This window comes from Podarcis erhardii, assembly GCF_964252035.2.
Source record: "Podarcis erhardii genome assembly, chromosome: 14".
NCBI lineage: Eukaryota > Metazoa > Chordata > Lepidosauria > Squamata > Lacertidae > Podarcis > Podarcis erhardii.
In genome coordinates, this window is record NC_138503.1 from 42,660,649 (window position 1) to 42,732,737 (window position 72,089).

The 72,089-nt window shown below is 44.2% G+C and overlaps 1 protein-coding gene across 2 annotated transcripts; it reads right to left on the reverse strand.

Annotated features, from left to right (window-relative positions):
- Window positions 1-23,934: 23,934 nt before the first annotated feature.
- Window positions 23,935-48,025, reverse strand: FOXL3 (forkhead box L3). 2 transcript variants are annotated; one of them, XM_081840017.1, is made up of 4 exons: window positions 47,988-48,025; window positions 34,790-34,918; window positions 31,960-32,128; window positions 23,935-26,056 (listed from the first exon to the last, which is right to left on the reverse strand). In XM_081840017.1, exons 2-4 carry the CDS (start codon window positions 34,894-34,896, stop codon window positions 25,580-25,582), a joined length of 753 nt encoding a protein of 250 aa, XP_081696143.1. In that variant the 5' UTR covers window positions 34,897-34,918; window positions 47,988-48,025; the 3' UTR covers window positions 23,935-25,579. The 2 variants fall into 2 exon arrangements, with proteins under 2 accessions (XP_081696143.1, XP_081696142.1); XM_081840016.1 differs by lacking the exon at window positions 47,988-48,025 and adding an exon at window positions 35,182-35,414.
- Window positions 48,026-72,089: the final 24,064 nt, after the last annotated feature.

A 72,089-nucleotide genomic window follows, 5' to 3' on the forward strand; every position in this document is an offset into this window, starting at 1 on the left:
GGATTCTTTCCCTAGGCATTGATTTTTAAGGTTGTTGGAACTGCTAGAACTGCTTTTACATAGTGGTTGCTGAACTGATATGCAAGAGCTACACCCCCTTTCTTGAATCTCTTCCTGGGTACCACAGTTTCCATGCTAGTGCTGAACGTTCCAAAGAACAGCTGACACTGACATGGAATTCCTATGTGGGGTTTGTATTCTCAATTTACAAGCTGTCTGCGGCCACCAAGTGGAACCATTCCCACGTGAAAGTATTCCCTAGAGTGCTTCCTGACTGAAACTGACATGGCTGTATTTGGACCAGGAAAATTGCACCATAAAGGAGAAGGAAGGCATTTTGGGGCAGTAAAATCTCACAAGTACCTCTTCCTGTCACTGGAAGTAGACTAGAGCAGAAGATGGCCCTGCTGGATCAGGCCAAGGGCCCATTCAGTCCAGCATCCTGTTCTCACAGTGGACAACTGAATGCCTGTGGTGCATGCTCTAGTTATCTCCCGCTTGGACCACTGCAATGTGCTCTATGTGGGGCAACCTTTGAAAGTGACCCAGAAACTACAATTAATCCAGAATGCGGCAGCTAGACTGGTGACTGGGAGTGGCCGCCGGGACCACATAACACCGGTGCTGAGAGATCTGCATTGGCTCCCAGTACGTTTCCGAGCACAATTCAAAGTGTTGGTGCTGACCTTTAAAGCCCTAAGTGGCCTCGGCCCAGTATACCTGAAGGAGCATCTCCACCCCCATCGTTCAGCCTGGACACTGAGATCCAGTGCTGAGGGCCTTCTGGTGGTTCCCTCATTGTGAGAAGTGAGGTTACAGGGAACAAGACAGAGGGCCTTCTTGGTAGTGGTGCCCACCCTGTGGAACACCCTCCCTTCAGATGTGAAGGAAATAAGCAGCTACCCTAATTTTAAAAGACATCTGAAGGCAGCCCTGTTTAGGGAAGTTTTTAATATTTAATGCTGTATTGTTTTTAACACTCAATTGGGAGCTGCTCAGATTGGCTGGGGAAACTCAGCCAGATGGGCGGGGTATAAATAATAAATTATTATTATTATTATTATTATTATTATTATTATTATTAACCAGCAAGCACAAGAGCACCTTTTCCTCCCATGGTTTCCAGCAACTGACATGCAGAAGCATTGCTGCCTCTGGCCCTTGAGGAAGAGCCCATGGCTAGTAGCCATTGGTGGCCTTCTCCTCCATGAATTTGTCCAAGTTGATGGTCATCACTGCCTCCTGTGGGAAAGAGTTCTGTAGTTTAACTATGCACTGTGTGAAGAAGTACTTTCTTTCATCTGTCCCGAATATTCCAAGATCCAGTTTCTTTGCATCTCTGTGGGTTATAATAGAATGAGAAAAACTTTTCTCTGTTGACTTTCTCTATGTCGTGCAGAATTTTATAAACTTCTATCACATCATTTCTTACTCACCTTTTCTCTGAGCCAAAAAGTCCATTGATATTATTGTATTAACACTCAGTGAAGATAATGGTAATGATAACAACAGCAACAATTTATTATTTATACCCTGCACATATGGCTGGGCAGCTTCCAACACAAATAATAATAATAATAATAATAATAATAATAATAATAATAATAATAATAATAATAATAATAATAATAATAGAAACATCAAAAATTAATAGTAACAGTCTGATCCAATATAAAAAGTCACAATAACTTTAAAATAAACAACTTATATCAAATAAAGCAATATTCAACAATCCATTAGAATCCAATAGTAAACAATAGAATTAAACATCAGCAAATAATAAACAGTTTACACTTATCAATTACAATAAAGAATTACCAATCTATAATCAATTAAGATAACAGCAAATCTCAATCCATAAAAAACCACGTAAAAGGTTCAAATTGAGAACCAAGGACACACAACTTGGAATTTATTTATTTTTAATATCCCTGAATTCCTCTCTTCCCAGGTGCTTCTGCTGTTCTCAAAGTCAAGGTCTGGGGAAGGCTCCCAGAGCTGGAAGGTGGGACAAGACAGGTGGGAAAGCCATTGCCTGATGACCAGCAGAAAGCCTCTCTCCCCTCAGTTCTTCTTCTGGAGCAGAGCAGCTCTCCAATAAAGGCTCCCAGGGCCTTTATTATGTACTGCCCTTTCACAACACCCACCATCAGCCTCCTGATGTCTAATGGTAGGACTGGCCTTGATTGTCCCCTTATGCTAGTTCAGCCTAGCTTGCCTCGTCTCCAATTTTCTTCTTCTTCTAACTGGAAACCCTTCACTCTGCCTGATGGCAGGGTCAGGCATAAGCAGAAGGTACTGCTGCAGTTCCAGAAAAAGGCATAGATGGGACCAGGGTGGGGGCGATGACTTCACATTTAGATTTGATCCAGAAAGTGTAGATTTACATTTAGATTAGAGTCACATTTAGATTTGAACCTACTTACACTTTTTGGAGGGGACGCGGGTGACGCTGTGGTCCCAGCTCCTGCCAAACTAGCAGTTTGAAAGCACGTCAAAGTGCAAGTAGATAAATAGGTACCACTCCGGCGGGAAGGTAAATGGCATTTCTGTGCACTGCTCTGGTTTCACCAGAAGTGGCTTAGTCATGCTGGCCACATGACCCAGAAAAACTGTCTGTGGATAAACGCCGGCTCCCTCGGCCTATAGAGAGAGATGAGCACGCAACCCCAGAGTTGTTTGTGACTGGACTTAACCATCAGGGGTCCTTTACCGTTACCTTTTTACACTTTCTGGAACAATGCAAGAAGCAAAACACAACCACCCTTCAAAGTTCACATTTTTCTGAATTTTGCAATCTCCTGCTGGGTAATGCACAGTGCAGTAATGCATACATTGGGGTAAAGTGTGGATAGAAATGCATATATTTGTGAAAATAACATGCAGAAATGCATTATATTGGGGAAAATGCTGCCATGAGTCCCAGGGTCTTGCCAGGCTGAGACAAACCTTGAGGGGGAACAGGAAGTTGGCATGGGGGCAGGGGTGCCAACTTGAATAAAATATTGTGGGGGTCCAAGTAAGCCCCACCCCACATAATCGCTGGGACGCGGGTGGTGCTGTGGGTTAAACCACAGAGCCTATCAGAAGGTTGGCGGTTCGAATCCCCATGACGGAGTGAGCTCCCGTTGCACGGTCCCTGCTTCTGCCAACCTAGCAGTTCGAAAGCACATCAAAGTGCAAGTAGATAAATAGGTACCACTCCAGTGGGAAGGTAAACGGTGTTTCCATGCACTGCTCTGGTTTGCCAGAAGCGGCTTAGTCATGCTGGCCACATGACCCGGAAGCTGTCTGTGGACAAATGCCGGCTCCCTCGGCCAATAAAGCGAGATGAGTGCCGCAACCCCAGAGTCAGTTACCTTTACCTTTTACATAATCAATCACATGAAACAGTGCACACATACCATTTGAATGGGAATGCCCATCAACTTTGGGGGGGCCTGGCCCCCTCAAATATTTTATTGTGAGAGCTGAAGTCCCTGTGGCCCGTAGGATTTGGGTCCTAGGCATGGGGGTGTGCTGAGACTGGAGACCAGAGGGTGGACACAATGAGTACTTCTCCTTCCTAGCAGGGGGCCTCAAATCTGTAGCAGGACTCCCATCTCTCTTCTTCCCTCCTGGGGAGAGGAGCACAGCAACAGAATCCCAGAAGGGCATTAGCCCACAAACAGGGATTTCCTTAACAGGCAATACAGAGGGGAATGTGATATTTCAGGTAACCTGGTCCAGAGTTACTTAGCGCTTTGTATGTAAATAACAATACCTTCAAACTGGCTTGGCAGCTGATAAGCAGCCAGTGCAGATGTCTTAGCCATAGTATCATATATGCCTGGTAAGAAGGACCATTCACCACCTGGGCTGTAGGATTGTACACAAGCTGCAGGTGTAAGGACAGCCTCATAGAGAGAGTGTTACAGTAGTCTATCTGTGAGATATAGCCAGGCTCTTTCTGTACACTCTCCCACTCAGTGGGGTTGTTTTTTTTTTTTAAGTCTACAATATTATAACATTTAAAATAGAAAATAAGCATGCATTTGACAAAATGATATTTAAAGTAAATTAATGGAAACTCAACGCAATGCAGCATTCCATGTCTGCCAGCCATCAGGACAGCCAACAGACAGCTGTAAATATTCATTTCTTTTTAAATGTGCAATCCATGGAAAGCAAAATGGAACAAGGTGATCAATCTTGATGTGGTTATATAAACAAAACAAATGACTTAATTTGTTTCAGGTTACAAAGACCTGGGCTCCGTAACAGGAGAGGATTTGCGAATTTATATAACAAACACATTGCTACCGACACCAAATTACATCTCAATCAATGTTAAAAGGCAACTGACATTTTCCTTTTGATTTATGGATTAACCTTTACATCTAATACAGTCTTAACATTTATTTTCTTTTCATCAGTTTCTGGTATCGCAGCAACCCAAGAGTTTATTGTAAGGAACTGACTAAATTAATAGCTTTCCCCCGCCATGGTAAAACGGCTAATGAAAAGTCTGTTTTGTGCAGTTGATGGATGCTCATATTTACACAAATAAACGGAGCCATTATATGACAAATATCACGGAGATCCTGGGGTCTTTCTCTGGGAAGTTAGCATTCTGCACACGGACGGCGATAATCCTTCTGAATGCAAATGGGACATTCATCTGTGCAAAAGTTACATCGATAGCCTTTTGGAGGAGGATTTAGAGCACTCGGGTTTAACATCTTGAGAACACTGTTGAACCAGGAACATAGGGAGCTGCCTTATTACTGAGTCAGAGAATTGGTCCATCTATTTTTTATTTTTTATTATAATCTTTTTATTTGATTTTCAAAAATATAAACATACAACATAAAACAGTACAAAATCCAAATGTTGAGATTACTTCGAATCTCCTGACTTCCCCCCATTCCTTCCATGTGTCCTTTTGATTCTATTTTCAATTGCATATCAATACTTCTCCAATTTTTCATCTTCCTAAGTTATCTATATGTTCTGTTACATTACAAGTGTATCTAAAATCCTGCTAATGTTTTGACCTGTTTACAATGATTTTGTATATACATTATGAACATTTCCCATTCTTTTAAAAATTTATTGTCTTCTCGATTCCAGAGCTTCCAAGTTAGTTTTGCCATTTTGGCACAGTCCATCAACTTCATTTGCCATTCTTCTCTGGTCGGTGCTGTCTCTTCCTTCCATCTCTGGGCTAGTAACACCCGGGTGGCCATTGTAGCATACATGAACAGTTTCCTCTGGTCCTTTGGGATCAAGGTACCTATAATGCCTAATAAAAACGCTTCTGGTTTTTTTTAACAAAAGTTATTTTGAAATTCTTTTTCATTTCATTATATATAATTTCCCAGAATTTCTTAGTTATATTACAGGTCCACCACATATAATAGAAGGTACCTTCTTTTTCTTTACATTTCCAGCATATATTGGTACTTGTTCTATACATTTTTTGCTAGTTTTACCGGGGTCAAATACCACCATTTTCATATAATTTTCTTTCAATAAGGAACATGCCCGTAAATTTCAGATCTATTTTCCATAGCCTCTCCCAGTCTGTCATTTGTATATTATGTCCTACTTCTTTCCCCCATTGTATCATCACAGATTCGACCTGTTCATCTTTGTTATGCCATTCCAGGAGCAAAGTATACATTTTCGACAGACAATTGGTCCATCTAGTTCAGTAAAGTCTACCCTGACTGGCAGCGGTTTGAGACAGGGAGTGTCTTCCAACCTTACCTGGAGGATTGAACCTGGTACATTCTGTGTGCAAAGCAGATGCTCTACCATTGAGCTACAGCCCTTACTCAAAGGAACATGGGCATGATCAGGACCTGACAGCCCTCCTGAAAGAATGCAAAAGGTCACTTGGAGTGAGCGCAATCCTAAAGGCTTGCCAATTTTTCAGGGAAAGCTTTTCCTGCTGTTTCTTCCAGGCACCCCTGCATGAAGGACGCTTGCTTTGGCACAGTTCAAGAAGCACCTGGAAAGCCTGTGGTCCTTCAGGTGTTTTGAGGCATCATCGGCCACCATCATCCCAGATCATTAGTTATGCTGGCTGGGGTTGATGGGAATTGGTGTCCAACAACTTATGGGGGGCTATGGGTTACCCCTTATTTATATGCCACCCTTCATTCGTAGATCTCAGGGTGTTTCACAGCATAAAAGGACAAGATAAAAACACATCTACCTTGTATTTAGGCAAGACTTTTCTGCATACAAGATGTCAGAATTTTACCTGCCCCTGGAAAGTTGCCAGAAACACCAAAATCATCAATTGGAAGTGGATTCAGAGTATTTTCTGGCAGACTCTGAAGTCCTATTATTATTGTCAGGTATACCCAGAGCACAAACTGTGCTCACATTCTTCTTCTTTTTAAGCCACTCTATGAAAGTAAACAAGTTTGTTCCATTTTCAGAAATATGTTTAATTTCTCAAATACATCTACTATAGAGAAAACAGAATGTTTACATACCACTTTTGTTCAAACTTCCTTTCTTTGTCATGCCGGGGATTAAAATAATTTCACGTGCAATTTTGCCAAGTTCCTAGCTAATGTAAACACACCAGAAAGGCTGGAATAATTTCTAACTTGTTTGGCTGCCGGTGGGAGAAAATCGCCAACCAAACAGGCTCTTCCTAGCCTGAATCAAAACGGATGTAAAGTCTAGGCAGAGAAAATAAGTTATTCAAAGTATGTCATTCAGTAAATTTATATAATTGTACACATTCATTCCCCCCTCCCCTTGATTGGCAAGCTCTGTTCGGTATTCCTGTATGAACTTGTGTGGCTCTTATGATTATCACTGGAAACTTTTCTTTGAGCTTCCCTGACTGGCTGAGTTGCACCTGTGGCTGCACCCTGGTTATGAAATATTTCCCACAAAGGCATTTAACTTGGTCCCAAATTCGCAGTGTTTCAGCCACCAGGTTAAAAAGTTTTGAATAGAAAGTATGGGGTATACTGAAAACCAATCAAATAATGATTTTAGCATGCGGAGTATCAGTCCACATGTAGCCCAATGCAAAAGGTGGTGGTATCAGCAGACCTGGGGGGAAATCCAAGTTTTACGGTAGCACAGCGAATCTTTGGGTGGGGGGAACCTTCTGGGGAAAATCCAGCATTCCACATATATAGGCTTTGACTCATACAGCAGGGCTTCTTCATCCTTGCCTCCCCTTCCGGAGCAGATTTTTGGGACACATAAGGGGCTACAGAGCAGGCAAGAGGAAAGGAAGGAGCCATTCTGCAAGAGGAGATCTGATCTGCTCCAGCACGAATACGACTCTCAGGGGCAGGGGAGGAAAAGTAGGTGAGTGAGGACTGAGCATGCTCAGTGGTAATGGAATGCTGGCTAGCTCTGATGGGGGCAGGGCAGGGTGGAAGGCGGAATGGAATGGAGTATCCTGGAAAGAGGCAGGACTGTGCAGAAGGACCCTACCTTACAATATTTTGTTGTAGAATACAGTGGTACCTCAGGTTACAGATGCTTCAGGATACAGACTCTGCTAACCCAGAAATAGTACCTCAGGTTAAGAACTTTGCTTCAGGATGAGAACAGAAATTGTGCGGCAGTGGCACGGTGGCAATGGGAGGCCCCATTTGAACGAATTAAGTTCTTAACCCGAGGTACCACTGTAATAAGGGACGTAGGTGGCACTGTGGGTTAAATCACAGAGCCTAGGACTTGCTGATCAGAAGGTCAGCGGTTCGAATCCCCACGACGGGGTGAGCTCCCGTTGCTCGGTCCCAGCTCCTGCCAACCTAGCAGTTTGAAAGCACGTCAAAGTGCAAGTAGATAAATAGGTACCGCTCCTGTGGAAAGGTAAATGGTGTTTCTGTGCGCTGCTCTGGTTTGCCAGAAGTGGCTGAGTCATGCTGGCCACATGACCCAGAAGGTGTACGCTGGCTCCCTCGGCCAATAAAGCGAGATGAGAGCCGCAACCCCAGAGTCGGCCATGACTGGACCTAATGGTCAGGGGTCCTTTTACCTTTTTACCACTGTAATACAAATAGTAATAGAAAAAATAGAAAAAATAGAATTAGTAGTAGAAGTAATAATAAGTATAGGAGTAGTAGTAAAGTAGTAATTTCATAAAGTAATAATAGCAGTAGCAGTAATGATAATAAAAATAATTACAGCAATAATAGTAATGATAGTAATAACATGGTAGGAACAATAATACTAATAGTGGTTGAAGTTCTAATAATGAAAATAAGTTTATTTTTACTGCCATGAATGAATTTGACTGCTGTGAGATATTTATGGCAATATTGTTGTTGTTTCATGCCGCGGTGTGTGTGTGTGTGTGTTTGTGTGTTCATATGACCTTGCTAAATGTCCTTCCTTCTCTGAGCTCTTAATACACCCCCCCACCTCTGAACACCGCTTTTTGAGCTGTTGAACAAAGGTGAGAAAATGTAACATTTGATGCTTTTTTCAAACATGCTTATATAATTCCCACTGGTGTTCTCATCATGTTCTGGCTAAAATGAATACAATACTGATTCTTCTTCTTTAATAGCCTCTAGCTGCAGCTCTGTGTTTGCCGGATTTCAATTTCCTTACAGGGTCCATCAGTATAACTAGCTCACAGCCCAGGAGACCGGCAGCCTGATTATCAATCTTAACAGCTTGTCCATTCATTTCGTATTGTGGGCAGCCAAAGAACCGACCATTTTTGAAGCGCTGCCCATTCATTGCAATCAAAATTAAAAATCTGTGAAAATAATTAGAAGCAAGCTTTTCAGAGTTCCAGCTAAGTTTAGACATTTTGCACAAGGGAAATGGGCGACGGCAAACGTTGCAGAACTAGCAACTGTGAAGTTAAGTTATTTTAGAGTCTGGACTCTGTAGTCTTACTGGAAGGGGGACCCTCTCTAGATCAGTGTTTCCCAACCTTGTGCCTCCAGCTGTTTTTGGACTACAATTCCCATCATCCCTTGCCACTGCTAGTCAGGGATGATGGGAGTTGTAGTTCAAAAACAGCTGGAGTCACAAGGTTGGGAAACACTGCTCTAGATGGTAATGTGCATTACTTTGCTTACTTCTTTAGGAGTTTGGGGGGCATAGTAGTGACCACTAGAGGCTGGATATGGAGGAAATGGACAGACCCTGTCTCCTAATCCTAGAACTCATGAACATCCATATAAGCTGAATGTTGGAAGACTCAGAACTGATGAAACAAAGTGCTTCTTCACACACTGCAAAGTCAAACTATGGAACCAGCTTCCCCCAGGAAGCAGTGATAGCCACCAACTTGGATGGCTTTAAACTTGGACAAATTTATATATATATATAATTTTTATTAATTTCAACATACCAGTTATTATACATTCCACAGAACTTCGCATCTTATACAATCTTTTTGGACTTCCATCAACACCTCTGATGATCCACGATTTTTATCATTTCTTCTGCATTTCTTAAATTCCAATTGCCTTTAATTATCTGAACTCACAATCCACTTCTTTAACCATTTTTGCAATAATTCAAATAATTTACCTCGCAAAACTTCTTGCAAACCTACAAACGTAATCTGGTCATCACAATTACTTTTCAAATAGTCCGTAAATTTACACCAGTCTTCTGTGAATCTCTGGTCCCACAGGTTTCGAATTCTTCTGGTTAGTTTATCCAGTTCTGCATAGTCCATCAATTTCATCCTCCATTCTTCTTTTGTCGGTAATTCTAAACTTGGACAAATTCATAGGGGGACAGGGCTGTCAATGACTACAAGCCATGGTGGCTTTGATCTCCCCCTACAACCGAAGGCAGAAATGCTTCCAAATACCAGTTGCTGGAAACCACGGGAGCTAGAAAAATGCAACCTGTGCTGGTGACAGAAGTAGTACAACTCATGCAACACGTTAATGGATGTTAATGAAGTTGTGGACAGGGTGCTGGTGTTTTGCACCTGTTTTGCCCTGGCAGTCCAAGTAATCAAGAGGCCGCTGTTCGCCCCTGATGGGGCCCTTTTACTGGGGCTTGCAGGTAGCACACTCCCAAGGTAGTTTTTTCAGGCTTCTTCAGTGCAGTGGTGTAGTGTGGGGGTGCAGGGGGGGCCCGGCTGCACCGGGCGCAACATCTGGGGTGGCACGCTTGCCGCCTCCGGAGTCGCCGAAGAGCCTCGGGCGCAGGCTGTAGCAGAGCCCCATGTCTCGCGGAACCGACGAGCTGTGCGCGCGTCTGGGCTGAAGGCGTCCGGCAGGCAGCAGCTCTCAGCGCTCGCCGTGGTCCCCACGTGTCAGGGCCGCGGAGGGCGCGCCAGGCAGCCCCTCCTCACAGCCCTGCCGCCGCCGCTGCTGCAGCTGCTGGGCCATGTTGCATTTTCCTCGCCTCTCTGCCCTCCTCCTCCTCCGGGCAAGCGGTGTTGTTTGGGCGGCAGCGCCAGCGGCAACTCGCCTCAGATCACCTGACACGGACCCGCCACCGCTGCCGTGGCTACCTTACCGTAAATACCAAAGCCCAGGCAGCAGCAAGAAGAAGCTGGCAGCGGCGGCAGGTTAGGGGTTAGGGGCGCAAATTACTTGCCTTGCCCCGGGTTAGGGGGCGCAAATTACTTGCCTTGGCCCAGGTTAGGGGGCGCAAATTACTTGCCTTGCCCCGGGTGCTGACAACCTATGCTACGCCGCTGCTTCAGTGGTCTAATCTCAAAGCCTTGATACATATATTGATACAGTGGTACCTCGGGTTACATATGCTTCAGGTTACATATGCTTCAGGTTACATATGCTTCAGGTTACAGACTCCGCTAACCCAGAAATAGGGCTTCAGGTTAAGAACTTTGCTTCAGGATGAGAACAGAAATCGTGCTCTGGCGGCACGGCAGCAGCAGCAGGAGGCCCCATTAGCTAAAGTGGTAGCTCAGGTTAAGAACGGTTTCAGGTTAAGAACGGACCTCCGGAACAAATTAAGTACTTAACCCAAGGTACTACTGTATTCAATTTCATAGATAATACTATTTCTTGCTTAAGAGACTGATTTGCTTACCTTGGGAGTGTGCTAGCACCCTGTCTACAACTTCGTTAACATCCATCTACAACTTCACTTGCATCTCTCAGTTTTGTGAACAATACCGAACTTACCTTTTGTTGGTATCTTCATGAACTTACCTAAAAGGATAAAGAAAAACAAAAGACTGAGTTAAGCATTTGAAAAATCTATTGAAATCAGACATTATAAGTTCATCTTAGACTGGGTAGTTCGCAAGTTTCTGTGGCTTTGCACAAGGTTTTGTATTTTTCTCAGAAGATTGATAAAGAATGTACAGTGGTACCTCGCAAGACAAATGCCTCGTAAGACGAAAAACTCGCAAGACGAAAGAGTTTTTCGTTTTTTGAGTTGCTTCGCAAGACGGATTTCCCTATGGGCTTGCTTCGCAAGACGAAAACGTCTTGCAGGTTTGTTTCCTTTTTCTTAAAACCGTGCATTCACTTCGAGGAGCAACTCATAGCATATGGTGTGGTAGCCTTTTTTGAGGTTTTTGAAGACTTTGGTGATTTTTGAAGCTTTTCCAAAGTCCGTGCTTCGCTTCTCTCTTGTTAGAAATGATATAAAGGATTAAGTAAAAATGATTTGATGAAATTGATGAAAGAGAAGACGTTAAAACATAACATATTAAATTAAATTATTTAAAGGAAAATTAGGTTGGAAGGATTTGCTGAAACAACGATTTGAACTAGAATACAAAACTGGGAGGTGTGAGGGGGTCAAGGAAAGAAGTAAAGGGAGAAAGTTATATAAAGGTTTAATTTGTTGTTGTTGTTGTTTTTCTTCTTTTTTAAGAGAATGTATTTCTATTTCTTATTTTTTCTTTGTTGTTGTTGTTGTATTCCTTTTTTGTATTTGGTATTGTTTTTCTTTTCTTTTTGTAACTTTTTAACTTTGAATAAATATTATTTTTAAAAAACAAAAAAAACAAAGTCCGTGCTTCGCAAGACGAAAAAATCGCAAGACGAAAAAACTCGCGGAATGAATTAATTTTGTCTTGCGAGGCACCACTGTATAATTATTTTGGAAACCATGGGAGGGCAGAGGGCTTGTGTGCTCATGTTCTGCTCCCTGGTTTCCTACGGTCATCTGGTTGGCCACTGTGAGGACAGGATGCTGGACCAGATGGGCCATTGGCCTGACCCAGCAGGTTCATCATATGTTTTTAACCCCTGTCTGCCCTCAGCTGGTCCCCACCTCCCTGTCTTCTTGTTCACAGCTAGTTCAGAGGATTGTCCTGGCTGTTAGCTTCCTCTTCCTTTGTTGTCTTTGTAGACAACGAAGCTCTAGCTCTGGCTCCACCTACTGTTGGTCTTCTTGTCTCACAGAACTACAATTCCCAGAATTCCCTGGAAGAGGGATTGACTCTTGGAATTGTAACTCTGTGGAGGGAATGGGGTTTTCCTAAGAATCCTCAGCACCCTTAACAAACTACAGTCCTCAGAATTCTTTGGGAGAAGCCATTACTGTTTAAAGTGGTAGGACAGAATGGCCCATGTTCCACAAACCCAGTTGCTTAGCTACAAACGACATCATTTCTATCTGGCAATGGGCTCTGTTAGCCCAGATTAGTCATATAACATGGGGCATTAACTGAAAACTCAATCTTAATCTCAGATATTTCTAGAGTTGGCCTTTGGTCAACTTAAGAAAAATGGTTCTTTTGCTGGGGTGCATGTGGGAGCCCTCAATTTTTTTTCTTTTCATGGCACAGTAACCTGACCTACCTTTGTTTACTATTAGTCTCATGTCACAAGTTTCAGTTCAGCGACTTCACAGTTTACTTTAATTTTCATTTTATTTATTTATTTTCTGCTCTCCCAAAGTTAGCCTAAAGCTTACGGAGGAGGTAATTGCATGAGGAAGAAGGGGCAGGGGGGCAGCGTATGAGAACCGCTAATTTATAAGCCACAGTATCGCTGCACAACAGGCATTTCATTTGGTTCAAAGGAAATAGTTACTTAGAACAACAAAGCCACTGATGTTTCCGTAATTTACATGAAACGCATCGGGCGTTTGTAGGGATGTAAAAATATGTCATTTTGCAAATATTTGCCTTCATTTAATTTCATCTGTAGCAAAACACAGCTGTAGGTAATACACCATGGCTTCTTTCTTTAAAGAACAACAACAACAACCCACACTTACTCTAACAAACCACCCCTGTCTTGTGTCTTTTTAAATAGATTGTTCAATTTAATGCTTGGAATGAAATAAAGATGATGAACAGAAACCTAAAACTGTTTCTGGTGTAAACTTCTGAAGAGTTCATCCATGTGAAAAGTTGAGGTAACTATGAATAGAACAGGATGTTGTCCTATTCCTGTTCTTGCAACACTTTTATTGCATTGCATTGTATTGTATTAGATTACTTCCCTTCCCTTTATCACTGGGTCCCAAGGCAATAAACAAATAAAAAATTACAAATATAAAGCAAGAAATGGAAAAAAACTCTATCAATTGAAAATAGTTCCATACATAAAATAATTAAAAACTATTCCCTGTATCAATACAATACAAACATTTTGAAACACTTCCATGTATAAAAAGTATTTGAAATTGTTTCAATACAGATGCAAACTGAGATAATAAAGATCCCCACTTTGAAGACTGGTTGAAAGAGGAAGATCTTCAGTGGGCAAGAAAAAGGCAATGGAGATGACAGCTGATTAATATTCAATGGAAGGGAATTTCAAAGGGTATTTGCCACCACACTAAAGGTCAAATTCCTGTCTTGTATGGAAAGGTCCTTCTGATGAAATGGACTCTGCAAAATGGCCTCTCTTTCAGGGTGAAGTGATCCATTGGTTATATAAAGGGTGATGTATTCTTTTAGGTATTGCAGTTCAAGCTGTATAGGGCTAAACATACCCAGCTCCCTCAACTGTTCCTCATAAGGTTTGTTTTCCAGACCTTTGATCATCTTGGTTGCCCTCTTCTGTACACCTTCCAGCTTGTCAATATTCTTCTTAAATTGTGGCACCAAGAACTGGACACAGGACTCCAGGTATGGTCCGGCCAAGGCAGAATAGAGTGGTACTATTACTTCAATTGATCTGGACACTATACTTCCATTGATGCAGCCTAGAATAGCATTAGGGTTTTCCCCCTGCTGTATCACTCTGTTGACTCATGTTAAGCATGCGGTCTACTAAGACCCCTAGATTCTTTTCACATGTACTGCTAGTAAGCCAGGTGTCCCCCATCCTATATTTGTGCATCTGCTTCTTCCTGTCTAAGAGCAGAACCTGACATTTGCCCCTATTGAAAATCTTTTTGTTTGTTTGCGCCCAGTTCTCCAATTTGTTAAGGTCATTTTGAATCCTGATTCTGTCTTCTATGGAATTAGCTACCCCTCCGAGTTTGGTGTCATCGGCAAATTTGATTAGCATCCCCTCAATTCCTTCATCTTAGTCATTCACGCCAGGAGGGCCTGGCGTGCTCTGGTCCATGGGGTCACGAAGAGTCGGACACGACTAAATGACTAAACAACAACAACAACAACAACAACAACAACAACAACAACAAGTCATTTATACTGATGTTGAGCAACAACAGGCCCAGGACAGAATCCTGCGGCACATCACTTGTCCCATTTTTCCAGGATGACGAGGAACCATTAATGAATACTCTTTGGATTCAGCCAGTCAGCCAGTTACAAATCCACCTAACAGTTACCTCGTTCAGCCCACATTTTACCACCTTCCTTGCAAGAATATCATGGGGGACTTTGTCAAAAGCCTCACTGAAGTCAAGATACACTTTGTCCACCGCATTCCCCTGATCCACCAAGATTGTAACTCCATCAAAAAAAGATATTTGTCCATTGAGATGCATCAAGTTATCCCTTATTTTGTTGCTGTCAGTCTCCGTTTTTTAAATTTCCATGTGTATTATCTGGCTTTGTTGCTTAGAAATATACTTTTAAAAAAGAAACAGAAGCAGAAGAGATGTTCTCCTTTTCCAGGCAAAGCCTGGAAGTTTCCTCTCCTTCCCCATTTCTCATGAAGAGGTAATTTACGTAAATTTACCCAGGACTGGTGTGTGGTAGTACCTTGCAACTTTGTTAATGGAAACCTGATGATCCGTAAACACTTGAGCGGGGAGGCATTTGCTGAGGGGCAATGCCATATTAATGTTAATATCAGTGATTGATCAAAAGGATTTGCAAGAAAGGCATAAAGTATTTAATTATAATTATGTTGGGAATGGCTTTGTAATGGCAACGACATTTGAATAAGGTCACATCTAGCCCTAACCTCTCTTATGTTGTCCTATATTAAATGCCATTCATTTTAAGGGCTGGAAACCTTTTGGAAGTCGTCAGACTACAATACACCAGGTAAATTGAAAAAATGTCCCTGGGTTTTTAGGAAGATGATTGATATCCCTGGCAAACCAAACACCAAGAGAACAGCAGTACACAAATGCCTTTGATTAAGCATCAGGGACACTGAGAGCTTTATCCTGCTGCTGGAATCTAATGTGGACCAAGATAATAGGTCTATATCAGCGTGTATTACATTAATTTTCCTTGCTGTCGATTGATGTCAGCTTCCCATGCTAACCTTTACAGGCAAATGGAACAGTTTGTATTTGTTTTGTTGACTTGCTTTCCCAAAAGTCGGGGACGAATTTGACTTGGCAAGCTCTTGGGGACCACAGTTGGTGATTTAGGATCTGCAGTGTTGGGAATGGTCACATCATTCCAGAATCGTCAACTTTTGAAGAGAGTCAGAAGTCCCAAACCACAATCCCTTCAGAAGTCCCCTGAATACATTGCTGTATTCATTTGATAGAGATGCAAAGTTACAGCTGCTAGGTATCCGAGTTCTTCACACACACAAAATTGTATGAAGGTTTTTCATAATACAATACAATTAAAAACAAACTATTCTAAATGAAAACAGAAAAAGAAATAAAAATGCAGAGTCCTCTCTCAAATGCAGCTCTTAACTTTTATCTCACACAGGGAGGGGTGGAGCCTTCCAGCTCTCACCTGGAGCTTTCTTTTCTTCTCCCATTCTCTCACCCTGGGAGATCTTCCCTACCCTGTCTCTCACCCAAGGTCCTTCACCAACCACCCATCAGTTTCATGGTTTGCGGTGCTTTGGGACAAAAAACAGGTAAGGTTATAGGTTATTCCTATAGGTTGTGGAGAGATGTCCTATAAAGTCTCAGACATCTGTGGAATGAGTGTACAGTGGTCTACTGACAGCTCAGACTCTGGAACATCATTACTCCTCATGACCTACGTTAAAACAGTCCCATCCCCCCCCCAGGTATAACTGTTTCAGACTCCACACTCAACATCAGACCTGGCGTACATGATCTCCTCCCATGGTTGTCTGCAATCAGTTGAAGGTATCTGAAACGCAACAGGCAGGCAGTAGTGCTCTCTTGACCAGACAAGGTCAGGTCTCTACTTCTGATACCAGGTCTGGCCAAGTCCGAGGCTTAACTCTTACCTGTCAGCTGCAGTGGCTGATGTTGCACTCCTCTGCTCCCTTCTGGGTCTGATGAGGTTGCTGTGGGCTGAACACCAAATGTCCCACATCGCAAGGCTGGGGCTCCTGACAATGCATTTGCATTTGGCATGCCTCTAAATGCATCATCATCATCATCATCATCATCATCATCATCATCATCATCATTTATTTATACCCCACCCATCTGGCTGGGTTTCTCCAGCCACTCTGGGCGGCTTCCAACAGAATACTAAAATACAATAATCTATTAAACAATAAAAGCTTCCCTAAACAGGGCTGCCTTCAGATGTCTTCTAAAAGTCTGGTAGTTGTTTTTCTCTTTGACATCTGGTGGGATGGGATTCCACAAGGTGGGTGCCACTACTGAGAAGGCCCTCTGCCTGGTTCCCTGCATGACAAGTACATTTAGATTTACATGAAGACATCTGCATTGTGTTCAGTGCCATCCTTTGGCACTGTGCTGATTTCAATGTCAGATGCATATTTCAATGTATGCCCAGCGCACAGGAGCTTCAGTCTTATTGTCTCGGCAATGGAGGCATGTTCCCTCTACTTCACCCTGGTTCCTGGTGGGACCAGCTGCATTTTACAGGAGATGGCACAACTTTACAGGATATTTGTTGCGATGGTGCATCACTGGGGAGGCAGAGGGTGAGCACACAGCTGACAGTAGTATATATTCCTCCTTGCATACTGTGGTAATTTAGGAGAAGGGCCATAACTCTGTGGCAGAACATCTGCTTTGCAAGCAGAAGGTTACAGGTTCAATCCTTGGCATCTCCAGATACCAATGGAAGAGACGCCAGTCTGAAATGCTGAAGAGCTGCTACCAGTCAAGGTATACATTACTGATGTGGGTGGCGCTGTGGTCTAAACCAATAAGCCTCTTGGGCTTGCTGATCAGAAGGTTGGCAGTTCAAATCCCCACGACTGTGTGAGCTCCCATTGCTCTGTCCCAGCTCCTGCCAACCTAGCAGTTCGAAAGCACACCAGTGCAAGTAGATAAATAGGTACTCCTGCGGTGGGAAGGTAAACGGCGTTTCCGTGCGCTCTGGTTTCCATCACGGTATTCCATTGCACCAGAAGCAGCTTAGTCATGCTGGCCACATGACCTGGAAAGCTGTCTGTGGACAAACACTGGCTCTCTCCACCTGAAGCGAGATGAGTGCTGCAACCCCATAGCTGCCTTTGTCTGGACTTAACCATCCAGTGGTCCTTTACCTTTTTACCTTTTACAATACTGAACCAAATGGGCCAATGGTCTGACTCGGGCAGCTTCCCGTGTGCCTACTTTTTAAATGCTTGTCCATATTTACTGCAACTTTACTATTGATGAAAATTCAGAAAGGCAATGAAAAGATCCTGATGCATAAATACCTACTCAGATTTCCCCCCCTTTAATATTCCACTTCGTTAATAACCCAATTACCTTTAAGCAGAGTTGTACTCCGGGCAGACTTGATCTCATTTTCTTTGGTAAAGGCCAGCAACCCAGTAAGTGTAAACACAATGTAGCCAGAGGGTATGTTTATCAGCAGAACACACACAGAGAGAGTGTAGAGTTACCATGCATTAAACAGAATAGCCGCTCTCCTGATAACTCTGAATAGACCAGGGTTGCATCTAAGAAAATAAGAGAAGGGTTCGAGTCTAGATGTTCACAAATACAGGTCCAGGTGCATGAATTTGCAACTGCATCAAATGGTTTAGGGGCTGATTGGATTCTGGTAGTTGCTGTACATGAAACCTTAAAAAGAAGAAGAATGGGTTGCATGAAGATGGAGATGCATGTTAGAGAGAACATTTGCAGAGTGCCAAGTTCTTTCCTTCTGCTGTAATGCATAACTCGACTTCTGCTGATATCATTACGAGGGCCAGATCCACACCATACATTCAAAGCACTCTTATACCACTTTGACTGCCCTGCATCCCCCAAAGAACCCTGGGAACTGTAGGCTGTTAAGGGCGCTGACCTCACAGAACGACAATTCTCAGCACCCTTAGCAAACTACCATTTCTCGGGGATTCTCCGTCACTGTTGAAATGGTATAAGATTTAAATGCATGGTGTGGATGTAACCCCTGATTATTGCCCTGGCCCATCCCCGGCCAAGGCTGAGGAATTGCTTACCATAACAACATGGCATAAATTGACATTGCAAAGGTGGCAATTCAACATAGGCCCCTCTTATATTAGTTTTTTATGTGTACACTTTTGTAAAAAAAAATAACTCAATCAGTAGGTGCATGCCTAGAGCAAGTTGTAGCCAACACCACACCCTCCAGATAATAGTAGTAGTAGTAGTAATAGTAGTAGTAATAGTAGTAGTATTTATACCTGTAATGGTTGTAAGGGGTTACTTGTGCGTAAGTTGCCTGCTAGTCGTGTTCGATTGCCTGGTTCACCATGCCTTGGCTGCCAGCCCACACTCTGTGGCGGGTCAGTCGCTTGCAGAATCTGTCAGTGGGCGTTTCTTGAACCTTTTCCAGCATAAGAGCTGTTTGACGCCAAGTCTCCTCCTACTTTCCCTGTGCAGAACTCATCTGCGCAAGTAAGGGGAAGGCAGGGGTGTGCCAGCACTCTCTCCACTAGTCTCTGATGCAGGGTCTTGGAGACCAGTCTCCAATTCCTCCATCTCCCTCCCTTCTCTACTGGTGTTGCGCTGAATTCCTTCCCCCCTGCTGGTCCCCTCTCCGGCATCGCTCTGGAGCCCTGCCTCCGCCTCTCGCTCTGATGTCAGTTCCCTGACAATACCCTTCCCATCTGGGCAGCTTACATCATATCTAAAAACATAAGAAAAACATCATTAAAAACCTCCTTCAGATGCCTTCTAAAAGTGGTGTAATTCTTTATCTCCTTGACATCCGAAAGGAGAGTGTTCTATAGGGAGGGTGCTACTACCAAGAAGGCCCTCCGCTGCTGGACTCCCATTAGTCCCAGCTGGCATGGCCAATGGTGACAGATGGCAGGTGCTATAGATGGGCACCATGTTGGTTACCAGTGCTCCAGGTCAGGGGTAGAGAATCTCAGGCTGGGGGCAGGGAGCAGCCCTCCAGATTTCTCTCTGGCTTTCAGGACTCCCTGAAGGCTACATTCCTTCCTAGATCACCCCCCTCACCTTATGCCTTTGCCTGGCTGGGATCTTGCCTTGAATAAGATGCTGCCTCTTGCTTGCCCAGATGGAGGATGGAGAGAGAGGTGTGTCTGTGTGTCAAAACCTATGGCTGAAATATAGCTTACTGTCAAAGGGCAAGTCACATCCTTTGCTCTGCCCACTTTTGACTGCCCACATAATGAAGCTTTCATGTCGAAGAGTGTCTCCTACACCTGTTCCAAGTAACCTTTAATGCCGTTTCAAATGCCTTCATTAGTCTTGAGCTGATGCTACAAAGAGGTGTTTGCTTTTAATAGAGTTGGACTGGACCCTGAGGATCATCTAGTCCACCCCCCTGCAACGCAGGAATATGCAGCTGTCCCATTCGGGGATCGAACCTGCAACCTTGGTGTTATCAGTACCATACTCTAACCAACTGAGCTCTCCACTGTTAAAGTAAAAATCTGGAGCTAACATTAAATCCCTTGAGAGTGTCCTTTCTCAGGCGCTTCCCACAAACTGACAGAATTTCACTCCCCCAGAAGTGTATTTGATGATATGCCCCCAATTTCTCCACTCACGAAAAGGTTGGAAAACATTCGGGTACAACTGTGAATCTGTCCTGGTATACTTTCATATCGCTGAAGGAAGCAATGTGCTTGGCTCTGACAATTCCCAGTCCTCCACTCTTTTGTCGGAGCTTCCCTTCACCCAACACTATGAATTTGCACTATAGTTTTATTCAGCATCAGTAGAAGCAAAATTTATCAGAGGAATTTCTTTTTCGCACCTCCAAACTGTTGGAGAATATTGTCACTCGTTAAATCTCCCCCTCCATATAATCACCCACAAACAGGGTGAAGATCCCCCCCTTCCTGCTCAGTTGTAGAAAAAAATATGGTATCCAACTACCATGTCCCAGAAGTGCAAGGATTTCTGCTTGTGCAGTGGGACTTTCTCCCCTTTCCTCCTGCCATGTCTGCCCTGCACCCTCTCCAAATCTCTTCTAGAGGGTTGTGGGAACCTCTAGAACAGATTTAGGGATGGGAGGATAGGGAGGAGATGGGGGAACAATCCATTGCGCAATGAGAAATGCTCATGGTGACAAAATGAGAGTCTTAGTGCTATGCTGGAATCCGCCCAAATGATTTCAACCTATTAATAACAAGAACGGATGAATACAGTGGTACCTTGGGTTACATACGCTTCAGGTTAAATACACTTCAGGTTACAGACTCCGCTAACCCAGAAATAGTACCTCGGGTTAAGAACTTTGCTTCAGGATGAGAACAGAAATCGCATGGTGGCAGCGCGGTGGCAACGGGAGGCCCCATTAGCTAAAGTGGTACCTCCGGTTCAGAACAGTTTCAGGTTAAGAATGGACCTCCAGAATGAATTAAGTTCTTAACCTGAGGTACCACTGTATAAAGAGAAAACAATATGATTGTTAGCATGTGAAGAGCTCGTAGACGAATACAGTGGTGCCTTGGTTTACAACCGGAATCCGTTCCGGAGGTCCAGTTGTAAACCAAAACAGGTTGTAACCCAAGGCGTGCTTTCACCAATGGGGCCTCACCCCCCCCCAATTGGTTGTAATAAAAGAAAAAGGGGGGTTGTAATGCAAAAAAAGGACACACACTTCCGGGTTTGAAGTGGTTGTAATCCAAAACGGTTGCAAACCAAGGTACCACTGTAATGGTTTTCAGGCCAGAGGTCATGACATTAAATGTTTGCCATCAGAACTGAAGAACTCTCTCTACAATCATTGTGACTAGACAATGGCTTTTTATTTGAAATGAAAATGCAGGATACTTGAGATTCCATTAAGAGCCAGCAGACCAGAAGCGAATGACATCTTGGTGATCCCTGTGCATGGATAGGGACATTAGGAGACGAAAAGGACAAGCGCTCAAAAACATTGTCTATATTTATGCTGTAAATTCTATGGAAAGATGCAAAGCTGCACTCAATGAAATATATACATTAACAAGTCTCTGTTTGGCTAATGTAAATAAACTTACTACAGATTGGCTTGATATTATTGTTGCCTGTCACTCCGAAATTTGTTTTGTTTTGAAAGGAAAAACAGGGTTTACATTGACGGCTGCCAGAGTGAGTGTATTACAAAATTATGAGGAATTCACACTGATGCTACCATTCAGAAACACAAGCTACCAATATTGCAAATGTGTCCTTTTGAAGGAACTACTGCATATTGATCATATATATCATTCATGTTTATATAAATATATTTAGGTGCTATACAGTTTTCGGCATGCTTCATTACATCCCTGTAAAGAAAGATAGTATTGTTCCCATTTTATAGATGTTGAAACTGAGGCTGAAGGGAGTTTGCCAGAGGTTCCTCCAGCGAGTCCTTATCCAAAGTGGGGAAATTGACATCAAGGTTCCTCCTTCTACCTCAGTGAAACTTAATGGATTATTAGTACACTGGCCAGAGCAAAAATGAGGAGATATACATATGTGTGCTGCTCGTGATACTGAAGGTAAGAAAATTAGGGATCTTGTTGGAAATTGCATCAATTCACTTTCCGGATTATTGGAAGGAAAGGTGGAAATAAATCTATTTGTTTTGCATATATGAGCACACACGTATATGTTATACATATGAATATAAAAGGGGACTCCTTTTATATTCAGCAGGTAAAGTTTCAAGTTTTGTCCATACTTATCAATTGCAGGCAAAGAGGCACTCATAACTTCCTGAAAAACTTTCTCACAAGCCATCAAGATTGAGGTTAAAGCACCTTTTTTCCGGTAGACTTTGTCTAACCTTTGACAGACAGATTTAAAACAAAGTCAACCACATAGGCATACATCCGTTGTGCTCTTTGAATCAGTTCAGTTCACATTTGAAACATGAAGGGAAAGGCAGTATCATGTTATTGAATAACTGTTTTCTCCATAGATGCAAATCCACAGTTCAGCTGGACGTTGATGTACAACGAAGCAACAGAAATCACCATGCAGACTGCAGCAATCGCTGCAAAGTGTGTGTCATTATGCTGGTGGTTTGCATATGGTCAACAGGTCTATTGGTGCTGGGTAAAAACATGTTCCCTAACCGAATGCCAGCTCTTTATGAATGCTTCCTGTCTTGTCCCCAATTGGCTTGTACCATATGAACCAGATACAACGTTCCCTCTAGGACAGGGATGCAGAACCTGTGGTCCCCCAGATGTTGCAGGACTACAACTTCCACATCCTGGACCACTGACCATGCTGGCTGGGGCTGATGGGAGTTGGAGTTCAACAACATCTGAAGGTTCCCTCTCCCTGCTCTAGAACAGGAATGGTGTCACAGGCTGTCCTGATGTGCACAGCCGCTGCAAGATGATCTCGCATTTATTCCACGCTCTCAGTGAAGAAGGTTACTCCTGTGAACCGAGTACTGGGCCCAATGGATTGAAAGAACATTGAATTTGGAGACTGACTTCCACATAACAGCCTTTGTCCATATGTCCTGAGTCATACCTTGCCTGCTTCCTCCAGCTGCTGTAACTCTGAGCACAGTGGGGAGAAAGTAAAACAGCATAAACTTCACAATCCTGGGGAAATCTGAGAAATGGGTCAAGCATATAGTGGAGTGACCATCCCCAACTTGGTACCTTTCAGATGTTTTGGACAATGCCCATCATCCCTGACCATTGGCCAACAAAATCTGAGAGGCATGTGGTTGGAGAAGGCTGCCATAGATACTGCCAAATGGAGGTGGGTGAATTCTTAGATATGAGGATCCCAGGTAGAGTCCTACATTCTTAGAGCATAGACACAGGTAGAGAGAGAATTGTACTTGCTATAGACTGTGCTCTGTCTGCGGTTTAGGAATAACTTGTGGTCCGCTACTAACCAGGATGTTGGAGATGCAGCACTAGAGGGAGGGGCCAGGCTATGGATGTTTGAGGACACACACAATTAAGCAGGTATTTGGGAAGGAAATGCACATTTACAGAGCAACTGGTGATGGTAAGAACCAATGGCAGATGGACCGCCTTTACCAGTACCAGCAGGGCAAAGGTTGGGGAGACCTGTTCTGTTCTGTTATACAGTTTCTGAGTCCATTTTTTGGTCATCAAAACCATCTCCCTCCCATTGAAACTGGAAGATGGTGGGCTCTAAGGCTGGCACAACCTCTCTACACACATTTTATGGGGAAAAAGGGAAGAGGAACTGAGAAGCAGTACAGGATGGTCCATTAGGGCAGATGTGCCACTGACCTTAGCCAGTCTCCACCTGCCTGCCTGCTTGCTTACTTGCAACCCAACCAGAGGTGGCAATGGCTATCAGTTTCTCCTCCTCCACCTCAATGCTGTCCTTGTAGGACTCAGCAGGGAGGAGAGTAAGAATGGGGACAAATCTAGAATTGGTTGGTTCTACCTGCCTTTGGCTCTGGCTTGGTTTGTTTTTGTTTTGCTTATGTATTTTGTGTTTTTATCCCGTATTTTTATGCTGTGAACCACCCTGAGACCTATTATTATTATTTATTGAATTATACCCAGAGGTCTCAGGGCGGTTCACAGATCTATGGGTGAAGGGTGGTATACAAATTTAATAACCAATAAAAGTAATGTACAAATGGTTTCTCTAAATTATCAGCACTATTTGTTGACAGAGAAATGCTGGGGTGTGTGTGGTGAAACCACTAAATTTATCCAGGGGTTTTTAAAAATTCTGTAATATTTTCTCAGAGGGTGGGTAGCAGTAGAGCTTTTTTATTCTTTTCGCATAGATTGTTGATGTCGTTTCTACGGCAACTGTGTTGGCGGCCTACTCACCAAGTTGCACCATCCACAATACCCCAGACTTAGTGTCGTTCCAGAGCATGGTAGGGGTGGGAAGCGGCAGCTGCCACACAAACGAATTGTAAAGAATATTCAGAGAACATTTGGCAAAGTAAGTTTTATTTTCTAGGGAGCCATATCAGAAATTCTCCTCAGAAAAATGTTTTCTGAGAAATCTTGGCTCACTTCTGGTATGTGTGTGTTTTCTTCTTGAGCTGATTCTGTGTGATCGCTGCAAGTACAAATACACCTGTATCCACAGTGCTATTTTTCTAGAAAAAGAGGTGCTGGAACTCACCATGAACACCTTCCTAGTGCTCTTAGAATGGCAATGGCGCCCAGCTGAGAGGTGCCAGAGTTTTGGCTGAAAAATCCCCTGCTTCTCTCTCTCTCTCTCTCCCTCTCTCTCTCTCTCTCTCTCTCTGTGTGTGTGTGGACAGCAACCATAGAACAAAACTGGCCATAGTAATTCCAACATCCTGAAAGAACAGAAATGTGGTGAAGTGTAATCAGATGACCGTGGAAAAGAAAACCTTTATTTTATACCACTGATTAAGGCTGCCTTCACACTCGGAATCCTTGTGGGGTGAACCCTATCAACCTGACAGCCCCCAATAACTGATTCTTGCCCTGAACCCTTCCTTTAAATATTTCCCTTCAGACCAGAGCTCCAAGCAGTCGGGTCTAGCAATCATTTTAGGGCAGGGCCGCAAAACCTTTGGTCCTCCAGTCAGTGCTGGACTTCAACTCCTATCAGTGTCCAACCAAGGATGGGCCAATGATCAGGGATGATGGGAGTTGTAGTTCAGCAACCTCTGGAGGGCCAGAGGTGCTCCCCCGCCCATTTTAGGGGCATTGTGGGAAATGAAAATGACAGCTTGACCCAGCTACTTGGTGCTGTTTGGTGTGCTCAGAATAAGCCCAGCTGGGCCCAATAAGGGAGGAAAGGGGCCACCAGATAAACTCGATTCAAGGAAGAACTGGCAAGTGCCACAGACCCATAAGCAAGTTCACAAGCAGTAGGATGGTTTAGTGGTAAGTTTCCAACCTCAGAGAAATTCATTTTTGAGATACTGAATAGCCCAATGAAGCATCTAGTCTTCTGTTCCTGAGGACGACTGCAGTGACTGTTGGACAGAAAAAAAAGTCCCTTGTTCCTTCTCAGTTTGCTTCCCCAGTTTGCAAGCTCACATTGTCCAAAACTGAAGGTTCACCAGCTGCTGAGAATCCAAGAGGTGGTATTTATTATCTTCCGTGTGATACGGAGACCTCAGGACAGGCAGAGGGTCTGGGGAGGAGAGAATGTAATCAATGCTAAATTTAATTTCGGAGTCAGATTTTCCTATGGAGGAGCTGTTTAGACTCTCTCGGCTGGCGGCGGCGTTTGGAAAAAGCTCGCAAGTCTCCAAAGCTTTGGGCTGGGATTGCACTCTCTGACCGGGACAGGAGTTGATTCCGGGGAATCCGGAATCCACCGGGGACAGAGCTTGCAAGCAGTCGCTCCCGCCATTTGGCCGTTTGTCTCTGGGTTCCCTTTTGACGTTCTTCCTCCTCCTCCTTCTCCTGTAGTTCCCGTTTTCAAACAGGTCTAACATAGATTCACATCCCAATGCAAAGCTCCAGTAATTCCCCTTCCCTTTGTCATTGCCTTCTGTCCGGGGAACCTGCAATTCATTGTTTTTAAAATAATAAAGAGAGAGAGAGAGAGAAAGCATCCATTCTGTCAGTGACTGGGAAATATAAAACCATCTGTCAAGGCTGTCTGGAAACAGTGACCTTTCCCTCATCTCAGACCTTTATCTCCTAATCCAAGAGTGGAAGAGAGTGGGCGGTGGGTACTCAAGTTGGGGGGGAATGCACTCTGCACATGCACAGGAACTCTCTCGGTTTTCTTATTGCTATTCATTCCCAAGGTCTAAGGTTGATGCACAGCATTCAGAACAGATTGCGGAGCTGAAGCCTGGGTGAAAGCAAAACCCGAATTCGGCATTTGTGTGCGTGTGTGCTACAAGCACAGCCGCTTCAACATCTGTGTCCGTTTAAATGCAAGTCTCGTATAAACATATATGACAAACTGTTGAAGACCAGGCTCTCTAATTATAGACGTTGTAGGCAAATAGCCCCTTTCATTTGCTATGTACTAGCATACATCAGAAGAAAACAATATCTTCATTTTCTATCCTTCCATCCAGAAGCAGCTAAGAGGGCGAAAGGATATTTTCAATGATCTCCATTTACTTAGAGCTGAGCTTCTCTTTATCCCTACCAACCTTGGACAGTGGCTTTCAAACTGTGTTCCACAGAGCCTTGCGGTTCCTCCAAAGCTTATCAGGAGTTATGCCAGGAAAATATCCATCATGGTGTATAAGCTTTCCGGAAAGGCGGCTTGCCCTCTATTACTGAGCTTGTTGGTGCTGACCTTTGAAGCGCTAAACAGCCTTGGTCCTATATACCTGTATACCTGAAGGAGCGTCTCCACCCCCATCGTTCAGCTGGGGCACTGAGATCCAGCACTGAGGGCCTTCTGGTGGTTCCCTCATTGCGAGAAGTGAGGTTACAGGGAACCATACAGAGGGCCTTCTTGGTAGTGGCGCCCGCCCTGTAGAACGCCCTCCCATCAAATGCCGAGGAAATGAATAAACAACTATCTGACTTTTAGAAGACATCTGAAGGCAGCCCTGTTTAGGGAAGTTTTTAATATTTAATGCTGTATTGTTTTTAACACTCAATTGGGAGCTGCCCAGAGTAGCTGAGGAAACTCAGCCAGATGGGCAGGGTAAAGGTAAAGGGACCCCTGACCATTAGGTCCAGTTGTGACTGACTCTGGGGTTGCGGCGCTTATCTCACTTTATTGGCTGAAGGAGCCGGCGTACAGCTTCCGGGTCATGTGGCCAGCATGACTAAGCCACCTCTGGTGAACCAGAGCAGCGCACGGAAACGCTGTTCAACTTCCTGCCGGAGCGGTACCTATTTATCTACTTGCACTTTGACGTGCTTTCGAACTGCTAGGTTGGCAGGAGCAGGGACTGAGCAACAGGAGCTCACCCTGTCGCAGGGGTTCGAACTGCCGACCTTCTGATCGGCAAGCCCTAGGCTCTGTGGTTTAACCCACAGTGCCACCCGCGTCCCAGATGGGCGGGGTATAAATAATAAATTATTATTATTATTATCTTCCCTGTTCAGCCATCAGGCTCAATGGTGATGAATGACAAGAGCTGTAGTTCAAAATATCTGGAGAGTATCTGGTCATATACACATTGGTGCACAGATATTCTGTGTGTTTGTGTGCAATGCTTTTGCTATATCATCCCAAGGGTCTGCTCTGCCCTAAGATCCTCCCCTTCTGAATTCTGGATCAATGCAGATATTATTTTTTTTAAAAAAAAATAATTAATTCTGGCTATGATTTGCATCTTTCTCCCCTCTATGTTATGAACCTGCATTGAGAACATACACTCATAAAAGGAGGAATGGACAAATCTGTCAATTTTGGTTCTCCAAGGTTCTCATTTTTCCTATCTTAAATTCAGTTTTCCCTATTTCCACAGGTATTTGTTGCTGCTGATCCCCGTAAAAATTCCTCAGCAACTTAATGCAGATTCTCCTAATAAATACATTTGGTTTTGACTAATATACACATCTTTGCAAGTAACTCTCCCCTAATGTAATGCAATTCTGCATGTTGCATTCATTTATATGCACATTTTGCATTAGTATACACATTTTTGTACAAATAACTTGGCTGAAGAACTGCAGCCCAAAATATGGAGAAGTGTGAATTTCAAAGGACGGCTGTCTTTTAGGTTGCATTTTGGTGCGAATTAGGTATGTTTGTCTTAAATGTGAACTGAGTCAATTTTCTCCCACATCTCTAGATAGCAGCAATCTCCATATGATTGTAGAAACAGTTATATTTAGATATTTTTTTCCCCTTACAAGACCATACGAGGACATCAGTAAAATGCCATGCAAAAAGAACCACACCATTGCAAGACATTCCCTTTTTGTGTTTGTAATGATGCCTGCTCAGACTGTTTATGCAGCTAGTATTGCCTGCACTGGATGGCAGCATCTCCCCAAGGCACAGATCTTGCTCATCACTTGCTACCTGATTCCTTTTCACTGGTGATACAACTGACTAAACCTGGGACCTTCTGTATTCAAAGTATGTGCTCCATCATTGAGCTCAGGTCCCACTATGTAACATTTGCCTGTTCTCCAGATGACCTTCATGTTCCTGGGTCGCACAGCCATTTAGCATCTCACTCAGCACACCTTTCACCTGCGCATGAGCTGATAAATGTACAGTAGCACTCCTATGCATTATCATCGGAGAGCAGTGGCTGCAACTGAGGACATGATGAAATCATGAGTTAAATGTGTAAACCGCTTAGAGGTTACGGATGATTTAGCTGTATAGAAATCCTGTGAAAAATGTTGCAGCGTGGAAGGAATCTTGTACAGGAAACTCCATTCCATTCCCCTTCCCACTTGGCTTTCAATCATCGCACCCAAGAGCCAGCCAGCATACTATGTCCACTGAGCATGTTCAGTCCTCACTCAGTTGTTGGGGGTTCCAGCTTAAGTTTTCCCCTTCCAAATACCCTCTGTGTGTGGGGTAATGGCGGTGGCATTTTAGCTCCATAAGCAACAGCCCATGGATGTTTCTCCACTAAGGACATTGCCCCACTAACCTCCATCTATTCTCAGTCAGCTCTCACCCGCCTGCCTTTCTGCTTACAACAAGTCCAGGAATTGACACTGCCTGTCCACTTCCTCTTCCTCATAGTCTTTGTTGCCCTTTGCAGAACCCAGCAGGGAGGAGGATGGGGCAAACTGAGAATTAATGGGCAATTCCTGATATTGGCTCTGGCGCCACCTACTGTTGGGCTCCCTGCCTTCCACCCAACCAGTCACCATAGTTGCCAACCATCACCAGCCACAGCGCTCGCAACCTGGACTTCAGAAATAGAGGAGATATTTTCGCCCATGCAGCTGCACCTTGAGAATGCTTGGACCACGGCTCTATAGTAGAGAGCACACCTTGCATATGGAAGATTCCAGGTCAGATCTTTGGCATCTGCAGTCAAAAGGACCAGCTAAGCCTAAGCCCCCTGTCTGTGACCCTGGAGAGCTGCTCTCATCTAGGGAAGACAATTCAGGCCTCGATGGACAAACAGCCTCATCCATCATAATAGAGCAGCCTTTCTCAACCTGTGGGTCCCCAGATGTTATTGGACTACAACTCCCATCATCCCTAGCTAGCAAGGCCAGAGCTCAGGGATGATGGGAGTTGTAGTCCAACAGCATCTTGGGACCCACAGGTTGAGAACCGCTGTAATAGAGCTTTCTTCGTTTCCTATAGTGCTATGCTGAAAACCTATTCCTGTCTTTGTCTCCCTGTTCCTTGCTGGTCATTCTCCATAAATAAGTTGCTTTTTAAAAAATTATCCAAAAGGAGAGCACATTCTGGTGAGACTTCCCTGGGTCAGATGTGCATGTGCTTCTTCTGCTTTCAAGATGACCCAGGGCGTTTCTGAGTTTCGTTTCCTTCGTTCTACAAATCTCCTGCAAACTACAGGTCTCCTGGGTGCCCATGCTTCAATGAAAGTTCGAAGGAAGACGTCAGATCAGGAAGCACAGGCAGCCAAGGAGGTTGCAAAGAGTTGGAGTTATGTTTCTTGGAAAGAACACCCTCAGCCACCTCACAATGCCAAAGGAAGCTCAAAACTCCACACCCACCCAAATCCTAAAGCATGGGTTGGCAAACTAGGGCCCAGGGGCTAGATCCAGCCCAAATGGCTTCTAAATCTGGCCGGCGGACAGTCTAGGAATCAATGTGTTTTTACATGAGTAGAATGTGTCCTTTTATTTAAAATGCATCTCTGGGTTATTTGTGGGGCACAGAAATTCGTTCATTTTTTTTTTCCAAAATATAATCTGCCCTCCCTGCCAAGGTCTGAGGGACAGTGAACCAGCCCCCTGCTGAAAAAGTTTGCTGACCCCTGCCCTAAAGCATCTCTCAAGGGTCCAGAGATGGAGACATGCAAATGGAGTATAAACCAAGCCTTATGAAGAATGGTTGAGGGATCTGGGCATGTTCAGCCTGGAGAAGAGAGAGGAATATGATAGCCGTCTTCAGATACCTGAAGGGCTGTCACATAGAAGGTGGAACAAGCTTGTTTTCTAATCACTCAAGAAGGTAGAACCCGAACAAATGAATTCCAATTGCAAGTAAGGAGATTTTGGCTAAACATTAGGGAGAACTTCCTGACGGAAAGGGCTGTTTGACAGTGGAGTGGACTACCTCAGAAGGAGGTAGACTTTTCCCCCAATTTTCAGCAGAGGTTGGATAACCATCTGTCAGATGTACTTTAACTGTAATTTTACATTGGACTAGATGACCCTTGAGGTACCTTCCAACTCTAAAATCCTATGAATCTGTGATTATAATAACATAAGGAAATTCTTGCTGAATCAGGCTAATGGCTATAGTCCTGTTCTAGTATACTTGAAGGAGTGTCTCCACCCCCATCGTTCTGTCTGGACACTGAGATCCAGCTCCGAAGGTCTTCTGGCAGTTCCCTTGTGAGGTTACAGGGGACCAGGCAGAGGGCCTTCTCGGTAGTTGCACCTGCCCTATGGAACGCCCTCCCATCAGATGTCAAGGAAATAAATAACTATCTGACTTTCAGAAGACACCTGAAGGCAGACCTGTTTAGGGAAGGTTATATGTTTGATGTTTTATCGTGTTTTTAATACTCTGTTGGGAGTTGCCCAGAGTGGCTGGGGAAACCCAGCCAGATGGGCAGGGTTATAAATATTAAATTATTATTATTATTCTCACAGTGGCCCTTTTAAAAGTGTTAAGGATGGAGGGATTATTGGGTTGTCTTTATTCTTATTTTTATTGTGTATTTTGTTTTGTTTATATTGTACAGTCATACCTCGGGTTACAGACCTTCAGGTTGTGCGTTTTCAGGTTGCGCACCACGCTGAACCCGATAGTACCAGAATGGGTTACTTCCAGGTCTCGGCGCTCGCGCATGCACAGAAGCACTAAATCGCGCTTTGCGCATGCGCAGAAATGCCGAATTGCAACCCATGTGTGCGCGGACGTGCCACTGTGGGTTGTGAATGCTGTGGGTTGCGAACGTGCCTCCCGCACGGATCACGTTTGCAACCTGAGGTTCCACTATTAATTTATATATTGTGAACTGCCCTGAGATCTATGAGTATAGGGCAGTATACAAATTTAATATAATGACGACGACAACGATTTGTGCATGAGAAGCCTGAAAGCAGGATGTGAGTGCAACAGAGCTCTTCCAGTTTGTGATTTGCAGCAACTGGCACTGAGAGGCTTAATGAAAGCCTCTTTTCACAGGGGAGAAATCAAGAGCCAGTTTTCAGCACAGCGCTGGTTCCCTATGGCCACAGCTGAGCTGATTCTACAGCCAGATGTGCGCAGCATCCTCTTGCAAATAGGGCTCCCCACCGAGCAGCTTGCAGAACCCAAGACTCCCTTTCCAGGTTGTGGACTGCTGCTGTGGTTTGTTGGTCCTACCTTGACAAAGCAGCTGTTGAGGGAGAGGTTGTGGCGGATGGAGTTCTGCCAGGCTCGCTGGTTTGTCCTGTAGTAAGGGAATTTCTTCATGATGAAGTCGTAAATGCCAGAAAGAGTCACTTTGTTGGAGGGGCTCTGCTGAATGGCCATTGCAATTAAAGCGATGTAGCTGCAACATGAAACAAAAGAAAACGAATCGCAATACCATCCTGTATAGAAAGGTGTCAATGCTACGGGCATAGAGACTCTGGAAGCAACATCATATAAGATTCAATCTAACTCCAAGGCTGCAATCCTAAACAATACACATTCAGGAATAAGCCCCGCTGAATATGGCAAGGACTTTGTTCCAAATAGACATGCATAGGATTGTTAGTTGCAGTGACTTCCCACTGACATCAACGGGACTTCAATTAAGTCAGGACTAACTATGCAGAGAGGTCCCATTGAAACCAAAATAACAACAATGGGACCTACGTAACAATGAGACCCAACACCCAATAACTAATACGCTTCCTCGGAAGTAAGAGCCTTTGTTTTCAGTAGGACTACAGCTTTAGCCTTAGTCAGGATCCAGCCCTAGATATCTTTAATGCATAATGCTGTTCTAAGTTCTCAAATCATTGCTGCAGTAATGTATGATGATGATGATGACGATGATGACCTGTATTATTTATTTATTTCTCATCTTTCCTTCAGGGAACCCAGGTGAACATTCATAATTCTCTACCCCACCACTTTTCGCAGCACAACAACCCTATGAGGTAGGATAGGATCAGAGACAGAGAGGCAGAGTGTGTTTCTTGCCCAAGGTCACCTAGTGACCTCTATGACTCAGTGGGGATTTGAATCAGCCTTGGTCCAGCGCTCAAATTGCTATACCACACTGTCTCCCATATTACCAGTGAAGACTGAGAGATAGAAGCTTGAGTGTGGTAACTGAACTGGAAGCTTTCCTGCTCATCGCTCAGGCTCTTAACATTTGCACTGCACAGCTCCATCCATTGGACAGTGCTGCTCTCTTGAGAGAGTTGTTTGAAGCACTGGGCTCCATGAGTGGGGTCAGTGGGTATTAGGTTGTATTCAACACTAGCTCTACACATAGTAGACCCATTGAAGTTAACTACCTTTTGTCATAAGGTCCCAGGGTGAGTTGCGACAAGAAGAGGGTAAGTTGGAAAAACTTCCAAGTCATCGACAAACAAAGTTCACATGCTGGAATTTGAGTCCAAATCTCACATTAGCTCTCAAATCAAGTCACATCCTCCCACTGAGAACACCTGGGTGTTTATGACTCAGGAAAGTTGATTGCGGAAATCACAAAATGTTTCTTTAAAAAGAGATCCTGAAAGTAGGATTTGCGCCTAGTAGAGATGTCCTGGATTCTCCTTCAGCCCTTGTCTACAGCAATGACTGGCCCGTTATTGCATGAGAAGTAGCAGGACTGCTGCTGACTGCCCATTTTAAGTATAAGGAAACTACTTAAGGATTCTTCCAGTTGCACAGTGAGAAATGCAATCTCTCTGTTTTGGCAACTGTTTTTCCATTCCACTCAAGTGAAAGAGCTTTGATTTAAAACACACAAACACACAGCACCACCAAAAAGCATGCCCAGGCACGTTTTGCAACTTTTTTGAAAAACCAACAACAACAGAAGTTTCTCAGCACTGAAATCCCTGTGAATTGTAGCAGGCGGTTGCACTTCATATCAAAGGATCACTTTGCAATTCGGTTCTGTCCAGGTTGACTTGGATGTGGCGTGAGTTCTAGGGGGCTCAGGTGACAATTCTACCCATGTTTACCTGGGAGTAAGCCCCACAGAACTTAATGGGGCTTGCCTATGCATTGGATGCCCAGTTATTCCCATACAACTGTGCATAGTGGAACAGGAAGTATTTCTCTTTGTGATCTTTGGGAAGTGCAACTTAATGTAAATAGTGGATTAATCAACTCATGCTTTGGTTGATTAATCTTTAGCAGTGGATCTGAGAGTTAAGGACATACTCTATTTTTTAAGGTGTGGTGTTAATGCAATAGAGAATAAAGAAGAAATGGTTAAAGACAATCTTCTCTTTTAATAATGAGTGCTAAGTTTTTGCTCAGTAACGATAAGCGTCCTTCAATCTCTCAAAAAAGAACCTAGATTTTTTTTTGTAATATGCACATTTGATTAGCTACTTAGTAAGTCAAAATCCAGCCGTTTTGAAAGATTTAGAAGTGACTAATCAGACTTGCTTGAGAGACTCAAATCCTGAGTATCTCACTTATATCCTTGCCTAAAGTGGTTAATTTAGCACCTTATGCATTTAAGACATATTCGTTAGATTGTTGCAGAGAATGGGGAGGGGTGTTGGAGATTGATCAGAGGACAGCAATCCCTATCAGTTACATCAATTCAAAAACTTAAATAAGGCTACATTTTTTGGGGGGAAATACTTATGACACTGTACACATTTTATCCGCCAAACAACCCTCTGCAGTAGGCAAGTCTGAGGCCACCCAAGCAAACCTTTTTTTGCCACTTCAGTCTGGAGCCCCCCTGGTTGAAATCCCAAACTCAACCTGGCTCCTATTTTATTTTTAAAATAATGCGAGCAGTTGAAATGCATAAAAACGAGTCATTAAAAAAAACAACCCCAAAATCATTGCAACCCCATATCCATTTTATTTTGTTTTTGTTTCCCCACACCTGGAAGATGCTTATGGAAGAGTGTTGCAAAGAATCACAGAGGAATTCGCCAGCAACTGACAATGTGGAGAGAGAGAGAGAGAGAGAGAGAGAGAGAGAGAGAGAGAGAGAGAGAGAGAGAGTTGGAAAAGTTAAGCTTACCTGTATGCTGGTCTGGTGAACCTTTTCTCTTCATCAGAGCTGCAGGTTGGGTAATCATCCCCATCGTAATTAAAGCAATTATAGGGGTACTGGGTGTTATCAAACATATTCCTTGTCCTCTTTTGGCTTCTGTGAAGTAGGAGAGAAAGAGAGAAGGAGAGAGAGAGGTGGAAGAATGATGCTTCTCTGTTTCTTCTCTCCTCCCTCTTTTCCTTTGCTTCCACCCTCCCTCCTCTCTCTCTCTCTCTCTCCCCCCTTTTAATCCACACAGTGGCAATTTTTGTTGTTGCAGCCTTGGAGTCCCCAAACAACCCTTTCTGAATATCCTCGGTGGGCTCGTTCTCCCTTCCCCCTGCTCTCGCTGGAGGAAAATGAAAAAGGCAGCGACTAACCGATTCAAGTGTGGTAAAGGTCTCTCCTGAACCTTTGAACTTGGGTGTATGCAACAGCCAGTAGCTATGCAATCCTGCCTTCCTGGGTGGTCCCCCGCTGGCAAGATGGGCACCAGCCTCCCGCTTGCCAACGACATACACAATGTGGCCAAATTAAATAGCCCAACTGGCTTCATAACTCTTTCTTATAAACAAGGCTCCAGAGTTCCTTCTCTTCCTTGGTGTTTAAGACAAATAAAGGAGACATAGGACAGTCCCAGTCACTCTGGGTTGTTGTGTTTCTTCTTTTCCAAAATCCATTCCTCACTGAGTCATAAATAAAACCCCCTTGAGAGGACATGACAAACTGCCCATCCTGGTGTTTTGCTCTGTTTTGTTTTTTAAACCGCCTCCCCCCCACAACGGGCGTAAATTCTGTTTCCACAACTGGGGAGGGGGGTGGGAATACACACAAATGTGTGTGTCTCTGTGTGTGTCAAAGAGGACAGAACAGAAGGACTGGTGGGGGGGGGACTACTGTCAAGTAGGAAAGTAAAAGGAAAATAGCTGTAGGCAGGATAGCTGCCTGTGTGGGCTTTGATCTGTAGGATGAATTAGACTAATAACTCTCTGTGTTGGCATCCAAGCCTGTAACAATTTGATAGTTCTCTCTCTCTCTCTCTCTCTCTCTCTCTCTCTCTCTCTCTCTCTCTCTCTCGTTTACCCCTCCTTCTCTTGCAATGCTTTGGAGTGGTTTCCAACATGTGTTGTAAAACTAAAGGCAAATCATTCAACGGTTTCATTATGGGGAAAGGAGGGGGTTCCCTGAAAGGTGTGCACGCTACATGATAATTAAATTATTTGAAGACAGCCACTTCCCCCAGGAAGCCAGTTACTCTGAGGAGAAGAGGAGCCAATGCAAATCGGTGGCTTGTTTTGGAAGAGGGTTGGCTGGGTTGGAAAACGGTGGGAAAGGAGGGAACAAAGGAAGTTGGATCACTGGTCCACCAATGAAATATTCTCTACATCAGGGTAGGGAATCTCAGGTCCAGGGGTCAAATGTGGCCCTTGGTGCTTTTCCAACCAGCCCTTAGGATGTTTCCCTCGCCAAGAACGGCATTGCAATTGTACAACTTGGAGCTTATCAGAACATGGATAGCTCCGTGTGTGATGCTGATAACGCCAAGGTTGCAAGTTAGGTCCCCATATGGAAGTTAGGTCCCCATATGGAACAGTTGGACTAGATCAGTGATGGCCAAACTTGGCCCTCCAGCTGTTTGGGGACTACAATTCCCATCATCCCTGACCACTGGTCCTGTTAGCTAGGGATGATGGGAGTTGTAGTTCCAAAACAGCTGGAGGGCCATGTTTGGCCATCACTGGACTAAATGATCCTCTGGGTCCCTCCCAATGCTACGATTCTATGATTTTATGGACAACTATGGTCAGACTATCCTGGTGGAATAGAAATGTTTTCAGCAGACATTTCAAGGTTGAAATAGAAAGTACCTGCTTCATTTCTACGTGTGCACATTTTTGCAAGCAGTTTCCCCAAATATAATGGATTTCTGAATGTTATCTTCACTCACATCTTCATTTTTATGCACACTTTCTCCTAATAAACTCATTTTTGTAAAGACTGTTTCGTTGGCGACCTGCATTGCAAAATTCAGATGAGTGCAAATTTCAAAGGCTAGCTATGCTTCGGTTTACATGGTAGTTTAGGATGTGCAAATTTGGTAGATTTGGCTTTAAACGAGACCTGAATTGAATTTCACCTCAATTTCTAATTTCCCCAAACCCCACCTCACCATCCCACTATATATAAGGGTCTGGTGACTTCTGTTTCAGTGTATCTGAAGAAGTGTGCAGGCACACAAAAGCTTATACCCAGAACAAACTTCGTTGGTCTCTAAGGTGCTACTGGACAATTTTTAAATTTTTAATTTATTTCGAGTGCATCAGACCGACACGGCTACCTACCTAAATCTAGAATCCTAGTACTGAGTTAATCTTAGCTTTGGCTTACCGTGATGTGTGTGAACCAAGCCTCTCTCTCTGTGTAAATCAGGGCTAAACAACATAGTGCCATCCCAGGTGTTGATGGACTGCAACTGTCATTATCCCTGACCATTGGCCATGCTGGCTGGGAATGATGGGGGTTGACATCAATAATAATAATAATAATAATAATAATAATAATAATAATAATAATAATTTATTTATACCCTTCCCATCTGGCTGGGTTTCCCCAACCACTCTGGGCGAAGAACAATTTCTGGAGGGCCAACAATTTCTGGAGGGCCACAGGTCCCCCACCCCTCCTATGTAGCACTCTTTCTTAACAACTTCATGTGTTCTTATTCCATACACTCTGGAGGCAGACAACAGGGTGGTTTGAGATGGTGAGGAATTTGAATCAGTTTGCATTTAAAGGCAAATCTACCAATTACACACTTTTACGAGCGGAAGCTCAGTAATCATCCAAAATTCGCACTTCTCCAAATTTTGCGATGCAGTTCTCCAGCCAAGCCAAATGTCTATGTTATGGTGAAAAGTGTCTATAAAAATGCATCTATCTTAGGAAGGGAAAAAAGAAGCAAACACCAAAACATGATATTAAAGGAGAATGTTTTGGGGAAAAATATGCTTATTAGACTAAATGCATAGGGAAGATGGGCTGATCAGAAGCAATTTGCACTAAACTCCTGATGGATTCTCATGAGGAAAAGAAAAAGGAAGAAAAATCACAAAACTGAAGGGAAATGTGGGGAACTGAATTTTAGGCTGGAAAAATGAGAAACGGGGAGAAACTGAAGCAGACAGATTCTCTCATCCCTGGTTTCAGATTGCCCTATATTGTGTCCACGGAGGCACAGCAAAGAGTGCAGGAATTTGTGGCATATCTTATGCCTTGAGCATCTCTACACCAAGCATAGAAAGACGTGTCCCCATTGCTTCCATTTCAGAAGTTCAGGGGTGGAGTGCAGAACCTTTCGTTGCCAAAACAGCACCATCCATTTGCAAGATGAAGGTATCGTCAGGCTCAAGAGAAGCCCAAGGCTCTCAGAAGTGCTAAAAATCTTTGAATCTAGAACCTTAAGGAGTGTGTGCTTGGAGGGGAAGAGACTCAAAAAGAGCCAAATGGGAACTGAGCATGCTCAGCAGCCGCAGAATGCTAACTGACTATTAGGGAAGGGAAGGGAACAGTGCCGGATTTAAGTATAGTGGTACCTTGGGTTAAGAACTTAATTCATTCTGGAAGTCCTTTCTTAACCTGAAACTGTTCTTAACCTGAAGCACCACTTTAGCTAATGGGGCCTCCCGCGGCCACCGCGCTACTGGAGCACGATTTCTGTTCTTATCCTGAAGCAAAGTTCTTAACCCGAGGTACTATTTCTGGGTTAGCAGAATCTGTAACCTGAAGCATATGTAACCCGAGGTAGCACTGTATAACCTAAACAAGCTATCGCTTAGGGCCCCACTCTCTTGGGCCCCCCAAAAATATTTAAAGGAAAAAAACCTGGATGTACATTTCCAAAATATAAGATAAAAAACAAATAGAATAAAACCTACATACATCAACAGTGTTTTGTGTTGTGTAGGCTCCTATTTGTTATGTGCTGTGATGGGATAATGAGCTGCTTGTGCGTAAAAGCTTGATCCCTCTGGGATTTGGCTGGTCAGCCAAACCGAGTCACTAACGGAGCCCCCAAAGCATGACTCCGTCAGTCGCTGGTAGAATCTGACAGTGGGCGTCTACGGAACTTACGCCAGCATAAAAGTTGTTTGACGGACATGCGCCTCCGTGACTCTCTGCGTGACAGCTTCCGGCGAAGGGTGGGAGTTCCCAAGGGGGGTCCTGTTACCTCTTCACTATTCTCACTGGAAGTATCCCAGAGCCTCCCCTCCGACTCCCCCTCCGCCGGAGCTCCTGCTCTCCCCCTACTGGTTCCTTCTTCTGCTGCAGAATCTCTCCTATTCTCCTGGAGCCTTTCCACCACCTGTTTCTCCCATGGCAGTTCCCTGACATGTGCAAACAGCTTTAGGTCCATAAATTACCATGCAGCATATATTCAACGCAAAAAAAGCAGTGACAATTTGTTGTTGACAAAGGACAGCTGGACATATTAAAGGCCCCATTACCGTCAGTAGCTTAGGGCCTCATCAAACCTAAATCCGGCCCTGGAAGGAAAGGGAGAAGTCGGTGTGAGGGGTGGTGGAATGGAATATTTTAGAGGAGAGCATGGCTGGCTGGAACCAACAATGTAGAAAACTGTCTTATACTGAGTCAGGCCATCTTTTCATGTAGCTCAACATTGTCTATGCTAACTAGAAGTGACTGTCGAAGATTTCTGGTGGGGAGCCTCTCCTAGCCGTGCTGTGGATTGAATCTGGGACCTTTTGAGTATGCGACCAGTGAGCCACAGGTCTCTCACTTCCCTAGTCTCTTGGGACAGAGCGTTCCACCAAGTCGGGGCCAGTACTGAAAAGGCCCTCACCCTACTTGAGACCAATTTAACCACCTTGTAGCTTGGGACCTCCAAAGTGTTGTTATTTGTGGACCTTAAGGTCCTCTGCGGGCATACTAGGAGAGGCGGTCCCGTAGGTACGAGGGTCCTAGGCTGCATAGGGCTTTAAAGGTCAAAATCAGCACCTTAAACCTGACCCTGTACTCCACCAGGAGCCAGTGCAGCTGGTAAAGCACTGGGTGACTGTCATCCCACGACAAGGACCCTGTAAGGAGTCTCGCCGCAGCATTCTGCACCCGCTGGAGTTTCTAGGTCAGCTTCAAGGGCAGCCCCACATAGAGCGAGTTACAATAATCAAGCCTGGAATTTTTCCTAAAATGATATACAGGTGGTACATGACACCAGTCAAGCTCGCAAAAATATATCATTTGCCCGATAATAAATGCTGGAAATGTAAAGAGACTGAAGGTACTTTTTTTCACATTTGGTGGACGTGCCCAAGGATTAAGGCTTTCTGGGAGATGATTTATAATGAAATGAAAAAGGTATTTAGATATACCTTCCTGAAGAAACCAGAGGCCTTTCTCCTGGGCATGGTTGGCCAATTGGTGTTAAAGAAGGATAGAACTTTTTTTATGTATGCCACAACAGCAGCAAGAATACTCATCGTGAAGTATTGGAAGACACAAGATTTACCCACCCGGGAAGAATGGCAGATGAAGGTGACGGAATACATGGAATTGGCGGAAATGACTGGCAGAATCCGAGACCTGGGAGAAGAGTTGGTAGAAGAAGATTGGAAGAAATTTAAAGACTATTTACAGAAATATTGTAAAATTAAGGAATGTTAGAAGGATGCTGGAATGAAGTTATGTGGCTTTAGCAGTAATGTTATAGAGGAGTATTTAAAGATGGATTGTTAACAGGTGAGAATGTAAAGTTATAATATATTAAGATAAACTATTAGGATGAAAGCAAAAATGGAAAGGATTTGCTGAAATAATTAATTGAACTAGAATACAAAAAAGGGAGGTGCGAGGAGGTCAGGGAAACAAGTAAATGAAAGTTAAGATATGGAAAGGTTGATTTGTTTTTAATTGTTTTTTATCTTTTTGTGTTTTGTATTTTTCTCTTCTTTTTCTTTTCTTTTTTATTATTGTAACTTTTTTGAAATCTTAATAAATATTATTTTTTAAAAAAAATTCCTAAAATGAAATGGGATATGAATGTAAAACTTTCTCACACAACCTACCTATAGAAGTTTCAGGGAGCTGAAAGCATTTTGGTAATATTAGCAACATTTCTGTTTTGCGAGTTGCTCTAACGTGCTAAATTTTAAACTTACCCTGTTTTGTCTGCCTTGCATTGTTTGGGCGCGTTGTGGTTCTTCTAAAAACGAATGTCAAGCATGGGCCATTGGGTGCATCTTCTTGCAGACTGAAAACAACAACAACAACTAGACAACTGCCCTAGATTACTTGAAGTCAACAAACAAAGTAGGAATTTGGATTCCTACAGTGAGCAAATAGACACAACAACCGAATTCTGCCAATGTGCTTTTGAAATCCAAATGGCAGTGTATCTTTTGTTTTAAGGCCTTCTGTGCTGCTTTTCATCCCTGGCTGATTATTTATGGCCAGTTGATAAATCTCCCCAAAAGAATGTTTACAAAAGAAATATAGGAGGACCTTTAACTGCAATGGCAACATTAGCAGGTGTCCCAATTATTATAGAGGAGTAAAGCTGAGCAATGGTTTTGCCTTAGCATCTGTTTGGCTGCGGTGATTTTACTGGGGAAACTGTAACTCATACACGGGGTTATCATAAAACCATAATTTTACTGGGCACTTTTTTCACCCCTTCTGGTGTATATTTCCAGAATGTAAAGCTGTAAACTATTTGATTTGGGAGATTAAGCGGATGATTAAAATGCCATGTAAGATTTGCTTTCTGTGAAAAGAGAGAAAGCCAGAGCAAAATAAAACTTTCATATTAAAACCGAGCTGAAATATTATATCATTATGACAATGATTAAAAGAACGTGACGCATGCAGTTGGATCTTTTTATAATTCCAGGGGGGTTATTCCAACCCCCCATCCCATAATTGTTCATAAAAGGGAGCAATAATTGTTTACTTTTCTATCCAATCCAAAGTCTAGGCCTGGGTGCAATGGTCAATGGGAATAGGGGAAAGGATATTTTAAAAATTGGAATACCAAGCAAATATTAGAAACATAGAAAATGACAATTATTAGTATAAAGGTGATTAATGCAGCAAGGTATTTTAGCAACTTTATCAAGTGTTTTGATTTTACAGCATCTACCTGGCCTGTAAAAGGTCCAGGTGCAATCTTTAACATCTCCAGGCATGGCAGGTGGCGCTGCCAGCTCTGGAGAACAGTTGCCAGTCAGTGTTGACAATACTGAGCTAAATGGACCCATAGTTTTGACTTGGTGGAAGGCAGCTTCTTATATGTCATCTTAAAATAGGCATTCCTTCATATATGAGGTTGAAGGGGAAATTCCTTTCTGCAGTTTTTTGTGCCTTCATTAAAATTACCGTATTTTTCGCTCTATAGGACGCACCGGACCATAGGAGGGGGAGAACAGGGGGAAAAAAATTCTCCCCCTCTCTGCTCAGCGCCCCTTCAGCAAAGTGGCAGGAGAAACAGAGCCCCTGCCATTTCTCCTCCCGCTTCGCTGAAGGGGCGCTGCGCAGAGAAGGAAAACTGTGCAGTGCCTCTCCAGCGAAGCGAAGCCTGAAGAGCAAGAGGGATCGGTGTGCACCGACCCCTCTCGCTCTCCAGGCTTCAGGCGGCTATCCGCAAGCCTTCGGAGTTCCCGCTGCGCTTCAGGAGCTTCAGGCGGCTTCAGCGAAAGCAATGTGAAGCCTCCAGAGCGCGGGGGCAGCTCTCCCTCTGCACTTCGGAGGCTTTGCGTTGCTATCGCTGAAGCCAAGGAGCCTGCATTCGCTCCATAAGATGCACACACATTTCCCCTTAATTTTTGAAGGGGAAAAAGTGTGTCTTATAGAGCGAAAAATACGGTAATTAACATTATTTTTTTAAAGGCAAAGTCTCACCCAGTTAATCAGGGATAACTTTTCAGTTGATTACAAAGGGATTTAGTGTACAGACCTGTGGATCTTCTTCTCCAGAAATAAGTCCAAGTGTGGAAGTAAGTCTTACTGAACTCTACTTCTGTGACTGCACTGTAAATCAATTAAAGTAACAGATTAATTGATCAGCACCTGCAGCTTTTCACTTAGAAATTCAGAGCAAAGGGCTACAGATGTTTCCCAGGTGACCTCAAATTCTAATTGATTATATTCAGGCTAGTCAAATCATCGCCTGTTCTTAGGACAGAAACTCTACACCAGGCTTCCTCAACCTCGACCCTCCAGAGGTTTTTGGCCTACAACTCCCATGATCCCTAGCTAGCAGGACCAGTGGTCAGGGATGATGGGAATTGTAGTCTCAAAACATCTGGAGGGCCGAGGTTGAGGAAGCTGCTCTACACCTTTGTGGGGTGCATAAAAGTCAGAAACAGTTAAGGCTTGTCCTGGAATTGAGATAAAGAGAAGGAGAAAGTGGGGGTTTATGTGTGTGTAGGAGGAAGAATTGATGCTTTTGGATTATGGTGCTGGAGGAGACTCTTGAGAGTCCCATGGACTGCAAGAAGATCAAACCTCTCCATTCTGAAGGAAATCAGCCCTGAGTGCTCACTGGAAGGACAGATCCTGAAGCTGAGACTCCAATATTTTGGCCACCTCATGAGAAGAGAAGACTCCCTGGAAAAGACCCTTATGTTGGGAAAGATGGAGGGCACAAGGAGAAGGGGACGACAGAGGACAAGATGGTTGGACAGTGTTCTTGAAGCTACCAGCATGAGTTTGACCAAACTGCGGGAGGCAGTGGAAGACAGGAGTGCCTGGCGTGCTCTGGTCCATGGGGTTACGAAGAGTCGGACACGACTAAATGACTAAACAACAACAAAGGAGGTCCTAGCTTTGAATCCTCTCTTGGCTATGAAGCTCACTGGGTGATCGTGGGCCTGTCCTACCACACCGGGTTGTTGTGAAGATAAAATGTGTGTGTATATATGAACTATAGATGCTACTTTGAGCTCTTTGGAGAAAAGACAGATTACGAATGTAGTGAAGCTAAGTAGCCAACAGAAGGAAACAATATGAGTAGTCAAGATGCGACTTGCACAGTCCAGGGCTCCATCTGCAATGTGCATTTAAAGCAGTATCATACTACTTTAAGCAAGACATGACTTTCCCAGCACTTGGGAAGAGTGCTGGGAATGCTGCCTTACTCTCACAGAACTACAATTCCCATAAATCACTGGGAAGAGAAATGGATTGTTAAACCACATGTTTATTAATAATATCTGTATGAGCTGCATAGAAATATTTTTTATAAATAAATAAATGGTAACTATGAACTTGAGCCAGAGTTTTGCTTATTTCCTCCTCCCATCCCAATCCATTTTCCTTTTGTGTTGTGCTTTGTTTAGATTGTAAAGCCTGAAGGCAGGGACTGCTTCTTCTTCTTTTATTTTTAATGGCTTGTAAGTCACTCGGAGTACATTTTGGGGGGCTGAAGAACATGATAAAAAGATACACCTAAATAAAACCGGGGTGATACTTAGCTGTCTCCCACAATTGCATATTTCAGGGGATGCTGACCTGAATTATTCCACTGGTCTTCACAGCACCGCCTAGCCAATTAAAGGTTTGTTTGGACGAATGCAAGTGTTTACATTCTAACTTAAACACTAACTGTGGATGAGGAACTTGTTCCAGATGTTCACTGCCTTTGTTGATGCCCAAAATGGCATCAGACAGTTGCGCACCAATTTTAATTAAACTGCTTTTTCCGAGAGAACAGATTCGGAAAGAAAATGAACGGCAGCTGTTGAAAGTAGCTGGCTGCTGTATGCAACGAACACTCCCTGCTGCTTGCAAGAGGATAGGGGTGCAAGCAAATCCGTCTAAGGCAGCCTTTCTCAAGCCTGGGTCCCCAGATGTTGTTGGATTACAACTCCCATCATCCCTGACCACTGGTCCTGCTAGCTAGGGATGATGGGATTTGTAGTCCAACATTATCTGGGGGCCCGAGCTTGAGAATATATGGGCATCATATATTTGAAAGCACTATAATACTGCTTTAAGCAGTCATGTCTACCCCGCAAAGAATTATGGGAACTGGAGTTCATTAAGGGTGCTGAGAGTTGTTAGGAGGGGCCTATTCCCCCTTAAGGTAAAGGTAAAGGGACCCCTGACCCTTAGGTCCAGTCGTGACCGACTCTGGGGTTGCGGCGCTCATCTCGCTTTATTGGCCGAGGGAGCCGGTGTAAAGCTTCCGGGTTATGTGGCCAGCATGACTAAGCTGCTTCTGGAGAACCAGAGCAGCGCACGGAAACACCGTTTACCTTCCTGCCGGAGTGGTACCTATTTATCTACTTCCACTTTTGTGCTTTCGAACTGCTAGGTTGGCAGGAGCTGGGACCGAGCAACGGGAACTCACCCTGTCGCAGGGATTCGAACCGCCGACCTTCTGATTGGCAAGTCCTAGGCTCTGTGGTTTAACCCACAGCACCACCCTTACATGGCTACAAATTCCCCCTTACATGGCTACAATTTCCAGAATTCCCTGTGAAGAGTGATCAACCATTCTGAGATGTGCAGCTCCCTTCTGGGCAGTTTTCTGAGGATCACATGCAAGTTGTGGGCGGGGCCAGTAGCAAAAGTAGGTGAAGCAATGAATGCAAACTTTGCTTTTCTGCAGAAGAATGGGTTACACACACACACACACACACACACACACACACTTCTCTGTCTTCCATCCAGGCAAATATGAAACAATGAGTTCAGAGACACATTCCAGCCAGGCCAAAACAGTCCACAGGTGTGCAAAACCCATACTCTCCAACGTTCCTCAGGTAAAGATTGTGACATTTCTCACTCCCCCCAAACTGACCCTCCTCGACCTCCCATGTTTCCCCCCCCCCATTAGAAAAAGGTCAAGTGCCACCACTTCACCAATGGAACATGACACACACACACCCTCCACCACCCTAAGAAAACCCTTTAATCCCAATTTTATTTTATTTTATTTTGTTTACAAAAAGCAAAACACGCACCTATAAATAAATTTTAGAAAGGGGCAAGATTAGACAGAGACACACAAATTAAATATTAATCAAGACTCGCAATATTTTTTTGGGGGGGGGGGGTTCTACAAATTCCCAGGCAGTACCAGATACACCCCACTAGAGCTCAGTAAAAACTGGAAACCATCTAATTTACATGTAAGCTTTGTGCAAGGAAATAAGGACCAGCACTCAATAAATGGGTCGACTGGAGGAACCTTTAAAGACAGGAAAGAACTCTTAGGATCAGATGATTCTCCTTGGCACCATCCCCCCTCCAATGTTGCTCACCAAAAAGTTTGTAAATGCCTAGCCAGTTCTGACTTTAGCTGAGGACAGTCTGTACTGACCCAAGTCACCCTTCCTTGGTTTTACTATAAAGAGCATGAGAAAAGTTCTTTTTAACGAGCCTCATCGTTGATTCTGGGAAGATTGCCTGCTGGTGAAAGTGACAGTTGTGAGGCAAATTTTGCTGCCAGAGTGAAGCCTTGATAGAGCTTATGTCAGGGATTCTGTGTAACATGTCATAGAATCCTAGAATCCTAGAATCATAGAGTTGGAAGAGACCACAAGGGCCATCGAGTCCAACCCCCTGCCAAGCAGGAAACACCATCAGAGCACTCCTGACATATGGTTGTCAAGCCTCTGCTTAAAGACCTCCAAAGAAGGAGACTCCACCACACTCCTTGGCAGCAAATTCCACTGTCGAACAGCTCTTACTGTCAGGAAGTTCTTCCTAATGTTTAGGTGGAATCTTTTTTCTTGTAGTTCACCAAAGACAGACAGTCTCTCTCTTTCACACACCAAGCTCCCCACCTCCTAAATTAGAATCACCACTTGGACTCACACATCTATCATCCTTCACGTCTCCAACCATCTATCACGTTAAAGGGACAGATAACCCTACTGTGAAGACTGGAGCAGATAAGTCTTCTGCTAACACAGTATTTTGGAGCTGGTGTCAATAATTCCTTGAAGGGGAAAATTGCAGCTTCCTCCTCCCATTCATTCATTTCTCCCTCCCTCTCTTCCTCCCTCTCTTCCTCCCTCTCTTCCTCCCTCCCTTCCTCCCTCCCTCCCTCCCTCCCTCCCTCACACCTTTTGTTTTATTGTGTGTTCTTCATAAAAATTCCTAGAAACAATGGTTTGTATCCAAACACTAGAAACAATGGTTTGGATCAAACCAACAGTTGGTATCCAAACACTAGAAACAATGATTTGTATCAAAATAACAGTTTGTATCCAAATGCTGGAAGGAATGGTTTGTATCCAATGTTATGTCCCATTCCTAGTAGGTGCTAAGTTAGGTTACATCTGTATTATACATTTTAAGCACTCTGATACCACCTTAACAATCATGTCCCCCCCCCCAAGGAATCCTGGGAAGTGTAGTTTGTTTGTTTGTTTATTTATTTGTTTTAGTAAAATGCAAAATCAATCATAAAACAAAACAATCACAGAAAACAGGTATGAAATATTGAAGGAGATACAAAAAGGGCCTCAGAGACCTCATTAATACATTCCAGACTTTTGGTATAATAGAAATTATATCAGGTCTATAAAAATGAAAACACCATTAACATAGGATGAGTTGCATTTCTAGCAAACCTTAGTTTGCAAAGACTAGTCTGCACATTTTCTATTTTATTGTATTATCCACATCCATTTATAGCCTAGGGGGTGAGGATTGGTTATGTAGTTTGTTGTTTGTTTGTTTGTTTGTTTAATAAGATTTATATATTGCTTGATTGCAGAAAAAACCTCAAAGTGGTATACAAAAAAAGATAGAACAATAAAATTATCACTAAAAAAATTCACAACTGTAATATAAAACATATGGAAGGTTAAAACTGCAATCAAATAGACTTAAAGAAATTAAAACTTTCTGAACATCTGGGTAGGCTTGTCTAAATAATGTCTTCAGCAGGCGACAAAAGGGTACTGAGAGCTGTTAGGTAAACAAACGGATGTGTATTCATCACTCAAATGCTGATGAATTTTTATAAGGACTTTTTTCTGCCTGCAAATCTCACTACCGGAATACGCCAAAGGTCTATCTGTTCTAGGAGTAGCTTTCAGTAGTGGCTAACAGGATGCCTCTATCTCACTAGCGGTGCCCACGAAGGTAGACCATAATACACAGGCAGCTTTCCTATCACATGTCTCAGAACTTTTGTCTGTCGACAATTACGTACCTCCCGGTTAGCTACAGAAAGAGCCAAGGAAATGCCCGGTTAATCAGGAAATGAAGCATATCTCCTCCCTGAACGCCATGGAATTCAAAGGAGGCGAGGGAGGAAAAAGGGTCTCTGCACTTTGCCTTATCGATACAAAATCTCCATGCTACGAAGGAGCTGCTTTGATTAAAGACATGCCCTTCTGTTTGAAGGCAGGTGTGTCTTGTGATCTAACATGAGTTCTGCAAGATGAAATTACACTCTGCAAGCCTGAAGCTCAACATATGAAGCTAAATGGAGGTGGGGGGAAAATAATCACTCCACATCTGAATTTTCCAGATGCTCTGGGCAGAATTTGGCCCACACAGGCCTTCTTCCCTCCTAGGGTCTCAACTCGGCACTTTACAGCCATTCCTGGTGTGCTGATGGCTTGCAGTTTAGAGGTACCTCTTCATTTTGGGCACCAGTCAATCCCTTCTCAGGAATTGGTAATTTGTGAACATCTCCTAAACCAGTGGTCCTCCAGATGTTGGTAGACCATGATTCACATCATCCCCGATGGTTGGACATGCTGGCAGGGGCTGATGGGAGTTGGAGTCCAACAAAGTCTGAAGGGCCAGAGTTTACCCAGCTCTTTGTACTTCTGTCCATTTACCGTATTTATTTTCCCTGATTTGAACTATAAAATGGTGATTTTCTTCAGTCAAAATGAGAGCACCCCTAAACTTTATTTTTTTTAGAAAAAAGCACTGGATGGGAGAGAAATTAGATTCAGTTCATATTTGAATGCGAACCTACCAAATTCACTTTAATTCACCCTTTCCATACAATGCACAAGCCAAAACACAGCCATTCTTCACATTTTTAAAGCTGCAAACTGCCCTGTTATCTTTGGATGAAGGGCGGTATATAAATTTAATAATAAATAAATAACTCACCTATAAGGAAAGGTTACAATATTAGTCTATATAATGGGGAATGCCAGAATCAGGAGAGAAATTGTGTGTGGGAGACTTTCAGAAGCATTTGTGTGTGTGTGTGTGATGGTGATTTCTGATGTCTATAAGCTGGGCCTACGGCTGCATCTTTTATGTTCACACTGCCAGGTGGATCTGACCAAATATATTTGGTGGGCTTTTTGATGCAGATTTACTGCAGTTCTTTTAAAATTCAAATCAAGTTTTCACATCTACCTCTAAATCAGCAGGGAGGCCGTTCATCGTTCGGCAGTGTGACATCTGAGGAATCAAATTATTAATCACTCTATCATCAAGGCATTAACACGCACTGTTTCATTATTAATAAATATATTCTTCAGACACGCTCGAGTGATTTGCAGAGGAACCGGTGACCCGTGAAAAAGATCCTACAAAGTGGAGATCACCTGTGAATCAAGAAACCCTCCAAACCTTAAAGCAAGTCTTGGCAGCGATTGATTCTATCTCTAAGTTGACACCTAAAACTGAGTGTGGGAGAGGTGATTTTATAGCCCAGCAGGTGACAAAGGTTTGAGACAGAAGGAGTGGTGGATACAGCTGAAACACAATACATGTTTGCTGAGAAATCACCCTTGGTTAGACGAACTCAGTGTTCTTCAACCTTGGTACCCCAGAAGTTGTGGGACTACAATGTCCATTATCCTGGACCATTGGGAAAGCTGACTGGGGATGTTGGGAGTTGTAGTCTAGCAACATCGGGGGAAATCAAGGTTGAAGAACAATGGTCACTGATGCTTCCTCGTCATTCAGCAGTGCAGTAGTCCCATTCTCCTGTTTCTCCCCATCGACCGATAATTCAGAGAACATACTGACAGCCTTGTTGGATTTGGGCAGTGGTTCATCCAGCCCAACGTCTTCTCACAGTGGCCAAGCAGATGACTGTGGGAGGCCCACAGCAAAGTAGGGCTCTCTCCATTTGTCATCTGGGCAGCCGCAGACTTGCATCCCAAAGAGGTCACTTTGGTGCTGTTAACACAATGGTTTGACTTCACTCCCAGGGGTGCACTCCATTGTCTCCTGAGACAGACAGATGCCAACAAGAGACATGACAGTGGTACCTTGGTTCTCAAACACCTTGGTACTCAAACAGCTTGGAATCCAAACACTGCTAACCCAGAAGTAAGTGTTCTGGCTTGTGAACTTTTTTCGGAAGCCGAACATGCTCTGTTTTGAGTGCCACACTTCCAATTTGAGTGTTACGCTTCCGATTTGAATGCCGCACTTCCATTTTGAGTGTTACGTTGAGGTCTGTCTGTTTTTGCTATTTATTTAGCGTTTTTGTTTTTGCGGCTTTTTTGTTTTGTTTTTGTGGCTGCGTGGAACCCAGTTCAGCTACTAGTTGGTTGATTGTGTGTGTGACTGCAGCACATTGTTTATTGCTTTCATTTTATGGATCAATGGTCTCATTAGATAGTAAAATTAATGTTAAATCTCTGTTTTAGGGGTTGTTGGTTGTTTTTTTAAAAGTCTGGTACGGATTTATCCATTTTGCATTACTTTCTTTGGGAAAGCGCACCTTGGTTTTGGAATGCTTTGGTTTTGGAACGGATGTCTGGAATGGATTAAGTTTGAGAGCCAAGGTACCACTGTATTATTAATTTATTTATTGCCTCACCGTCACCATCAGGTCATACCCTCAATTTTCAAGGGAGAGTCCCAGAATTACAGAAGCCACCCCAGTTTCCCATTTGATCCTGGAATGCCCCAGTTTTTCTTTTCCTCTCCTTCATGTCTCAGAGAACAATTAAAATGGTTTCCTGTCCTTCTTCGAAACAGGAGCCTTTGTGTGCGCTATCTCTCTCTCTCTGTGTGTAGGTGCAAAACTGGAGTCCTGTTTATACTGAAAATAAAATACCTGCACCAAATGAAGGAAATGGTGAAGCTGGCATATGAAGCCCTTCCTATAATTTTGAAGAAAAATGTCACCAATCCATTTAAAATTCCTTAATGGCAATGCAGAAAGCAGTTTTTAAGGAAATGTGTGGAGTGTTTATTCCTTTTTGTAAATGGAGCCTTACATTACAAGACTTTACATGTCTGCTCAGAAGTAAGTCAATGCCGCTTACTCCCAGGTAACTGGGAAAAGACTGCAGTCTCACATTGCAAAAATTATTGCCGCAGTTGTTGCATATAAGAACAATTTTTTATCTTGTCTTGGTATCTTTCTACCCACTATACCCAATAAAAAAGCTTCTGGTTTTGTAACAAAAGTTTTTTAAATGTTTTCTTTGGCTCATTCTATATCATTTCCCAGAAAGCTTTTACCTCTTTACATGTCCACCACATATGGTAAAAAGTACCTTCCTTTTCCTTACATTTACAACGTTCTATTTGTGTTCTATACATTTTGGCCAGTTTAACTGGTGTTATTCCTTTTTGTAAATGGAGCCTTACATTGCAAACTTTACATGTCTACTCAGAAGTAAGTCAATGCAGCTTACTCCCAGATATCTGGATAAAGACTGCAGTCTCACATTGCAATCCTAAGCATTTTTACTTAGAACTAAATCCCACTGACTTCAATAGGATTTATGTTCCTGATCATTCTCACAGTTTTGAAGATGATGGTTATTAGTAGCACTATTAGTAGTAATATATCCCACCTTTTTCCTTGACAGGGACTCAAGGCAGCTTACAGTAAAATGTTATTTCATTCCATTTATCTGCTGAGGTTGTTGTATGCGATCCCTTCCCTCGAACATGTTTCCTTTACAACAGTCCTATGAGGTAGGTTAGCTGGAGAGGCTGTAACTGGTTCAAGCTGACAGATGCATATGTGCATATAAAGCCCATGTGTGCAGTAAGCTCTAACATGGGAGAAGCTTCCTGATGTAGAATAGAATGTCCCTATTTCCATCTGGGAAAAGTTGGAGGGTCTGTAAGGTCCCGGGGTGGGTTACAACATTTTAAAATGTTAAAAGCCATTTAAAACAATCTCTGCAATGCATGGGACAATCTCCTGACTGAAACCTTGGACAGCTGCTGCCAGTCTGTTTAGACAACACCAAGCTGGTTGCCTCAATTGGTCTCATTCAGTCAAAGGCAACTTCCTGTGTGCTTGTGAGGACTAAGAGGAGAATGAATCTGGATAAGAGCTGAGTCAATCCAGGGACCCGCTCAACATCTCAGCCACTGAGGTCCACCAGCTCTGAGTTCATGATCAGCTTCCCCCCCCCCCCTGAAACTGACTTATCAGTCATTCAGTGAGATGCAATAATGTTCACCTGTTCTCCTCTAGATGGTGCAATCTGATAACAATATATTTTGCAACACATTAATAGTAAATATGTTCTCTCTCTCCAGTCCTTGTGAAAATCTGCCAGCATTTTAGGGCACTTTTCTCTTAACAGACACATTTTTGCATTTCGTTTTGCCCCACATATACAATTTTGCAGGCCACTTTCTCTAACAGAACACATTTGTGTTTGCTTTTTTGACTAATGTATGGGTTTTTAGATGCCCTTCCTTGCAATTTACACATTCTTGCAGACATCCTTTAGTTAGAGGGGTGCACTGCAATATGGTCCCAGCCACTGAAAACTCACTTAAAGTGCATGGATTTCCCCCAAAGAATCCCGATAACTGTACTTTACCTTGTGCAGATCTACAGTTCCCAGCACCCTTAACAAACTACAGTTCCCATGATTCTTTGGGAGATGCCACAAGCTTTTAAATGTGCTTTAATGTATGGCGTGGACTCTAGATGTGACCGCTGTTGCTTCTTCGTGTATATGATGCAGTGAGATGGAATCCAGATTTATTTGGCAGGCAGGTGTTGTTATTTTTTACTTTTAAGGGGAAAACAAACATTAAGGCCATTGGGGGAGGAGAGAAAGGATATCTGTGCCCGCCAAAGTGTATGGAATTATCAGCTGATGTTCCTTCTTTAAAAGAGTTGACCACTAGAGGGCAATAGAGCACAACTTAAGTTGGGTTGAAATGTTCCATTGAGCACAAGAGACACAGGTAAGGATGAAATGAAAGAATATTGTGACGTCTTAGGACCTTCTAACACTCCCTTCTCTAGCCAACATATTTTCATTTCATTTCATTTCATTTCATTTCAGACTTGCTTCCCATGAGGCATCCCAGAAGTAATGTACAATATAATAACCAAGATAAAACAGTTACATATATAAAAACAGTTAAAAACTATTTCTACACACACACACACACACACACACACAGCAACAACAGCACATACATAATTGCTATGGGGAAGCAATTCCCGATGACCTACCATTCATCCTTAGTTTTTAAAAATAAATTATAGGTGCCTGTATTGACCAAAAGACTCTGCTTGTATCTGTATCTGCAGCTTAGGTAAGCACCCCAATCTGTTCCCAAGCCACTCAGTATCTTTTCAGTTTGACTTGTTATTTGGGAGCAAATTAGACCCATTAAAGATAAAGCTCTGCCCCCTCCCCATTCAGTATAATTGGGGGACCCAAAATGTATCTGCAGAAGCGCATGAAATTTGCTGGCATCTCATCCCTTCCAAAGTGGATTAAGCCTTCCGAACTGTCAACAGTGACACCCAGGAGTTTCTGTAAAGAGCACTTTAAAATGTTGACTTTTTAAGTAAAAGCACAGTCTACAGCTTTTTATTTTATTTGAGGCCAGAATTTGATGCAACTTTCAAGAATCACCACCTCTTCTGTGGGGATGAAGCCCAGTAAATGCCAGCAGTTCTTCTGCCAAGGCTGGTTTTACCTTTTGGGGGTGATCACCCTAGGAATTCTGGGGAAGGGGGACAAAGATGAGATAGAGAAAGGATAACAGATTTCCAGTAAACACTGAAGGGATCTCATCCACCAGCAATTACCTTGTTGCTCTATAGGGGCTCCCCCCTCATGGATTTCTGGAGATACAGCCTCTTTTGCAAGGGAAAGATAGATCTCTCCATTGACTTGCACAGGGGGAGGGGGATCGTGAAAACAGACCATGGATCCCCAAAGAAGACTGGGGTGGGGAAATGTTCCCCCACAAAGAATCCTGTTACCCCAATGATCATTGGTGTGGGGTGAGCCTCTTCCCCCTCCTTTGGGGTTTCTTTTGAGGGGGGATGCAAACACTTTTCATTGGGAGAGAAAGATCTCTCCATTGACTTGCATGGGGGGTAAAGGTAAAGGTACCCCTGACCGTTAGGTCCAGTCACGGACGACTCTGGGGTTGCGGCGCTCATCTCACTTTACTGGCCAAGGGAGCCGGCGTACAGCTTCCGGGTCATGTGGCCAGCATGACTAAGCAGCTTCTGGTGAACCAGAGCAGGCATGGAAACACCGTTGTCCTTCCTGCCAGAGCGGTATCTATTTATCTACTTGCACTTTGGCCTGCTTTCTAACTGCTAGGTTGGTAGGAGCAGGGACCGAGCAACGGGAGCTCACCCCATCGCGGGGATTCGAACTGCTGACCTTCTGATCGGCAAGTCCTAGGCTCTGTGGTTTAACCCACAGTACCACTGGGGGGTAGCAGGTGGAAAATAACCTAAACCCCCAGAAAAAGAGTAGGGTGCTAGAACAGTTTCTTCCTTGCTACTCCAAGAGTTGTTGTTGGTGATCTGTGCCCCTTCCCCATGGAGACCTCTCCATTAACCCAGCTTACAGCTTTAATTTACAAGTAAGCTGTATCTGCATTTTGGCAAATAAATTAATCTGCACAAGGAAAAAAATGGCTTCTATAGCGTGCTCTGGGAAAATACTTCACTGTGAGTAAAACCCAGGCCTGTCCATCAAAATGAAAGATACCTCCACTTTTCCATCCCCTTCCTTCTTGAGCCCTGCACATCTCCCCAGTCAGCTAGGCCCATTTCTCGGGTGGTGGGGTGAACATCAGGCATTATTTGCAAAGCTGAGGCTACAGAGCCACTGGGACACTCAGGGCAGGGCCGGCCCTACCATGGGACCAGGTGAGCAGACCATCTCAGGTGGCAGGATCAACAGGAGCAGCACAGCTGATGTGGTTTTTTATTCCTCCCTTGTTCCTTGTTTAGATCTTCACTCACCCCTGGCTGAGGGTGGGCACCATTCGGTGGTTTGCCTCAGGTGCAAAAATGTCTTGGGCCAGCCCTGTCTTAGGAAGTCCTTGCACTTACACTAGCGGCCGAAATTGTGGAAACCTTTTGGAACAAGTGTATTTCTGAGGTTTGATGGCTCATAACACCCGATTGGCTCTCTCAACACTCATGCTCATTGGCTACATTCAAATGAAGGAAAGCTGCTGCTACTAAGCAAGTTCTCCTTCCTTTTTCTGGTTATTTGGCTATAACCTTAGATAAAAGACAGATAACTGAACAAACTTTGTTGCATCACATTCTTCATTAAATTATCTTTCCATTGATATATAATTTTATAGTCTTACTCCAAAGAAAAGTGGTGTTATGAGCCATCAAACCTCAGAAATACACTTTTCCCAAAAGATTTCCACAATTTTGGCCACTGGTGCGCTTGAGACGCCTTGTAAATGACACAATCAGACTTGGAAGCGTGCAAACCATCCCTGAAAAACCCTGATTAACTTTGCAGTGTCGGGTGCACAGAAAGCTGATGCATACGTCTGATAAACAACACATCCCAATCCCGCCACCCGATCCATATTTCAGGCAACCATGATGAAAAGAAAAGGACAGCAGCTCCTACATAAGAACATAAGAAGAGGCTGCTGGATCCGTCCAATGCCCCATCTAGCCCTGCATCTTGTTCCCACAGTGGCTAAGCAGATACGAGCAGAACATAGGCACATGAGCACTCCTGATAGTTTCTGTGTGGTGAGGACAAGTTGCAGTGAAAATGTGGGATGTGATCCATGAGAGGCAGTCAAGTACAACATTCCTTGAAATGCTAGAGAAGACATGCGAGGGAATGTTCGGTCCAACCAGTCGAAACTTCCTGTTGCTCCTGGCTGGAGCATCCTTCCTTTTGCATGTGATAGAAGTGTCATCATGCAGAGGGCCGGGAGGCCAGCTGGCTAGCCCCGGCTGGGCTGTCCCCTTCCTGCGGCCTGGTGCAAAGACCATCACCTCTGCTCCGACGTAAATCAGTGTGCCTATCAGCAGATCGAACTCCGCACACAGAATAGGCGTGAGGCTTGTGGAAGCATACTACAACTACAGATTTATTAATCATAAACAGGACAAAGAAACATGTCGTCTCTCTCTCACATGTCGTCTCAGAGAGAACAGCTAAAAGCAAAAGCTATACACACAACGGAAGTTCCCAGCATCATGTGCTGGAATGTAAACAAACATGTGACACACGACAATTCCACACGTCTGCCCTTAAGGTGTGATGGAAATGTCAACAAGAAGGTGAGCATGACCTAACCTGTCCAGGTAACAAAAGGACGAGTCACGCAGTACACTTCCTTCTTTTTGACTTCCTTCTTCGTTTGACCAGTTTTTAGCCAGGACTGCTCTGCTAGCTCTCAGCTAGGAGAAGCACTGGGATTATTCCCCCATATGGGGTAGATCCACATGTACATATTTGTAACTAAGTCTGCCTTCAGGAATCCAACTGGGAACTGATGTAAGTAAACATCTTTTGCTGACTTTGAATAAGAGTGTGGTGTCTTTATTCTTTTAAGAGGGATTCAAGGGAACTTACCAGGAACGTACAATTCAGTCTGAGACAGACTGAATTGTATAAGAGTGAGAAGCTTACATGACCCTGCAACCAGCTATCTGCTGTGAATATAGAAACGGGAATGTAAACTCTGCTAAGTAAAGGAACTTGCTAGCGCAAGTTAGGAAGGATATTAATAAACAATATACAGTGGTACCTCGGGTTAAGTACTTAATTCATTCCGGAGGTCCTTTCTTAACCTGAAACTGTTCTTAACCCGAAGCACCACTTTAGCTAATGGGGCCTCAGCTGTTGCCACACCGCCGGAGCACGATTTCTGTTCTCATCCTGAAGCAAAGTTCTTAACCTGAGGTACTATTTCTGGGTTAGCAGAGTCTGTAATCTGAAGCGTATGTAACTCGAGGTACCACTTTATCCTGTCACCCTGAACATTCCCACAGAAAAAAGAGAGAGTGAGCCACCAGGAAAATTAAGACAATAGTCCCTATATCTCAATGCACCCTATGAATAGATGTGTTTCTTTACTGGAAGCTAAGATCTTTGAGGAGGTGAGTCCTGCACGTTCCCTGCCTTTGTGTGCAGAATACGCACCCAGTACAAAGTTCTTGTAAGCTGATCTAAGCAGTCGTTTCCCCGCCCATCTCAGGTCAAATCTGCATCTTGTCTGGTCCTCGCTGCGAAAGCAGGGCGAGCTGCAAGATAAGCAGCTTTTCCAGAGCACCTGAGAGCATCCTCGGAAGATGAAGCATGGCACGGACTCAATATTTTTTTCCTGTTTGTTTGCTCGCTTGCAATAGTCTACAGACTGCAGTCCGGTGGGTTTTAGAAAGTATTATCAGAAACGAGAGGCCAGTTTTAAAAATGTATAAGCAGAGGCTTTCAGCTCCGCGTGTCGTCATTCATAATTCACCAGTGCTCGTTTTGAAAGAAGAGCTGTGCTTTAAAAAAAAATTTTTTTTTACAAGATAAATGCATTTTAAAGCCATTCTTTAGTTCTCCATGAATATGTGATGATCTCAAGCGAACCGAACTGAGAGAAGAACATGTGCTTTGAGAGCACAACAGAGATGGGTGGGATGCGAGGGAAGTAGCCCAGAAAGGGGGTCTGGGCTTGCTTGCTTTTTGTTTGGTACCACTAGGGATGCGTAAAGATGCTTTCAGGGACCCGCATATGAACGCTCCAGGCCTGTTTCAGCCAGGACCAAATGGATTGCCGTGTTCCCTTTATGTAAATAACGCATCAAGGCATTTCATGCTTGTGTTGCTGGCAAGCCAGCTAATTAAGGGGCCTGTTAGGAGTAAATAAGGTTGTAAAATATCTTAAACTGAGCAGTTATTTCGTTTTAGGACTGCTCTGCGGCTCCTGGCAAGACCTTTGATCTGAGCTATATTGCTATATATTGTGTTTTTCTTAAAAAAGAATATGTTTAGGGGTACTCTCATTTTAACTCAAGAAAACCACCATTTTATAGCTTAAATCAGGGGAAATAAATACAGCAAATGGACAAAAGTACAAGGATTCACAAAATGTTTAGGGGGATGCGTACCCCTAGGGAAAAAAGCACTGGCTATATAGCATATCTATCTCATACCCTCCAACATCTCTCTGATGAAAATAGGGATGTCCTATTCAATGATGATGATGATGATTTTACTATTTATACCTGTCAGGGAACTGCCATTGGAGCCAGAGGAGGTGGGAGGGCTCCAGAGGGATTCCTGAGAGCGTCCCAGAAGGGAGAGAGGCAGCCCATCTGGTGGGGAAGGAAATCAGCGTAGCACCAGTGGAGAAGGGGGGCAGATGGGGGAATCGGCGAGGGGGCTCCATGACTCCTCGCCGGAGACCAGCGGGGAGAGCACGGGTCCTCCGCTGCCCACACCCTCCCTGCGCAGAAGGCTTCCGCGCAGGGAGAGTAGGCGGAGACTAGGCGTCAAAGAGCTTCTTTGCTGGAAGAAGTTCAAGAAATGCCCACTGACGGATTCTGCCAGCGATTGAGACAGCCACGGATGAGTGGCTGTCCAGACAGAAAGGGTTCACCCAGGTAACCCAGCCAAGCGTGGTGCCGATTTACTCACAAGCAACCCCTAAAACCATTACAATACCTTTCTGTAAATCTGGGATGTCCCTGGAAAATAGGGACACTTGAAGGGTCTGCGTCAGGGGGTGGGCAGTGGAATAGGAGTGGTGGTGGAAACTGCCTTCCCAGCCTGACCCTTCCAGGGAAGAGGAAGACAGCATATATGTAATAATAATAATAATAATAATAATAATAATAATAATAATAATAATTTTTATTTATACCCTGCCCTCCCCAGCCAAGACCGGGCTCAGGGCGGCTAACACCAGGTATAAAAACAAATGATTAAAATACAACTTAAAAACAAGATTAAAATACAACATTAAAATGCAGCCTCCTTTCAGTAGAAACTCAAATCAAAAACTTTTTGGGGATGAAAACGTCAAATCATCACCAAGGCCAACTATCCAGACTGGTCCTATGTGGGCCAGAAAAAAAGCCAGGGAAGTCCCCAGATAGGAGTTCCATCACTGAAGGAGAAAGGAAAAAGGAAAGAGGGGGAGGGGATCAAGTTGATTCTAAGCCAAAGGGCAGGGGGAACAACAGTAGTTTGTGGGAAGACACAGCTCAGAGGCAGATGAGGGGGAAAGCTGGGAAACAATGGGAGAGGAGGAGGCGGCAGAGCCGGAGCAACAGCTGGCTGACATGTTGTCACTAGAAAGCATTCCAGACCCTCCATCTCCCAGAACCAGGCGAGCCTTAAAAGTAGGAGAGCAAAGAGCTCAGAGACAGAGGGCACGTAGCAGCACCCGTAGAAGTCACAAAGTGGGATAGATGGGGAGTGGAGATTCACTTGGGACAATGCCATTACCCAAGAGGCTGGGTTCTGTAGCCTCTCTCTGTAAAGTCTGAAATAAAAAAATGGACTGTAAGAAACTTTTCCTTGTCTTTATACTTTCCTGGGCAGCCAGCAAGGAGCCCCTGACAGCATCCAGACAGTCTGCTATCTCCCTCGTGGAGTTACAATTCCCAGAGTTCCCAGGGGAAAGGGACTGATTGTTGAACCACTCTAGAAATTGTAATTCTATGAGGGGGATGGTTTTCCCAGGAGTGATGTATGGAAGTAAGAGCTGGACCATAAAGAAGGCTGATGGCCGAAGAATTTATGCTTCTGAATTATGCTGCTGGAGGGGACTCTTGAGAGTCCCATGAACTGCAAGAAGAAGAAACCTATCCATTCTGAAGGAAATCAGCCCTGAGTGCTCACTGGAAGGACAGATCCTGAAGCTGAGGCTCCAAGACTTTGGCCAACTCAAGAGAAGAGAAGACTCCCTGGAAAAGACCCTGATGTTGGGAAAGATGGAGGGCACAAGGAGAAGGGGACGACAGAGGACAAGATGGTTGGACAGTGTTCTCGAAGCTACCAAACTGCAGGAGGCAGTGGAAGACAGGAGTGCCTGCCGTGCTCTGGTCCATGGGGTGACGAAGAGTCGGACACGACTAAACAACAACATGAAGGGGATAGGGCCCTTCTAACAACACTTAGCACCCTTGGCAGACCACACTTCTCATGATTCTTTGGGGGGAGGCATGACTGTTTAAGGTAGCATCGTGCTGCTTTGAATGTACAGTGCACAGTGGTTGCCAAATTTAATCCCCAACATCAAAGATGGGGAAATCTCCCCAGTTGAGGCCCTAAGGAGTGGCTGCCAGCCTCAGCAGATGGCCCTGTGATCTGACTCTGCACAAAGGCAGTTTTATATACTCATATTAATTTGCACAAGAATTCTCAGGTTTGCTAAGTGCATGAAAATGAAGTGCCTATATATCTGGAAACTGAACAGCTTCCATTATCAGAAGCCCCCCTGAGCAATCTATATGTCGACTTCTGTCTGTTCTCTGTTCAAAACAAGCTTTTATCAATTAGAGAGTGCAGGAACGTGCTCCCTGCTCCTTCTGGCTGAAGCGGGTGCCCTATCAGCCACAGCCCCACTGATACCCAGGATCACAAGCAGTAGTTATCAAGAACTTATCACCAACCTGGTGTCAAAGGCGTAAAAAAGTATCTCCTTATGCACACATAAAAGAGCTTGGAATATGGAAAAAGAAATCTCACAGATAAAGTACCCAAAGGGATAGGGCTAAACATTCTCACTGGGAGTACTGAGAAGCACTCAGATTAAGAAATATGCAGTGCATTTAAATTCCTTTCTTCTAAATCTGGGGTGGTGAACCTCAGGCCTTGGACCAAATGAAGCCCACCTGTCCGCTCCGTCTGGTTCTCAGGACACTTCCTCAGGCCACATCATTCACCAGCTTTGCTCTGACCCATCTTTAGGTGCTTTTGCTTGCCTGGATGGCTTAGGGAAGAGGCCCAACCACACCCTCCAACTTCCCCACAAATACCAGGATCATCACAAAAAACCCTTAAGCCATCACGACTCCTCACTTTTCCATGCAAAGTCCCAAATTCCCAAGGGGCTTCCCTTCAGCACAGTGTTTCAGTGTGTTACTGGAAATGCAGATTTGTTGTCCCTCTACAAGGTAAGGGACCCTTGGATGGTTAAGTCCAGTCAAAGTCGACTATGGGGTTGCGGCACTCATTTCGCATTCAGGCAGAGTGAGCCAGCGTTTGTCCACAGACAGCTTTCTGGGTCATGTGGCCAGCATGACTAAACCGCTTCTGGTGCAATGGAACACCGTGACGGAAACCAGAGCGCACGGAAACGCCTTTTATCTTCCCGCAACAGCAGTACCTATTTATCTACTTGCACTGGTGTGCTTTTGAACTGCTAGGTTGGCAGGAGCTGGGACAGAGCAACAGGAGCTCACTCCATCCTGCAGATTCGAACCACCAAACTTCCAATCGGCAAGCCCAAGAGGCTTAGTGGTTTTCCGGGTTATGTTCATGTCCTAGTCTCCAGGGCAGGAGAAAACAAGCTTGCTAAAAATCATCCGACTAAACATTAGGAAGAACTTTCTGACAGTAAGAGCTGTTTGAGAGAGAAATGGTCTCCCTCAGAAGTTGGCGGATTCTCCTTTCCTTGGAGGTTTTTAGGCAGAGGTTGGATGGCCATCTGTCATGGAAGCTTTAGTTGAGATTCCTGCCTTCCAGGAGTTGGGGTAGATGACCCTCGGGGTCCCTTCCAACTCTACAGTTTGATGATACTGAATCAGACCATTGGGTCCATTTAGTTCAGTACTGCCTACACTGTTGAATAGCAACTCTCAAGGATATCAGTCTCTCTCCCAGCCCAACCTGGAGATACCAGGGATCAGAGGTGGGACCATCTGAATGCAAAACAGGTGCCCTATCATTGAGCTACAGCCCTTCTCACCATCCCTGCCCATTGGTCATTCTGGTCTGGGCTGAATGAAGTTGGCAGTTCGAACCATCTGAAGTGCATAAGGTTGGATGAAGGCTTGAGTAGACTCTCCTGGGTGGGCCCTGTGGACAAATGGTCTGACCTGGGGTAAGGAAGCTTCCTCTGTTTCCAGTGAAGTGTGTGTGTGTGTGTGTGTGTGTGTGTGTGTGTCTTTGTAAGGCAAAGGTAAAGGGACCCCAGACCATTAGGTCCAGTCGTGGCCGACTCTGGGGTTGCGGTGCTCATCTTGCTTTACTGGCCGAAGGAGCCGGCGTGCAGCTTCCGGGTCATGTGGCCAGCATGACTAAGCCACTTCTGGCGAACTAGAGCAGCGTCGGGAACGCCGTTTACCTTCCCGCCAGAGGGGTACCTATTTATCTACTTGCACATTGACATGCTTTCGAACTGCTAGGTTGGCAGGAGCAGGGACTGAGCAATGGGAGCTCACCCTGTCGCGGGGATTCGAACCGCTGACCTTCTGATCGGCAAGTCCTAGGCTTTGTGGTTTAACCCACAGCACCACCCACGTCCCTGTGTGTGTGTGTGTGTATCTGCATGCAAATGCTAGCAATGAATGGAAGACCATCAGCTCAACCTCAGATCATCCGCTTTGCATGCAGAAGGTCCCAGGTTTAATTCCCAATGACATCTCCTTGTCTGAAACCCTGGAGAGTTGCTGCCAATCAGTGCAAAGGACCCCTGGATGGTTAAGTCCAGTCAAAGTCGTCTATGGGGTTGCGGCGCTCATTTCGCATTCAGGCAGAGTGAGCCAGCGTTTGTCCACAGACAGTTTTCTGGGTCATGTGGCCAGCATGACTAAACCGCTTCTGGTGCAATGGGTCACCGTGATGGAAACCAGAGTGCACAGAAATGTTGTTTACCTTCCCTCCACAGCAGTACCTATTTATCTACTTGCACTGGTGTGCTTTTGAACTGCTAGGTTGGCAGGAGCTGGGACTGAGCAACGGGAGCTCCCCCCCATCACAGGGATTCAAACTGCTGACCTTCTGATCAGAAAGCCCAAGAGGCTCAGTGGTTTAGACCACAGCACCGCCCACATCCCTTCGCCAGTCAGTGTAGACAATACTGAAGTAGACGGACCAGGGAGTCTGGCTCAGTGTAAAACAACTTCCAGTGTTCCTATTAATCTGCAGCCTTTCTCTCCTTCCCGGTGCAAGCATAGCCCCCCAAAAAGTCCCCAAGAGAAACCCTGATATCAGCTTTCAAACTCATAAAACCTTTCGTGCCAATTTAGCCGGCTCAGATTTCAACACTTTTTTTTTTCTTTTCCAAATGTGATTTTAGAAGCAGGGAAGGGAGAAGCGGGGAATGGGGGGTGGGGGGAGGGAGAGGAAAATTGTTTACTCTGGAAGAGAAAGCCTCATTGATTCAGGCTCTGAGGCAATTATGAAGAACACACGTCCCCCCCCCATATCCCTGCACCTATCAAACAGAAACAGCAAGAGGCATAACCATTAATCAGACGAGCCACTGGAGATAACAGTGAATTCAGATCAGCTCTGCTCCCTGAAGCTGCTTCCCTCTGCCTCCCCCTCCTTCATCCCCCCTCCTCATCTTTAAATATATAATTAGGTCTTTGTTATTAGTTGCAGAAAGCTCGGGGAGGGATGTTCTGTGGCTGTTTCATTTTCTTCCGGGAAGCCCCAAGTCATTCTGAAGCAAGGACTGAGCATCGAATTAGGGCATCGAATCAGTTGGAAGGGGTGCTAGAAGGTCATCTGGTCTTACCTCTTGGCCGGGATCCACAACACAGAATGCAACTACAGATTCCTCTGCAACCTCTGCTTAAACAGTTCCGCTGATGTAGAGACCACCACTTCTGGAGGCAACCTGTCAAGAACATAGAAGAGCCTGCTGCATCCGGCCAATGGACCACTCTAGTCTAGCACCCTGTTCTCACAGTGGCCAACCAGATTCCTTTGGGAAACCTTCAAGCAGGACTCAAGCATAAAAACACTCTCCCTTCCAGAGGTTTCCAGAAACCGGTACTGTACAGTGGTATCTCTGGTTACGTACTTAATTCGTTCCGGAGGTCCATTCTTAACCTGAAACTGTTCTTAACCTGAAGCACCACTTTAGTTAATGGGGCCTCCTGCTGCCACTGAGCTGCCAGAGCACGATTTCTGTTCGCATCCTGAAGCAAAGTTCTTAACCTGAGGTACTATTTCTGGGTTTGCGGAGTCTGTAACCGGAAGTGTATGTAACCTGAGGTACCACGGTATTCAGAAGCATTTCTGCTTCTGGCAACGGAGACAAAATTGCATATCACTGGGCTAAAGTGTGCAATGAAATGCATATATTAGTGAAAGCAGCATACAGAACTGCATTATATTAAGGGAAATTTCTTTGCAAGCATGTGTACATTGGGACTTAAACGGTGACAAACTTTCCTAAGGACTTTTTCAAAGGGAACAAAACATTGCAGAAATGGGGTGGACCAAACTTAAGACTACGGAAAATGAGAAACTGGTGGGGAAGGGAGATGAAATGGACAGATTTGCCCAGATTGTCTGGGTTCCTCCCAGCACAATCTTCAGCGGATTGATCCCCAAGTGACTCTTGACAGAAAAACGATTTTGCACTTGTGGTGTAGACAGTTCTGGAACCAAGCGTGGCGTCGTGGTTAAAGTGTTGGACTAAGACGTGGGAGACTGAGGTTCAAATCCCCACTCAGCCATGAAATTTACTGGGTGACCTTGGGCCAGTCGCTGTCTCTCAGCCTAGCCTACCTCACGGCGTTGTTGTGAGGATGAAATGAGAAGAGGGAGGCCCACGTACACCACCTTGAGCTCCTTGGAAGATAAAGCTGGTATATAAATGTAGTAAATGAGCAAGGCATCGTCCTGCGTTTCAAAAGAGACTTTACTAAACCCATTTGCACTTGAGAAGGCTGGTGTGTTTTTAAGCAATTACCTCAGCTCAATGCCTTCCTCCTCCTCTTCCTTGAGAAAAACGTAAGAAAAACGAGGAAATGAAGGTTTTGCTTCGCTTTGAAAGCCTTCCCTCTAATTTATGGGAGAAGATGTGTTTGTATGAAGAATGTATAGCCTCCTCCCCTGGGATTCGCTTGAGAACAATATCTATAGCAGTATAATCACAGTGCATTAAAAATAAGAACTAATGAATGAATAAATAAGCAGAGGCATGTGCCAGTTTGTTTTTTTTAAAAAAAAAAATATTGGGGAGATTCGAGGAAGCTAATTCATTTTAAGTGCTAGGAATGTATTTGTTATGTGGAGACAGCCGAGCAGAAACAGCTGTTCATCAAAAACAGATTGGAAATCACACCTTTTCTCACAGGGGACAGTTGCGCCGTTGGAACAGGGTGCAACTAATTTATCTTTCCCCCCTCATGGTGTGAACTTATTTGAATATGCCTCCACCTCAGCTGCTTGTACAAGAAGTCTGGGTTTTTTCCCCTTGATTGGGAAAGCAAACTAATTCATGCAGGTCCCAAGCCATAATATCTAAAGAATGCCTGGTTTTAGCAATGCCCTGGGTAGATGCTAGAGTTGGGTGTGGGCAGAAAGGCCTTCTCATAGAAATTCTGGTGCATCAGCTGAAACTCTTCCCCAGGCAGAGAGAGCCTGGCCAATCTTACCCATGCCCTGGTTGACTGTGAGCTATGACCCTATGGAGCATAGGGAAGACAAAGTAGCTCAGGGGTAGCTCGTCTGCTTTGCGTGCAGAAAATCCTGGGTTCAAACATCAGCACAGCCAGATATAGGGTTCCTGGATCTCCAGGTCTGAAGTGAAGTCTCCAGGTTTTCCTGGTCCTCATCATGCAGCATGTGGAGGGCTTGAATATCCATGTGGGCAAGAGTGATATACACACATACATACTTGTGTATGTATAGTGGTACCTCAGGTTACATATGCTTCAGGTTACATACTGTCAGGGGTTCAGGTTACAGACTCTGCTAACCCAGAAATAGTACCTCGGGTTAAGAACTTTGCTTCAGGATGAGAACAGAAATCGTGCTCTGGCGGCGCGGCAGCAGAGGGAGGCCCCATTAGCTAAAGTGGTGCTTCAGGTTAAGAACACTTTCAGGTTAAGAACGGACCTCCAGAACGAATTAAGTACTTAACCCGAGGTACCACTGTATGTGTAATTATGGCACATGCACTCTGGACGGTCTGTCCTCCTTCCCTCCCCTCTCCCAATTAACCTCTGTCTCCAGGGCCCACCCCCATGACATCACCAGGGTCTAGGGCTCAAATTTGGACTTTGCAATCTCAGGGTCCAGGATGCTCCTGACTGGGCAAACCTATCTAGGTATGGCTGGCTGGGAATGTTCCCTGTCTGAAATCCTGGAGAGCCTCTGCCCATCACTGTGGACGCTACTGAGCAAAAGGGGCCAATGGTCTGAATTGATATTAGGCAGCTCCTGCTTCAGCTGCTGCCTCTGATTCTGTCACAGACTCTCTCAGCTCACTAAGCCCTGTTTCCTCCTAGCTTCCAACACCCTCCCCTTCCCAATCTTCTCCCTCTGACCCAGTGGCATAGGAAGGGGTGTGTGGTGGGTGCAGGCTGCCCCAGGTGTCATCACTGAGGGGGGTGACAAAATGGCAAAAATATGTGTTTTTGAAAAAAATAACTTCCGCACCCACCGCACGCCCCTTCCTATGCCACTGAAGGAGCACTCTCCCCTTGAGTGATTTCCAGAAACCAGAAGCATTGCTGCCTCCAACTTTGCAGGCAGAGCACAGCCTTTATGGCTAGTAACCTTTGACAGCTCTCTCCTCCATGAATCTGCCTAATCCAAAGGCGTAGCTAGGTGAGGCGGGGGGCACTGGGCATCACACTGTGGGGCCTGCAGCGTGCCTGAACCATGCATCTCTCCTGAGGGGGATGTGGCAGGCGGATTGCCAGCAAGCTTGGCGCTGCTTTGTCAAACAGCATTGGGCTTGCGTCTGCCCACCGCCTCAGCCGCCCTACAGCTGAGCTCCTTCTGTGGAGAGGCTCCATGCAGCGCTCCCTGCCTTGGCTTGCCTCGCCCCTATGCATGGCTCGCTCCGCCCCCGGCTGCAGAGTGTGTGCGTCGCCCCAAGCAACTCAGCGGCTAGCTACACTGCTGCTCTGACCACTCACCATCGTCCTACCACCATTCCCCAGGCTCTGAGCCTTCTTCCTTGATGGTTCCCCAGCTGTTTCCTCTTACCATTCCTCTGTATCCAACTAGTCCATGACAGTGAGCTGTAAATGGACACCCTAGGCACCTTAATTTACCCACAAACACGAATGGCCGTCAGTGTGGTGTAGGGGTGAGAGTGTTAGATTAAGACCTGGGAGACCAGGGTTCAAATCCCTGCTCAGCCATGAAGTTAAGAAGAAGAGTTTGGATTTGACATCCCGCTTTATCACTACCCGAAGGAGTCTCAAAGCGGCTAACATTCTCCTTTCCCTTCCTCCCCCACAACAAACACTCTGTGAGGTGAGTGAGGCTGAGAGACTTCAGAGAAGTGTGACTAGCCCAAGGTCCCCCAGCAGCTGCATGTGGAGGAGCAGGGAAGCGAACCCGGTTCACCAGATTATGAGTCTCTGGGTGGGTGACTGACCTTGGGCCAGTCACTGCCTCTCAGCCTAACCTACCTCACAGGGCTATTTCAAGGATAAAATGGGGAGGAAGAGAACCACATACACCACCTTGTTCTTCCAGGATACAATTAAATGCAATGATGGGAAAAGATGAAATAAAATGTTTGAGAACCCAGCAGTATGGGCAAAACCTACCCACTACCCTGGACTGCAGATGCTTTGGCCTTTATCAGCTGTGATGCTACTTGAACAGAGATGTTGCATGCAATAACTACTATCGCATTATGCAGGCTTTCCCTCCGACAGAGTTCTGTTAATAAATAATAGTCTGTACTCAAATATGACTTTAAAGTCCTGGTCAGCGAGACCCTCAAAGCCGACGTCTGGTAGGTCTGAGATTATGCAGGGAAGAGGATTATTCATCATTCACTGGGGCTGCATTCATAATGATTGCAGCATGCCTGCAGGCCCGAACAGGATGATATATATTGCAGTTTTCCATAAATCAAGTGGATCTTCGCCTGGGGAAGTAATGGGGCACGAGGGCTCTAGCTGCAATTTCGGCAGCCCCGGTGATGAAAATTATTGTCAGTCACCGTAACTTCATCCTGCATCTTACTTAAATATGATACATGGGAAATTGTGGAGCGGATGACTGTGGGTTTTCGAATAAAGCTCTTTGGGGCAGTAGCACTTGTGAGATAATGGCCAAAGGACCTTGAAATTGCATATGCACATTTCTGGATAAATGGAAGAAATCACTATCTTTTGGAATCATATAAAGCCAAGGCCAATTCTAGGTTTCGGTGGAAAATATTGCTGGTGGACTTTCCTCCTTGCTCTTGTTGCCCAGTCACACACCACCCTGTCCTCGTGAGCCCAACTGGCACCTTCCTCTGGGGTTGCCAGTCCCTAAGATTGTCAACCCAAAGCGTGGGAACCTGAGTACAGCCATCCTTCGAAATTTGCACTTCTCTGAATTTTGTGATGCAGTTCTCCAACCAAGCAATGTTTACAAAAATGCATATATTAGACTAATTTGTGCATAAAAATGCATTGTATTAGGAGAAACTGCTACCGGAAAAGTTATCCATTAGTCAAAACTGCATACAAAAACGTGTCATTTGCACTAAAACATGGAGGAGTTTTCACGAGTTGCTTTTTTTTAAAATAGCAAATTACTTTAGAATTCTGGAGAACTGAAGTTACTTTCAAAATGTTTGAGAAATTCAGAAAACTGAAATGGACAGATTATTCCATACCTAAGCACAGGACAAGCCCATATCATATGCATCTCCCCATATGAACTGACCTGGACCCTGTCATCATCATCTGAGGCCCTTCTTCATGGGCCCCCTCTACAAAAGTTCCAGAGGATGGCAACATGTAAGTGGGCCTTTTTTTGTGGTAGCTACCTGCTTGTGGAATGCTCTCTCCAAGGAGGCTCACCTGGTGCCTTCATTACATATCTTTAGGTGCCAGGAAAAGAAATTCCATTTGTCCCAGGTCTTTGGCTAAATAAACAACCTAATGGCCTTTTAAACTGGGGAACGTTATTGTTTTTGTTTGTTACTATGTTATGCATTTTTGTGTTTTCATATTGTAAACTACCCTGTGCACCTCATATGATGGGCTCTATAGAAATTTAATAAACAATAATTATTCAAAGAGGTGTTTTCAATGTCACATTGTCAATGTCTAGCTGTTTTGATAAAGGTGCTGTGAAGTATACCCGAATCATCCATCATCATATGAGTTACTGCCTTAGGTTTCTCTTAAAGGGCTTAAGACACCATAATTTTCTGGCTCTTGCCAACACTTTCCACTTCTGAAGCTGCCTTTGGATGATGGAGACATCAGAAAGGATGGGCTTTTGTGGGGCAGGACTAGGAAACGCAAGGTGTCCTTGCAGTAAGAACGTAACATTCAATTGCAAGGGAAGCAGGGAAGCAGTATGAAGAGGACAAGCAATAGAAATAAGTGCAGAGAACAGGAAGTATGTCAGTTGTGCTTCCTGTCCCTTCCCGCCTGCCCATCTGCATTCCATAACTGAAGCTCCTTTGAGAAATGGCCAATAGTCCAGCATCCTGTTCGTACGGTGGCCAACCAGGGGCTCCAATGAGAAGCTGATAAGCAGGACCTGAGTGCAATAATGCACTTTCCCCCTTACAGTTCCCAGCAACTGGTATTCAAAGACATTGTGTCTCCAACTATACTCTCCTCCTTAGTAGTTTGTGGGCCACCTCAGTACACGGACCTGAGCTGCGATAGGACTCTGCTCCTTGCCATAGATCTTCCACTTCTTTCCCTTTCCTCCGCTGGTGCCAATGTATTATCTCATCTGCCAGAACTCCAGAATCCCAGCAGGGCCCAATACACATCCATACAGCCACTCGCATGAATAACAGATGAGTTTCCCCCTTCCTGCTTTCCAGGAATTAAGAAGTCTGTTTTGAAAGAGAGTCTCAAAGACAGAGTGATGGCCAAAGGCCAAAACAAAGTCAATTCCTGGCAAACAAAAGACAATACAGCTAAGGTAAATGTATAGAGGGCTTTCCTAGCTCCACAAAAACACAACTGATAACTAAGTTTGTGGCTGTTTGCAGCCACTTTCCCCAAAGTCCATGGCCATCCCACTCCCCTCCTTCATTCATCCCTGTGTTGTTCTTACCAATCAGAAATCTCATACTGGGCATGATGGCATTACAGTAGCAATTGACATCACTAAGGTGACATCATTAGACAAAAACGAAACCCACTAGAGGGAGGGCAATGTAGTCTAGACTGGCCATATAGGTCAGAGGTGGATTTAGGGGAGCACACAGGTGTGGTTCTAGTAAACAGCAAAAATACGTAACACTGTGGTTTTCATCTTTTAGTGGGATGGGGTAAGATTTCTCCTTGTTCTAATATTGTAGAATGAGCACTTTTAGTTTAATAGTTTTGCATTTCTATGGTTTTTGCTGTTGTAAGTTGTTTTGATACATAGGTAGTAAGCAACATGTAAATGGAGAGAATGATTATGATGATAGCAAATGCCAGAAATGTGTTATTTGTTATTATAAGTTGTATGAATAATTATTAGTCTTGTCTGAAGGAACACTTCCCTCCACAGGTACCTACCTGGATCCGATGATCATCTTCAGAGACCACACGCACACACGCACACACACACTCTTCAAAGCCGTATTGACAAAAAGAAGAGAGGCTCATTATACAAACAATATCCAGCTGCCATCATCAATAACTAGCACTCAGATATACTTTGGGTAGCTTACAATAATCCACAAATTGGTTCCTTCTTCACATAAAAAAATATTTTGCCTATAATTGTAATCCTTGAATTTTACATAATACATTCATTCTGCCATTATTTACTGTCCCATATTTTATCATGCCATTCTTTGACATTCCCCAGTGTCTAAGATTCTGGAAGCTGTTGATAAATAATAACTCATTTCTTTATGTCCTTCCTTTGTCAATCTTTCCAAATAATTCGACAGAAATGTTACTGGATTCAGTGGAACCTCATAACCCTAAATTCTTCCTAACTCAGCTTTTATCCGTTCTTTTTCTTTTTTCTTTTTGCTAGCTCGCATTTCCACCACATGTGTGTGTGTGTGGGGGGGAACATATTTTCAACATGTGAGGGAATTTTTTAAATTTATTTAGATAAATAATAGACCACTTGCACATTATTTTATAACAATTTTCCCCTCATCCCTGAATGTAGGGAGAACTGTGCAACTATCTGCAACTTCTCCCAAACCTCCATTGGTATATTTTCCCCAACTTTTTATATATATATATATATATATATATATATATATATATATATATATATGCAATTTCAACCTAACAACTTATCAAAACATATCATATTAATTATTTTTCCCCATTTCCCCCCTCAAATCTTCCCTCCCCCAGAGACTTCCCTCAGCTCCTCTCTCTTGATTTCTCAACACGTATTATTCTCTGCATCTTATAAAATTATGCAGATCCTTACATTATCTATCTACCATATTATCAATCAATAAATTTGTGTATGTTTATTCAAAACCTGCCAAGGAGTCCAATTCATTTTGTTGTCTTTTAAAGTAATTTGTGAAAAGTTCCCATTCTTCGTTGAAGTCACAGTTGTCCTTATCTCGCAATTTATATGTCAATTTAGCCAGTTCTGCATAATTCATCAGTTTCTCTTGCAACTGTTCTTTTGTGGGGATTTCCTCATTCTTCCAACTTTCTGAGCCCATTAAACCATATATACAGTAATCTTTAACCTGATCTGCTCTGTGTCATACTTCAGCAGCAAGTTGTATATTTTCACTGATCAATGTTTATCTGAGACCATTATCTTTTGTGCCCCTGCCAGTTCAGTGGGTGGCTATCTGAGAGGACGACTTTTTCCAGAATGGCACGGAATGCCCTCCCCAGAGGTTCACCTGGCACATAAGCTGCAGTCTTCTCTATGCCAGGGGGAAATGTTTTTCATTTTCCTGGGCTTTCAGATCTGGAAAACTCTTGATGCTTTCTGTATCTCTTGGGTATTTGGGGAGTTTAAAGAGCAGTTGAAACTTTGAGGCAGGGGGTGGGGGCTGT

Coding starts and splice junctions, on each gene's coding strand:
- FOXL3 (XM_081840016.1), bottom strand. CDS start 35,357: ATGAAGCCAGTTGGGCTATTTAATTTGGCCACATTGTGTATGTCGTTG. Junction 32,129..34,789: donor TTCACCAGACCAGCATACAG/GTAAGCTTAACT, acceptor TTCATGTTGCAG/CTACATCGCTTTAATTGCAA. Junction 26,057..31,959: donor TCAACAGCTGCTTTGTCAAG/GTAGGACCAACA, acceptor AATGAATTGCAG/GTTCCCCGGACAGAAGGCAA.